The sequence below is a fragment of the Meles meles genome, chromosome X (assembly GCF_922984935.1).
Source record: "Meles meles chromosome X, mMelMel3.1 paternal haplotype, whole genome shotgun sequence".
Taxonomy (NCBI): domain Eukaryota; kingdom Metazoa; phylum Chordata; class Mammalia; order Carnivora; family Mustelidae; genus Meles; species Meles meles.
The window spans coordinates 3,127,559-3,199,647 of record NC_060087.1 but is presented as its reverse complement, the minus strand read 5'-3'; positions in this window follow the sequence as shown (position 1 = coordinate 3,199,647).

Genomic DNA, 72,089 nt, shown 5'->3' with positions numbered 1-72,089 from the left:
TTTATTTTTATTTTTTTTTAGAAGTTTTACTTATTTATTTTGGAGAGCTAGGAAATGAAGGGTAGGGTCAGACAGGCAGGGGGAAGGACAACAGATTCTGCACTGAGCACAGAGACCCACATGGAGCTCGAACTCATGACCCTGTGATCATGACCTGAGCCAAAACCAAAAATTGGATGCTTAGCTGACTGGGCCACCCAGGCGTGGTTGTCTACAATTCTTCCAAAAGGCCTTGGGTTGGAAATACCGGGAGTCTAGGTCTTCTCTTTGCTTTTGTAATATTACCTCCAAGTATCTAACGTACACCAGCTGTCCTCATAGGCTTTGAAATGCCCCATCCACAATGAAGGATGGAGAGAACATAAATGACTCAAACCTAGCCTTATAAGGATGAACACATCGAAACTGGTTAATAATTGAAACAGGGTTAATAATGCGATTCCTATGCCCCTTAAAGAGTAGAAACATGTTCAATCACATGCCCCCAAAGCAAGTGAACACTATGCCAGGGTTCTCTTGAAGGAATCACCTTTGTAACCACAAAATTTCTGGTGAAACAAGTCTAGATGCAATGTCATAATTTTCCCTTCTTATTTATATCATTAATGTCCATTTTCACCTGCGTTAGCAAGCGCTCAATGGCTTTAATGTTTTCTGGAACCCACACGTTCCATTTTTAGTAATTTTCCTTCAGACATACAGATAGGAGACTATTATGTAAACATCTGTATTTTATATGTTTCCCTAAAAGACATGTTTTGAGTCGATGTGAATGTATATAAAATGACTGGTTAAAATAATCATTAGTAGGAAACACACAGTCTGAAATAACTGTCTTAAAAATAAGTTAACATTGATGGTTAGGTAACCATTGAAATGGTAAATAGACAAAGCAGAAATCGTCTCAGTGGCATAGGATTCAGATGCAATTTGGAGAATTAAGAAGAATGTGATGGCAAAGAATTCTCTTTTTTTTAAGCTTATTTATTTTTTTAATGATCTCTGCACCCAATGTGGGGCTCGAACTCACAACCCTGAGATCAAGGGTCACATGCTCCTCTGACTGAGCCAGTCAGGCACCCCCAAAAAACCTCTGTAGAGTCTGGAGAATATTGGGGAAACTCAGCCAAAAACAATGGATGGAAAAAAGAAAACCTAAGTGTGTACATATTCATACACACCTAGACAGGTGATATTAATGGAAAGTACACCTGGATACTAAGGGTTCTGAACATTTCAGTTGATTCATCTGAAGGAACAGGAAACACCCGCCAAAAACATCGATATGGCTATAGAACTGTGTTGTGGAAATTGGACAAAGACCACAGAAAGGCAGATTTTGTGAAGGTGGGCATATGTGTATTGGAGGACATACAACTTCTTTTTTGGTGTCTTGATGTCAAGAGGAAGCATTGGTGGGGTTACCAGCAAATTATGTTAAAGAGAATGACAGACCGGAAGGAGAAACAATATGGTCTTGAAGGCTAATTCACTCTGAGTGTTGGTGCTCCCCCAGCTTTCAGGGCCACCAGTAAAATTTGGAAACACGTGTCATAACATACGAACCTGTCTTTATACATCATTTCCCTGCATTCCTGTATAACTCTTGAATATTACACATATTAGAATGTACATAAAGAGTATTCAAACATATGTGACTGGACTATAGAAGATGTGATGGATTGGTCGATGAAGGCTTTTAAGTAAGAATACAATGATCAGAATCAGATTTTGGAAAGGGCATCATGTTGGCCTTGCAGAATATGGACATTCGAGGGGTGTATGGAACCACACAGGGACTTGGTTTTCTCATGAATGTTCTCATACTGATGTCATCAGAGTAGGTATAGACAAGAAAACTGGTAAGACAGAAGTCTGGAAGTCTCCAGATCATCCCTCCAGCATTTCTTGACCAAGAGACACTGACAAGCTTTGGTGGAAATCCAAGAATGTGCAAGGAACATGGTAGCAAGACAACCATCATTTCCTTGGGGGAAATTCCCAATTCTAGAACTGGAACAGGAAACATCTAAGAAGAGCCCAAACTTCTTGTAGGACCAAAAGATAAGGACTGATTCCCAAAAGATAAGGACTTATTCCCAATGACACATGTTGAAATGGTCTGTGCAATCACACACTATTACATTAGAATCCAAAGGATAATTAAATATCCATTAGTCCATACTGCTAGAAATATAGGATTGAAAAGAATAAGTGAGTGAGAAAGGATAGACGCATTTCCTTTACAGAAGAATTCCAAATAATTTATGTAGATTCCACACCACGAAGGAAGCGGATCATTCTTTACCACTTGTGTGTGAGCTGTGTGGGGACTTCCTTCCAAAGAACACTGCATAGAAAGTGGGGGAAAGCAGTCACATTGTAGTGGGGAATTCTTGACAAACACAACCTCAGCCAGCCAGTGAAAGGCAACATGACCAGTTAGTCCATTCAGGGGACGTGCCCTTGACGAGATGCAATGGAAATGGAATTTTACCTCTGTGGTCTCTGATGAAACCTATAACCCTAGTCTAATCATGAGAAATACACCGGACAAATCCCTACAGAAGAACATGCTGCAAAACACCAGACTGGGACTCTTCAAACCTGTCAAGGTCATCACAAACACGTGAAATCTGAGAAATTGTCTAGAGCAATAGAAGAACACAGGACAACAGAATGGTAACGTTTGGTCCTAGAGCTCTCACAAAAAGGGACATTATGTAGAAACTGTAAAAACTAAGGACTCTCTAGTATATAGACTTCAGTTAAGAATAATGTACCAAAGTTATTTTGTTTATTGGAATAAATGTTCTAAATTAATGTACTAGCAGAAATTGGGTTTAAGGTAGATAAGCCTATCTGTACAATGTTCCTCTTTCTTTGGTAAATCTAAAATTATTCTCAAATGATAATAAAATTTATTTAAGAGCAAAGGTAGGAAGGTAATGGGGCAAATACCATAGAAGCCACAGGAAGAGGAAATTCGAGGAGAAAAGTCACCTCTGAATATCACTGCAGATAAATCAAGCCAAAGTGGGACAGATTTTAGGTTTTAGTAAAAGAAAAAAATCATTAAGGACCACTGTGATCCCAATTAAAAGTGATTCTGAGATTTTTTTTAAAAAGAAATATATTACTCTAAGATAGACCTGAAAAGCCATTTTTCCTCTCCTAACTGTTATCAATAACATTTCAACTGTGTTAGGTACTTAAATTCTCCTTGAGAGATCTATAAGGATGTTTCTGAGTTTTGAAATGTTTTACAAAAACTTTTCCCCCCACTTATTTGTGGAGCATAAGAAATAACACGGAGGACATGGGGAGATGGAGAGGAGAAGGGAGTTGAGGGAAATTGGAGGGGGAGACGAGCCATGACAGACTGTGGACTCTGAGAAACAACCTGAGGGTTTTGGAGGGGAGCATGATGGGCAGTTGGGTGAGCCTTGTGGTGGGTATTGTGGAGGGCACGTATTGCATGGAACATTGAGTGTAGGGCATAAACAATGAATTCTGGAACACTGAAAAGAAATTAAAAAAAATCAAAATTAAAAAAAATACACTGGTCCTGAAATTGCTGATGATTGGCATTATTGTTTTTTGTTGTGTTTTTAGTAAACACACACACCCACGTGTGTCTACACCTGGGTTCCAACCTGCTGCTCCCAGAATCCTGGGTGGTGCGGGAATAGAAGATGCAAGAGAGTCAGTTCACAGTTTCTTGTTGCCAGAGTCCTTAGGGATGGATTTAGCATTGCTGTTGGAAATGAGCCTGTGGAAAAAATGAAGTTTATCTGGACACCTCACTGGGTCAGCACCCCATGTGGAAGGAGGTTGGGCTTCCATGATCTACTTGGTTGGAGAGTTGGTCAAGTGTGAATGGCACGTGGCTTTGAGTCCCAACCTACTGTAGCGGACCAAAGGACTTCCCTTTCCAGCAAGGACATATGCTACTGGATATGCACGGTGTGGGGAGCTCCTGGAGGAGGAGGATAACATGGCTGAGCTCTCTTCTCCTTTCCCACGCGGTCCTCAGCCTTGCTCAACACAAATATCCTAAGACACAAGGATACACATGAGAGGGGAAAACCAAGTACTTGGACGTTCACGTGGGTCCAGATCTGGGCTCAGATGTATTTCAAGGCAACTTCTAAGAATGAAGGTGCTCGGTGCCTAGAAACCACTAGAATCCCGCTCCTGGCTGGTCAGTCCCACAAGTACACAGCCTTGTCCCTAGCAGTCATCTTGAGGATTCACAGAGTTTTACTGAGGAGAGATTCTTGATGGACGTGAACATGATTTTTATAGCCCAAAGTGGGTTTTTTGGGCTATAAATAGGGGAAATACTCTTTGGGAAGATACTCTGTATCTAACCCCCTCTTTCTGCTCCCACCTCTGTGAATAACCTTGTATACAGTGAGCCAGGAGAGGTCACCATCTGTGATGTTCTCTTTCCTAAAATAAAGGGAGTGTCTGGGGACCATGACCTCCAGGGTCCCTTCCAGCACCAAATTTCACAAACGTAAATGCCTTGTATGGCTCTGAAATACATTCTTTTAGTTTGGGAATGCTACCACACTTATTTTGATTTTTACTAATTTCCACTAACCACTTGGTGTCAAAACAGAGTAACGATTAGATCCTGCTGATAGGTGTTGCTGTAAACCTTTCCTTTTACCATCACTCACAAACCAAGCTGTATTCACTCCAGACATCTACATTTATGCTCTTAAAACATCCAACAATAAATTCATCAATAACAAAGTGAGTACAGAAGTTAAAAAAAAAAGTATCCTTTGCTTAAAATATTAAGAATGATCTCAAACCCTCCACATTTCCATAACTAGTCCTTGGGATCCCTGTGCAGGCTTTATGCTTCATAGCCTATAGAAATAGGACATTATGTTCTTTTATGATGGCAGTGTTCCTGTAAGTCGTTGGGGAGTGTTTCGAGGGTGTTTGGAATGATTTCCACACTTTACAGGACAAGAGAAAGTCAAATAAATTCTGTTGACTGTGGATGTATCAGATAACAGAGATCTGGTACCTGCTCAGGTATGGGAGTGCGCCTTCAAACTCCAACATGGTGTGGTGGGCACCCCCTTGATATCTTTCCACCTCCTTGTCCACATCTGTGGAAAGAAGATACTAGCACATTTTCAAGATTATTATACTAATGAAATAGGAAAAACTCTTGTGATCACATTTAAGAAATTGATATTTAAATCCTTCTTCCCCCTCTATCCCTCAACCTTAATGAAAAAATGAGGGGACCGGTTGAAGGAAAGGGGAAATGTCTTCAATATTTTCATATCACCAAAGCAGGCATAAGATTGGAAATAAACAGGAGATAAGTTTAATGTTGGCTAATTCCTACTTTATAAATCTGTGCCTCTTTCTTTTAAATATTTTATTTATTTATTTGACAGACAGAGATCACAAGCAGGCAGAGAGGCAGACAGAGAGGAGGGAGTAGGCTCCCTGCTGAGCAGAGAGCCCGATGCAGGGCTCGATCCCAGGACCCTGGGATCCTGACCTGAGCCGAAGGCAGAGGCTTAACCCACTGAACCACCCAGGCACCCCTGTGCCTATTATTTTGGAGAGAAATGCATTTTCATTGTAGGAAACTTGGAAGTTGAGCGACAATCACAAGGTGATCAACCAGCCCTCCAAAGCCCTAGCTTAAATTGATCATAAAAGCAGACGACAGTAATTGTTATCTTATTCTTGGTGCATTCTCTTATATTCCTTTTTTTCTGCATGTGGGGAAATAAAGAAAAATGGACTATAGTATCATTCATAACAATTTGAGGGGGATTTTTTAAAAAAATTATTTTTCATTTTAATTCCAGTGTAGCAAACATATGGTGGTATATTGGTTTCAGGTGTACAACGTAGTGATTCAACACGTCCATACAACCCCTGGTCCTCATCACTACAGGTGCCCTCCTGCTTCCCCATCATCCCTTTTACCCATCCCCCCATCCACCTCCCCTCTGGTGACCCTCCCTGCGTTCTCTAGAGGCAAGAATCTGACTTTCTGTTTGCCCCTTTTTTCATTGCTGTGTTGGTTTTGTTTCTTAAATTTGATGTATGGGGGCACCTGGGTGGCTCAGTGGGTTGAGCCTCTGCCTTCAGCTCAGGTCATGATCCCAGGGTCCTGGGATCGAGGCCCGCATCGGGCTCTCTGCTCAGCGGGGAGCCTGCTTCCCCCTCTCTCTCTGCCTGCCTCTCTGCCTACTTGTGATCTCCATCTGTCAAATAAATAAATAAAATCTTTAAAAAAAAATTGATGTATGGTGGAAATCTTTTTTTTTTTTTTTAATATTTTATTTATTTATTTGACAGAGAGAGAGAGAAGTCACAAGCAGTCAGAGAGGCAGGCAGAGAGAGAGGGAGAAACAGGCTCCTCACCGAGCCGAGAGCCCGATGCGGGGCTCGATCCCAGGACCCTGAGATCATGACCTGAGCCGAAGGCAGAGGCTTAAACCACTGAGCCACCCAGGCGCCCCGTATGGTGGAAATCTTATGGCATTTGTCTTTCTCTGACTGGCTTATTTCCCTTAGTGTAACACTTTCTTCACCTACCCATTCATGGTGTTGTAAATTACAAGGTTCTTTTCTTTTTATGGCTGAATAATATTCCTGTGTGTGTGTGTGTGTGTGTGTGTGTGTGTGTGTGTGCACGTGCACGCAAGCACGCCCGTGTGTACACACCGCATCTTCTTTATCCATTCATCCATCAGCGCATTCTTGGGCTGCTTCCATAATGTGGCTATTGTCGATAATGCTACAATAAACACAGGGGTGCTGATACCTTTTGGGGGACTTTTTCAGTGCACAGTTTCTTTTGAAGTCAATATAGATTCAGGCACACTTGTAAGAAAGGATAGAGATCCCACATGCCCTTTATCCAGTCTTCCAATAGTAACATCTTGCAAAATTTGACTGCGGCATCCCACCCAGAAAATTAATACCAGTACCGTCCAGCACACCAGGATCTCTCCTGTTCCCCAGTGACAGCAACACCCACTCCCCTTCTGCCCAACCATCTTCTGAATCCCTGAAAACCACAAATGTGTTCTGTAGTCTCATAGTTCTGGCATTTCAAAAATACTGCATAAAAACAATACGTTTGGGTGGCAGTGCGTTTTCACTGCCTGGTGGGGCTGCTTCTTCATGGGCTTTGCCGGCATAGATTGGGGGTGAAGCCACCATTTTTCATGCCGTGCTTGATTGGAATAGAGAGATAATTTTCTGGAAAGTATTGTCATTCTCTACTCCTCTTCCCTGGTCCTTTAACTAGAGAGAAGGCCATGGGGCACTTTTTTTTTCTTAATCAAGTATTACTTCCTTTTCTGGATTGCTACCTTCCTTTTAAAAAAAAAAAATTTTTTTTTATTATGTTAGTCACCATACAGTACATCATTCGTGTAAGGTTTTACAGACGAGATACACACAACACCAGGCGAGAAAGGCCAAGGCGCCCTTGGGCAAGGTTCTGGGTCTCCAGAGAGGGAAGTCGCCAGCGGGAGGGGTCGAGTGGGTCTTTTATCTGCGTTAAGACAGGGCATAGGTTCACAGCCATATAAGGTAAGGTAATTGGTGATTGTAGGATAGGGGGAGTCCTGGTGTTCCTGTTTCCTGCATAGGTATTGGTTTACTTATGGTGATGTGTCCTCAACATACGTTCTTATGGTGGGAGAGTCATGGGGAAAGGAAGAGGGCGGCCTAGAAGATGATGGCCTGGCGGCCGTTTTTATTGTTCCTCCCGCATTCCCAAGGCCACCAGCCTAACAATTAGTTTTTGATACCATGTTCCAAGATTCATTGTTTGTGTACGACACCCAGTGCTCCGTGTAATACATGCCCTCCTTAATACCCAGCACCGGGCCAACCATCTTATAAGATGCAGATGACTCAATGCCTACCCTAGAGTAGTATGCTTTCCTGACATTGTAAGAGCGTGTGCTTTAAAGTATAAGGTTCATGTCATCCCACAGTTCCATCACACGATCTGGCAACCCGAGTTTTATTAGTTGATAGGAGAGCTCTGGGGCATCTTCCCCAAAAATGGCGCTAGAGACAGACTATAATTATAATCTGTGCAAGATCACAACCTGATTAATGAGATGATAGGGTACATAGTAGAAATACTGGGGGGAAAAAATCAAAGCTTACAAGGGAAGCAGGGACGTTGAAATCTATGATGAAATGATGGATTATTGTTACTAAAAACAGGAACATGAAGCACAACAAAACCAACTAAACCCAGGAAACAGAATATTGTAGGATGCATTGGGAACGGTACACTAGAAACTGTGGAGAGCCACCCACGTAAGAGACCAGTAGGAGACACAACCCTGTGACCTCTTGGGTAGCCGACAAAGCTCCCCAGAAGTAGGAACACGTAGCCCTAATGTCTACATGGTGCTTCCAGACCTAGATTATCAATGTCTGGCATATTCTTTTTTTTTTTTAAGATTTTATTTTTTTATTTGACACAGATCACAAGTAGGGAGAGAGGAGGATGCAGGCTTCCTGCTGAGCAAAGAGCCCGATGCGGGGCTCGATCCCAGGACCCTGGGATCATGACCTGAGGCTTAACTCACTGAACCACCCAGGCGTCCCCAATGTCTGACATATTCTGCATATGCTTTACAATTTTCCTTGGTACTCCACTGTGGCATACAAGGGAAGGTGTAGTTGTAAGAAATGCGAAAATTAGGCTTCAGTGAGCCAAGGTTGAACAGACCAAGTGAGCCAAGAATTCATTCTACCCTTGCTAACCATAACACGCACAATAAACCAACGCTTCATTGCTCCATCAAAAAATCCAGGCAATCCCTCTCCCCAAAGAGAACAGGAATAGAAAGAATACAAAAATCAGATAAAGAAAACACCTCGGTGAGGGAGAAAAAGGATTATAGAAACACCATATTTAAATACTGGATCAAAATAATTACACTATGTCCTCTGGGGGCAGGAAGACAAACAAAGGAGTAAAATGTGAGCTGCCTGGAGAAATATCTAAAAAGATAAATAGAGTTGATCCTTGAACCACATGTATTTGAATTGTGTGGGTCCATTTACATGCAGATTCATAGGAGACAGTCCTATAAATGTATTTTCTCTTCCTTATGGCATTCTTTTATTTCTTTTTAAAGATTTATTTATATATTAGAGAGTCAAAGCAGGAGTGAGGCAGAGAGAGAGAGAGAATCTCAAGCAGTCTCCACACTGAGCATAGAGCCCAATGTGGGGCTCAGTCTCCCAACCCTGAAATTATGACCTGAGTGGAAACCAAGAATCACATGCTTAACTGAATGAGCCACCCATGTACCCCCTTCCTTATGGTTCTCTTAACCATCCTTTCTTTTCTCCAGTTTACTTTTTTCTAAGAATACAGTATGGACTGCATAGGACATACAACGTGTGTGTTAACCAACTTTACCAAGTTATAAGGCTTCGGGTAAACAGTAGGCTATTGTAAGTAAAGTTTTGGGGGAAATCAAAAGCCTTGTGCAGATTCCTAACTATGGGGGTGTGGAAATCAATGCCCTAACCCCCACACTATTGTAGGACCAACTGTATAGTAAAGCCATAAAAAAATGCTTAGCAGTAGGAATGGTATTCTAGAAAATACAGGCATATGAAAAAATTGATCAGTAAACATAGCAAAAGCACATTTGTATAAAGTTAAAATATTTTAAAAGTAACACATTTTATTCACCTGTAATTTTTAACCATTTCATGGAACAAAGAGAAACTTGAATCTCTATATTGATTTACACCATATTTTCAAGGAATCTCATTTTTTAAAAGATTTTATTTATTTATTTGACAGACAGATCACAAGTAGGCAGAACAGGGGGATGGGGGGGAAGCAGGCTCTCTGCTGATCAGAGAGCCTGATGTGGGACTCAATCCCAGGACCCTGAGATTATGACCTGATCTGAAGGCAGAGTCTTAACCCACTGAGCCACCCAAGTGCCCCAAGGGAAATCTCATTATTATATAGATTTTTCCAATAGTCTTTTGGGTTTTATAAATCATTGTCAATTAATTTTTTAAAAATATTTATTTATTTATTAGAGAAATGAGCATACAGCCTGATGTGGGGCCCAATCCCAGGACTGGAGATCATGACCTGAGCTGAAATCAAGAGTTTGCCGCTTAACTGACTGAGCCATCCAGATGCCCTGTTGTCTATTAAAATTTTTAAAAGGGGACACTTGGCTCAGTTGGTTAAGCATCTGCCTTCGGCTCAGGTCATAATCCCAGGGTCCTACGATTGAGCCCCACATCAGTCTCTCTGCTCATCAGGGAATCTTCTAATCCCTGTCCCTCTGCCTCTCCCCCTGCTTATGCTCTCCTTCTCTCTCAAGTGAATAAAAAATCTTAATTTTTTTTTTTAAATTTTTGGTCTACTTTTTATGTCATGGATTAAAGAGAACTCCCAAATGGGCACATTTTATCCACATGCCATTTTTAAAACTTTTCATGGGGCAAAGACAAACTTGAAAATCTGCTGTTGATGGACATCTAGATTCTTTCCATAGTCTGGCTATTGTAGACATTGCTGCTATAAACATTCGGGTACACGTGCCCCTTCGGATCACTATGTTTGTATCTTTAGGGTAAATACCCAGTAGTGCGATTGCTGGGTCATAGGGTAGCTCTATTTTCAACATTTTGAGGAACCTCCATGCTGTTTTCCAGGGTGGTTGCACCAGCTCGCATTCCCACCAACAGTGTAGGAGCGTTCCCCTTTCTCCACATCCTCGCCAGCATCTGTCATTTCCTGACTTGTTAACAGATGAATGGATAAAGAAGATGTGGTATATATACACAATGGAATACTATGCAGCCATCAAAAGAAATGAAATCTTGCCATTTGCGACGACGTGGATGGAACTAGAGGGTACCATGCTTAGTGAAATAAGTCAATCGGAGAAAGACAACTATCATATGATCTCCCTGATATGAGGACATGGAGATGCAACATGGGGGGTTAGGGGGATAGGAGAAGAATAAATGAAACGAGATGGGATTGGGAGGGAGAAAAACCATAAATGACTCTTAATCTCACAAAACAAACTGTTGGTTGCTGGGGGGAGGGGGGTTTGGGAGAGGGGGAGCGGGCTATGGACATTGGGGAGGGTATGTGCTATGGTGAGTGCTGTGAAGTGTGTAAACCTGGCGATTCACAGACCTGTACCCCTGGGGATAAAAATACATTATATGTTTATTAAAAAAAAAATTTGGGGGGCGCCTGGGTGGCTCAGTGGGTTAAGCCGCTGCCTTCGGCTCAGGTCATGATCTCAGGGTCCTGGGATCGAGTCCCGCATCGGGCTCTCTGCTCAGCAGCGAGCCTGCTTCCCTCTCTCTCTGCCTGCCTCTCTGTCTACTTGTGATCTCTCTCTGTCAAATAAAAAAAAAAAAAAAAAATTTGGAAGGGGAGGCGAACCATAAGAGACTATGGACTCTGAAAAACAACCTGAGGGTTTTGAGGAGGTGGGAGTGGGAGGTTGGGGGAACAGGTGGTGGGTAATAAGAAGGGCACGTTTTGCATGGAGCACTGGGTGTTGTGCAAACAATGAATACTGTTACGCTGAAAAAATAAATAAATTAAACAAATTAAATAAAAAAAATTAAAAAAAAATAAAATAAAAAAAATCTGCTGATGATTTATATATTTCAAGGAATCTTCAATTATCACAGAGATCTGTGATACCAGTTGATCATAAGGATGAATTATCAGAGAATATTTCCCTCTTTCATAGTAGTTGTTTTATACTTGCTAATGCTGTGGGATTTGGTGCCTAGATACTCACAATTAAAACCTTATTGTGGAATCATTTTTGGTGATTTGAAAGTACCATTCTTTGTCTTTTTTTGTTGGTGCTTGTTTCATTTCTTTCACTGTAATTAACCTTTTCTCAAGGTTCACAAAAGAAACTCCTCCCTCTTTCCTCCCTTCCTCTTTCTTTCTTTCTTTCCTTCCTCTCTCTTTTTCTTTCTATCTTTCATTCCTTCCTTCCTTCCTTCTTTTTTTCTCTTTCTTTCATTCTTTCTTTCTTTCTTCTTTCTTTTTCTTTCTCCACTGTTCTTGTAGTATTTGGCCCATCCTTTTGTATTCATTATTTGAGTCCCTTTGGGTTTTTTGTTTTTTCTTTTAAATAACTTTTTTTGTGACAATAGATAAAACTGAACACCTCACATGTGTTGACATAATAAATATATTCTGCATAAAGTCTTCTATTTCCCTAACACATACAACTGTACGTTTATATTTTACCTAATCCTCTATTTTCTCCATGGTATTGAATCACTGCCATGGAAAATGATAAAGAAAATTCTTCTTCCCTTGCCTTTTCACATGCCTCACCAATCTGATTTTCCTTGATTGTCTTATTTTCGTTATTGAACGTGAGTCACATATTTGAACCCTAACACAGTCAAGCCTATCTAATATATGCTGATCATATATAAATAATTGTAAACCCCAGCTGTTAAAGAAAAGAGGAAATCATATTATTTGTATATTTATTTACATTTTGTAGAGTTAGATGACGATGTTTTCAAGCAAAAGGTGGAAGGTTCTACCTGTTTTTTTTTTCTGCTACTAATAGTAAAAATGTACAGAAAGAGACAAATTAAGAACTATGAAACAAAATGGAACCACATCACTATGATGTGGGCAATTCACCACCTGTCTGGAAGGCAGGAGGTCACAAAAACCTAAGTTCTTTCACAAAAGGCCCTTTGAGGAGATTGAAGGTGGAATCTAAGATCCCCAAATCATACCAAAGAGTACCTAGCAAATCTAAAAGCATTATGTCATCATGCTCTCAGTTGACACCAAAAATAGACAAGGAATCATCTTGGAAAGACGTGGTATGAGCCTCATGGAGTCCGTCCTTATGATATACACTGGAGACCCACAAAGTTCTCCAGAACTTGCCATCAGTGGAAAGGCTAGTTTGGACTAGTAGGGACAGAGGCTACCCATGGAAGGGTGGTGGCCCAGAAGGTAGAGCTGAGAATCAGAATGTTATGTTCAGGTGTTGGAACCCTGGAACCTAATGGAGTTTGCTTGGTTACATTTTTAAACTGTACTGGACCAGTGACCCCTGGATACTTTCCATCCCCCCAACCCCCACTGACTGAACCAGAATGTCTATAATTGTTATTCTATAGACACCCAATCATTGTATATTAGGAGCAAATAAATTGTGTTTTTTCGTTTGTTTGTTCATTTTGTTTTATTTTTTCATTTCATGGCACCATGGACTTGGGAATATGGACCAGGGTGTTTTATATGTTGGAATTTCCTCTATACCTGAATTAGATGATAAGATTTGGGAATTCTGAGCTGATGGGCTATAAAAGAGATTTTGGACTTTGGAGTTGGTGAAATGGGATAGAACTTCTAAAGATCTTCAGATGGAGTGAATATAGTTTGCTTTTGAGAGGGTCAGGAATCTTTGAGGCCAGAAGATAAACCATGATAAAATTCTAAATATGTACTCACAGGATTGGTACCCTCTTGTTATTCAACCAAACGCAAATCTAGGAACCACTGTGAGGATACCTTGATGTAATTATGGATATTAATCACTGGTCCTATGATAAGGAAATTATCTATATTGCCTGTGGGGAACCAATGTAAAATCACAATGTAAAATCACAATTGGGGAACCAATTGTAAAATCACAATGTAAAATCACTTGAATGGGAAACAAAAACCAAAACAGTTACTCAGAGAGAGGGAAGAAATTCATAGTGGGAGAGAGCGTGATGCCTTGCTGGTAGCTTCGTGAGTTGAGGAAAGAGGGCATAAGTTCAGAAACACAGTCTCTGGAAGTTGAGACTCATCCCGGCTAATTGCCACTGAATGAGCAGAATTCAGTCTTCGATTTCTGCCAATAACCTGAAGACGTCTTGAAATGAAATCTTCCATAGAACCTCTGGAAGGGAATGAATCCCGACCACCCTACCCAAAACTTGATTTTGTTCTTATGAGATTAAGAAGAAAACCAACTAAAACATACTACATTTGTACATCTGACCCACAGGAACTGCAAGATAGTAGATGAGTAAGCTTATAGCTAATAAAATTTTAGGTATTTGTAATGGCAGCCATAGAAAATAATATAATGTCTGCATTTCCTCCTGTGTAGACCTATATTGGAATGACCATCTATAAACTGATCAAACTACCTGGGTTCCTTCAGTTCTCTCCATACATTATTACACTGTGTTCCAACACTGAGCATTTCTTTCTTTTTTTTTTTTTAAGATTTTATTTATTTATTTGTCAGAGAGAGAGAGTGAGAGCGAGCACAGGCAGACAGAGTGGCAGGCAGAGACAGAGAGAGAAGCAGGCTCCCCGCCGAGCATGGAGCCCGAAGTGGGACTCGATCCCAGGACGCTGGGATCATGACCTGAGCCGGAGGCAGCTGCTTAACCAACTGAGCCACCCAGGCGCCCCAACATTGAGCATTTCTGACTTGAAAACTGAAGTCTGCTTGTTGTACCCTAACGTCACATACGTGAGTCGATGTATGACAAGTTATTCTAAAGATTCTTTCTACCTTTGGAATCTATGGAACTTTCAGGAAATATTTCACGTTTATGTTTTTCTGGGAATTTATCAGTACAAAGAGGTGAGTCTTCTTTCTGGGAGGTTCTCTCAACATAATCTTTAAAATTTTATGTATGCCATTGTTTCATTTATTTTTTTGGGGACACACCAAGAGGGGATGGTGGATAAGAACCAATGGTTTTAGTAAGGACAATCATCGTAGGATGTAATTACATATACAAAGGTGATCAACTCTCCTCTTAATTAAATGATAATTGAAACAATAAATACAAATTTTTATCATTTACTTTGGTGTAGTTTTACAAGCTTAGTCATAATGCTCACGTCTACAAGGATTCAGAAAAGAGTGGCATTCAGATAACTTCATACAGATTTGGAAAGGACCATAGCTGATAAACCTTTCTGAAGAAAATGTAGAAAATGATGATAAGTTAGTTTCACATACCCTCCACCTAGCAGTTGTAATTGTGGGATTGAGTATACAGATGATTACATGGGCAAAAAGATGTTATGCTATTGTTTCAAATAAAAAATAATCATTTGCCAGGAAAACTGGAGACTATTGTCCATCCGTATAAACTCAATTACATGAGAGTATATTAGAACAGGGAGGTATCACTGAAATGCAAAAGAATGAGATAGATTTATATCAGTTGACATGGAAGATCTGAAAGTTATCTTTTTCCATAAAAACATAGGGTATGGAACATGAAAAAGTGCTCCACGTCACTCGGCATCAGGGAAATACAAATCAAAACCACAATGAGATATCACCTCACACCAGTCAGAATGGCTAAAATTAACAAGTCAGGAAATGACAGATGCTGGCGAGGATGCGGAGAAAGGGGAACCCTCCTACGCTGTTGGTGGGAATGCAAGCTGGTGCAACCACTCTGGAAAACAGCATGGAGGTTCCTCAAAATGTTGAAAATAGAACTACCCTATGACCCAGCAATTGCACTACTGGGTATTTACCCTAAAGATACAAACATAGTGATCCGAAGGGGCACGTGTACCTGAATGTTTATAGCAGCAATGTCTACAATAGCCAAACTATGGAAAGAACCTAGATGTCCATCAACAGATGAATGGATCAAGAAGATGTGGTATATATACACAATGGACTACTATGCAGCCATCAAAAGAAATGAAATCTTGCCATTTGCGATGACGTGGATGGAACTAGAGGGTATCATGCTTAGTGAAATAAGTCTATCGGAGAAAGACAACTATCATATGATCTCCCTGATATGAGGACATGGAGAAGCAACATGGGGGGTTAGGGGGATAGGAGAAGAATAAATGAAACAAGATGGGATTGGGAGGGAGAAAAACCATAAATGACTCTTAATCTCACAAAACAAACTGGGGGTTGCTGGGGGAGGTGGGATTGGGAGAGGGGGAGGGGGTTATGGACATTGGGGAGGGTATGTGCTATCGTGAGTGCTGTGAAGTGTGTAAACCTGGCGATTCACAGACCTGTACCCCTGGGGATAAAAATACATTATATGTTTATTAAAAAAAAAATTTGGAAGGGGAGGCGAACCATAAGAGACTATGGACTCTGAAAAACAACCTGAGAGTTTTGAAGGGTCAGGGGTGGGAGGTTGGGGGAACAGGTGGTGGGTAATAGGGAGGGCACGTTTTGCATGGAGCACTGGGTGTTGTGCAAAAACAATGAATACTGTTACGCTGAAAAAATAAATAAAATGGTAAAAACAAAAAAAAACCAAAAAAACATAGGGTATGGAATAATATGTATTTTTTAAAATTACTTATTTTAAAAAACAGGATAATATATATGATCAAATTCTATCCATATAGAATTAAAAATAGATATCACAAAAGACTGTATTTCTGTATTTCAAAATTATTCTCAACACTCACATATTATCAACAAATCGTTTTTTGAAAGACTTCTTTCTTGATAGACACTGTTCTATGTATGTCATTACTGTTGTGCTAAAGAGTCCAGTTCCATCTGGTGTGTCTATCTGTTTATATACACCTTGCACATATCTGCAGAGTATCCAGGTTCTCTGGAAGCACCATCTACAGAGGCATTACTTACGTTGTAGACATTGGTAAAATTATTCACAGGAGAAAATGCATGTCCGTGCAGGTGAGAATACATGGACAGTTTTAAAACATCAGTATTTATGAAGAGATCCATTTTTGGAGAGTCTTGATAAACCCTGTCTGTGTGTAGACAGCTTTAAAACTGTATTTTTTGGCAACCCTATTTAGCGAGTGCTATTTCTTCTCATTTTGTTTAAACACATTATCCCTTATTTCGTTTTGCCTTTAAACCATTGATTATACTTATGGTGTGACCTAAACTTGTGACATGAAAGAAGCATCTAAATGACCGAACATATAAGATATTGCAATAACGAGGACTTGGGATTAAACACAGCTCCGCATTTAATAATCCTGTGTTAGCTTTTCTCAAGTGTAGTTCTTGAAAATCCTTTTATGTTTCACAAGTTCATTTCTGATTTGCAAAATAGATCAATGTCTCTGTCATGGGCTCATTGTGGTTCCTCAAAATTTGTAAAATGAAGCCTCAGAATGTGGTCATATATGGAGTTTGGGTCTATAAAGAGGTGGTTAAGGTGAAATGAGGTCACTCATATGGACGCTGATCCCATACAACTGAAGTTCTTATGAGAAGAGGGGAGGAGGGATGCTTGGGGGGCTCAGTCAGTTAAGTGTGAGACTCTTGATTTTGGCTTAAATCATGATTTGAGGGCTGTGAGATCGAGCCCCATGTCGGGCTCCATGGTCAGCACAGAGTCTGCTTAAGATTCTCTCTCTCTTCTCTCTCCTTTTGTCTCTCCTCTGCTCTCTAAAATAAATAAATAAGTAAAATCTTTTAAAAAAATTAAAGGAGAAGGGATGAGGACACAGACATGCCCAGAGGGACAACCATGTGAGGATACAGGGAAGAATGATAAGTCTGACACTTGGAAAATACACCATGTGTTAGTTTCCTTTCCTTTAATTTTTTTTTTATGGAAGTTGACCCACACCGATACAACCATTTCAGATGAACAACATAGTAATTCTACCAGACTATGTACATTATGGTATGCTTACAAGTGTAGCTACTATCATGATGCAACAGTATTACAATATGATTGACTATATTCCCTGTGCTGTATCTTTCATCCCCTTGACTTACTCATTCCATAACTGAAGGCCTGGATCTCCCACTCCCCTTCATGCATTTTGCCCATTCCCCAGTCTTCCTCCCCTCTGGAAACTATTTTTTAATCTCTGTGTTTATGGGTCTACTTCTGCTTTCTTGTTTGTTTGTTTGTTGTTCAGATTCTACATAGAAGTGAAATCATACGGTATTTGTCTTTCTCTGACTTATTTCCCTTAGCATAATACCCTACAGGTCATCTGTTTTGTTACAGATGGCAAGATTGCATTCTTCTTTATGGCTGAGTAATATTCCATATTTTTAATTTTTTGAGAGACCTCCATACTATGTCCCACAGTGGTCACAACCCATTTGCATTTCCACCAACAGTGCATGAAGATGCCTTTTTCTCCACATCCTTACCAACACTTGCTGTTTCTTACATTACTGATTTTAGCCATTCTGATAGATGTGAGCTGATATCTTATTCTGGTTTTGATTTGCATTTTTCCGATGATGAATGATGTTGAGCTTCTTTTCACGTGTCTGTTGCCCATCAGGATGTCTTCTTTGGAAAAATATCTATTCAGATCCTCTGCCCATTTTTAATCAGACTATTTAGGTTTTAGGTATGGAACTGTATAAATTTTCTATCTATTTTGGATATCAACCTTTTATAGGTTATATCATTTGCAAACATCTTATATTCACTACGTTGCCTTCTCATTATGTTGATGGTTTCCTCTCAAAATAACTATCTGCATAGAACTGATAGGGATGTTGTTGGAAACTGAATATTTTTTTTGCTTTTGATCTTTTGTAAGTTACTCAACCACCCTGGGAAGGATCCCTTTCTCTCCAGAGGCAACATTTTAAATCGGAATGCCTCTCACATGTAAATTCCATAAACTATACTTCATGTTCATTTGGTGGTGTCTCCCAAGGGAGCTGCAAGTGATACCAAAACAAACTAAATGAAGAAAAAAACCCCCACACACAAAAAATAAAAATCAGAACACAGATGAATGCCATTTCATGTCCTCTATCTTATCTAGTCAATGTAAACATCTTAATTATCAGTACTCAGCTTTCTCTGACATGTTTGGAGAAAACCTAATCTTCTCGAGTCAAGGAAAATCATGAAGGAACTTAGAAATCTTGCAACATCCAAATATTTAGTATGATTTCTGCTTTTATGAGATGGGAGTGTAAGTTGCAAGAAATATTCTGTTGTCTCTTTGAGATGTTTATGTCCACATCTAACCCGTGTCCCGTACTTTTCTGCCATAGTGGACATGTTCATACCCACCTTCTCTGTTCAAATACCATTCCTACCTCCTATTCTCATTTATCTGTAGATTACCACAAAGAGATTCTGTTTCTTGTGGCTGAACCCATTCTCCCCTCTTGTTAGAGAATCTTAAACCTATAGAACAAGAGCAGGACTCAGGTTTGAAAAGCAGCGTGCTCTGCGTATGTAAACTAAAAATTGGGGTAAATGGAAAGAAGAGTATTCCTCATGCAAACTGTATCTCTTATTTAATGAAATCTGTACTGAAATGATACACATGAAACATATCAGGATTTCACCATTAGAATTTGATGATTTTTAGTTATTATCACCATAAAACCTAATTCAACTTATTATAATTGCCTAAGATACACTAAATGTTCTTTCTCTGGTGCATAGGTTGGTTAAAATGTCCTTCATGGCTCCCAAGGGAAAAAGCCTTCCATTTCCATTATCATCCAGTGTTATAGATCCTTATACTTTATGTTCTACAAAAATGATGAAGTCAGCCCATGGGGTGGTCTTACCTAAATTAACCTCACATTGCCTCTTGCTTCTGAAATTATCATGATCTACCAAAATGCAGCCTAGGCTGCTCACTTCTACCATAGCTTTTTCCTACCACTTCCTTCCTCAAGAACCCCCTCGTGTGAGATATCCTTTATTCCGGGACTGACTTTATAATGCTAACATATATGTTCATGTCCTTCCTACTGCTCTTATTGTAATCCTACATGTGTACGATTGTCAAAAGGTTTTGTCTGTTGAGTTCTACAGTATGACTGCCTGTTGTACATTTGACACTTACATAGTGAGACATCTGTTTAATAGATGGATTTTTTTTTTCCTAAATCAGTGATCATTTTTAAAATGTTCATCAGTATTCATGAATGGGCTGAGAAAAAGCGATGGGCAGTTAGGTTGTTTGTCTAAGAATTCAAGGGAAAAAAAAAAGTGTTCCATATATTCCAGAATTAAAATAAAGCTCACCACATTAGAAAAGCTAACTTTTTAAGGTTTGGTAAGTGGTTCCTAAGAGAAGTAACCAAGTGCATTGCAAGAATGTTTTTGGGAAAGGTCAAGAAACAGGAAAGGAGCCTTCCTCAAGTGTAGAAAGAATGCAAAGAATTTCACTCTTGAATAAATGCTTTGCTCAAGAGCCAGTGGGAGAGTGTGGTTTGTTTATTTGAAACAAGCATACCTGCACTGTTTTGTCAAGCTTCTGGGTTTCATAAGAAACCAGAGATCTTGCAATGTGTGCTGTAGAAGCCCAAAGTTTTTCATTGGGTACTATGGGAATTATTTTGTCTCTAGTGTTTAAAGACGATCCCTAACATCCTTACCTCAACAAGGAGAATGTATAAGTGTTCAATCTAGCTTGATTTTTAAGTCACATCATCTTAACTCTGGAACACTGCATTTGTGAAAAATAGAATTCTGAATTCATTTATGGAAAGAGAAAGCACAGCTTAATTTTATTTTGCTAATAATAGGATGTTAGTAGTATGATGGTTCTGCCAACCCCTTTCCAAATCTGTGCCTATGTAAATATCATCTTGATAAAGTTGGTGAATCAGAAAGGAAAAAAAATGACAGAATAAATCACATTTATTTTTAATTAATACACTTTTTGATTATCTAAAATTTAATATCTAGTGTGCATCTGATGACCAGAAAACATAATATATTGTTGCAGAACCTGGAATGGATCCTGGCAGAAGTACCAAGTGGCACTTGGAGACTTTGGAGGGTTGGAGGTTTACTTAATACCAGCGGGCTCAGACGAGGTTGTTCTCCAAAGGTCTGAGCCCCGAGCACAAGCAGGGAGGGGGATTTATACCCTTCTGTACTTCTGCATACTTGGAACTTTTGGTGCTCGTGGGAAACGGGGTAGGAAAGAAGAACCCGGAAGGGCTTTGAAACAGGGACTGGAATTCCCTTGCTGGTTTGGTCATTCATCTTAGAGTACAGTTTTTCCCTATCAACACTATAGGTAAAGAGTCCATATAATTAGTAGAAGCCAAAAGCACTAATATGCAATTTGATTTTTTTTTTTTTTGGCACACACAAAACGTGAAAATTCTAAACTGTCAAAATTTATGCCTTGATAAAATGCATTGGATCCTTTCATTGCTACCTTTCTTATAGAGTAAGGCTGGGCAAGAGGTGTTTAATAGTATTCATATCGACTATTGCATATGCAAAACACACATCCCAAATATGCTTCAGGTTAAGTACCCTAAGCAACTTGAACTGGTGTGATCATTATTAATTTAATGCTATAAACAGATGTAGATATTTCCCTGCATTTTGTGGCAATCATGAGGGCACAGAATAAATATTCACGTTGTGCTTCTTAGATTGAATTTAAATAAGTAAATTAAGACAAACCAAATTATGTGTGGATGAGAGCAGAGAGAAGAAACATAACCATAGGGAACTGATTATTTCTGACAATGGCATAAATTAGAATCACATGCCTATGACCAACTATTATAATTCAAGTCTCTCTCAATTTTCCATTAGACGTGACACGTTAGTGTATGTGGAAAGGAAACACAGAAATGTCATCTTTTAAAAAGCATATTAACTCTAGGAATAATGTCATGTCAATACTTATGGATACTTCCAAATATGGTTCCCACAAGCAATCAAGACTTGGCTTGCATAATAGCTAAGAATCAGACGATATTGTTGATAATACTTATCACTCATTTCCCATCGTGGCTAAAGCCCTCCTCAAGGGATCTCTGACCGCTTCCCTCAAGAACAAGCCATCAATGACAGTGATGGAAAGAAGGAGAAGAAAAATATTTGTTGGAGCTGCAACCATGAGCTTAGAAGGTTTGTAGGGTCCCATGAAACATAGGATACATGCACTTGCCCCCCATATCACACCTAATTCTACCATGACTCACCTTCCACGATACTCATCTCACATTTCATCCCCTGTCCACTTCTCATTGTCAACTCTCCCTCCCACATGTGCCTTTGCAAAGATTTGCTTTGACCTAAAAGGGGACCAAGGCAGATCAGAATCCACATCTGAACAGGAAATCCCTCTGCAAAAGGATCTTGAATTTCTCAAGACACGCATGGAAAGTTGAAGCCTAGTTTTTTTGGTTTTTATTTTGTTTTCGCTTGTTTTTATTTTTAGTTATTTTTTGGAAAATCTTACTTATCCCATAACCTGGGATTAGTGGAAGAACTCCTTGTTTCTGTCTTAGGAAGTTTAACAGCAAAGTTCGACCTCATTACCTTCATCGTTTGAGAAATTTTCTCAAATGAAATGTCCCGAATGATCCCAGCATAGTCACTGATGACACAAGCAAAGAGACCATCAAGCAGACCCAGAATTTGCTTGTAACACCCAGCAGACAGACCAGTGGCACGAGGAAGCTCACTACTCACCAATACTTAGAGTCTCCATGAAAGTTATTTTGAGACTGAATAGCCATGCCATTCGATAAAATCATTCCCCCTGTCCAGGTGATTTTTTTGGATATATATGGACATATATCCAAATATATATCTAAAAATATATTTTTCTAGATGATTTTGAGGGGTTACAAATACCCATAGAGACCAAATAAACATTCTAAAAACTTCTCCAGATGACAACATTTTAATGAATATATACCGATAAATTTCCTTCTAGTTAAGTATCTAAGATGAGAGTTTCACAGCCTAAAACTTGTACTCACCACCAGAACCCCTATAGCCCAGTCTACATGGCTTACCTAATAAGACTGCAAGTGATAGTTTGCTCTTGTGTTTTGTAATTCCAAATGTCCCATCGTTTATTCAAACAAGAATGTGCAATCAGCTGTAATGTTTGCAAACCATGAAACAGCTTGCTTATGGCCTGAAAGTATTAAAGTGTTAAAATGGTATATTAGATCATTTTCTCAAACACAGCCTAGAACCTAGAATTTTATGTGCATCTGGTGTTCTGGGGAAATAAATTAGAAATAGGTGCTCACGGTTACCTCATGCACAGTTAATGAGTGTTATTTTAGATGGCAATGACCCCAACGACGTGGTTCTACGTTAAGAAAATAGAATCTGAAATTATTCACTTTCTCTCATCTGTATGACTGTCATGAGGTCATTTCTTTTCCCTTCTGGAAACAGGCAAACTAAGCTCGTCACATTTCCTCCTAATACATGGTATTTCTATCATGATCTATCATGATCACATGTAAATATATTTGATTAGATCCTTAGTAACTCTAAAGTCACCTAACACTAACAAAAAGAGAGAGAGAGAGAGAGAGAGAGAGAGACTAGGAGAAGAAACAATTTCTTTTTTTAAAAAAAATTAATTTTTGTTTTGTTTTGATTTGTTTTGACTTGTACTAGTCAGCTAGGGTTACTGTTAATGGTGCAGAGTGGGGGAAAGGGGGTAGGGGGCTTACACCATAGACATTCTTCTCTCACAGTCCTGGAGGATGGAAGTCTGAGATCCAGGCATGGGCAGGGCTGCTGTCCTCTGAGTCCTCTCTCCTGGGCCTGTAGATATCGTCTTCTCCCTGTGTCTCCACATGGTTGTTCCTCTGCGTGCCTGTGTCCTCATCTTTTCTTATAAGGAGGTTATAAGGAGATCAGTCCTATGGGCTCAGGGCCCAGCCTCATGAACCCATTGTACGTTGGTCACGTCTTCAAAGAGCCCATCTCCAGAAGGGAGTGTCCCGGGGTGAGGGCTTCATCATGTACCTTTTAGTGGGGACCTACTTCTGTCCCTAACACCACTCCAGTGGAAAGCCTGTGCTCTTAATGTTATGCCCAAGTTTTCGCGTCTGAGAGACCACCAAGGAGCCAAGCACCAATGCAATCACATGAGGGTTTATTTGACAAGCTTAAGCTTGGGCCCAAGTATACCCGATGCAGTGGAGTAGGGACTTGGACCCTGAACCAGACTACAGTCAGAGTTTTTAAGGGCAGAGTAGGGACTCGGCAGTGGGTGAGGACAAAGGGGATTATGCATGGCGTAAGTCTCCAAGGATTTTTGGAAGCAAGGTCTCCAGGACCTTGAGGGGCTAGCTATTGTTGGGAGAAAGGTTATTTATTACCAATAATAAAAATCTTCTCGTGAGACCCTTTAGACATGTATCAGTGGGCCATATACTTGGGAATGATTCTCGACGCTATCTTGGGGGTTTAGAGATAAAGTTTCCTAAAGGAATTGTTAAAGGATCCTAATCGGACCTGTCGGGGTGGGGGGTCGGTCAGGCTAGGATTTTCTTTAGCAAAACCTCAAGGTGAGGGCAGTTAAGTCCCCAGGGAGAATCATTCTGTCTGTTTCAAGGGCTTGTCAGTAGGTAAGGAATTTTAATGATTTTCTTCTGCCTCTGTTTCCCACGTCAGCTAAACTTGAGGTGGGATGGCCTTAATTTTCTCAGCCTCCACATTAAATTCCTCTTCCTCAGCACTCACCAATGTTTCCTTGTTCCTATCCAAAACCCTGGAGCACCTCCCAGCCAATTCCAGCAGTTCCCCAAAATTTATGCTGGGATAACAGCGAGGGACAATATTTCTGGCAATTCAATTTCGGTACTCCAGGGAAACACCACTCTTTTATTGGAAAGGACAGGGAGTCAGCTAATGATGTGATGGTCTTTAAGAACAGTAACACAGAATAGTGTTTCTGGAGAGTTTGGATGGGCACAGAACTCCCTGGGAACCTGTTAGAATGCAGGTTTGGATTCCATAGGTCTCGGCCAATTCTGCATTTCAAACAAAGTGGTCCAAAATCGGCAATTTCTCTCACACAAGAATATAGCTCTTTATACCAAACGCTGGAGATCTGATGATGCTTTGGGGAGGTCCAACCAGCAAGCCACTCTCCCCCAAAGATTGTAATTTAATTGGCTTGATGGCAGGATGCAGAGCGGCAAATTTCAAGCATCAATCTGGACTATTACTACCTATGGATTTGAGTGAGTTATTCTCCTTCTCTTTGCCTCACTTTTTCCATCTGCAACATGGAGCAATCATTAACAACACCCACATCAAATCTGTGATGAGAATTAGTCCACATAATATTTATAAAGCTATTAAAAAAATCCAGTGATATCAAGATATCTAGAGACACTCTGAGCTGTTAGCTCTTATTCCTTAAGATGTTTTATTCCTTGCTATGTTATCACTACTTCATTTTAATGATATAAACTCCCTACTGCTATAACAAAACTAAGTTATAAATTGACTCCTCAAATATACTTAAGGAGAAATAATTTAAGCAAGGCTTTATAACAGAATATATAGTATCTACATGACAACTTATATTACTACTGAACATAAGAAATAATTTTAAATATCCAATGTATTATCCTTTGTATAAAGTACTTTATAGACTTATTATCCCATGAAAAATGCAAGGAATCCCATTCTTTATCTTTTCATATAAAAGAGGTAACTTTTGCAAATTACTATATTATACACAGAAATTACTATATTGTATAGACACTCATGCACCTAATATACTTAATATAAATAAATAAAATGCTATAGTATTTAAGATGCTATGCTATATTAAAAATAAAAAATTAAAATTCTGTGCTATATTAGAACTCTTTAAGCATATTTTAGGAGTTACTTAGTGGCAGAGCAAACTGTATTACATCCATTTTATGGGATGTCTAAGGGATCAGGCTGAGTAAAACAAAAAACAAAAACGTCTCCTAGAGTTACATTTTGTGTGATTCCGTTGAACTGATAGAATTAGAGACAACTATAAAGAACAAATTAGTGGCTGACTGGGGTTAAGAAACAGGAATGATAGTTGTCTTTCTCTGATGGACTTATTTCGCTCAATGTAACACCCTCTAGTTCTATCCACGTTGTCGCAAATGGCAAGATTTCATTTCTTTTGATGGCTGCATAGTATTCCATTGTGTATATATACCACATCTTCTTTATCCATTCATCTGTTGATGGACATCTAGATTCTTTCTTGATATGAGGACATGGAGATGCAACATGGGGGGTTAGGGTGATAGGAGAAGAATAGATGAAACAAGATGGGATTGGGAGGGAGACAAACCATAAATGACTCTTAATCTCACAAAACAAACTGGGGGTTGCTGCGGGGAGGTGGGGTTGTGAGAAGGGGAGGAGGGTTATGGACATTGGGGAGGGTATTTGCTATGGTGAGTGCTGTGAAGTGTGTAAACCTGGCGATTCACAGACCTGTACCCCTGAGGATAAAAATACATTATATGTTTATAAAAAAAAAAAAACAAACAGGAATGCAAAGTGGGAGGGAAGTGGGTTGTTTATGAAAGAACCACATGAGCAATCCATGTGGTGGTGGAAATGTTCTGTATCTTGAGTGCAAATGTCTATATCTTGATTGGGAAATTGCAAGATGTTACCAGGAAGTGAGTGGTCGAGGACTTGGGCAAACAGGCCAACTGGGGTCTCTCTGCATTCTCTTTACAACTACATTTAAATCTATAATTATTTCAAAATAAAAAGTGTAATTAAAAAAAAGAATGGAAAGACCATGGGAAAAATTCAGAGTGAATGGAAATCTAAGAAAAAATATTTATTTTCTCTTAGTGTTGGTCAGAGAAGTTTCCTTTAAGTCCTTCCTTGTCTTTGCATGTTTTCCAGCAACAGCTTGACCTGGTTCCTGCTCTTACTAAAATGAGATATTACTATTCACAGATGGAGAAAATATATTGTTTTCTGGACATTAAATATCACCCATTCTTCCATCCATATCTTCCCTTACTGTGTAGCAGGACAAGAGTTCCTTTTAAGTGAAAATGTGATGACCAGTTGGAGGAGTCTATTTAAAAGGAAATGGACATACATTTGCAGAAAGGAGCCAATGCCAAATATATATTTGCACTCTGTTTTTTAAATCCCTTTAAGAGTTGGCAAATTGAAATTTATTCTATAAAAGTGCACTTCTCAACATTTTTCTTCCCTCAAATTTTCCAAATTTCATCAGCCCTTTATGAGTTTCCTTGTACCATGTGGCTGTAGTTTTATTTCCAAATCCAACAAGGACATCTGCTTTTCTGTGGTTAGTTTGTTTCTTGGTCTTTCAGAAATACAGCACTCATAAGAGTACATTTAATTTCCTTTTAGATCTCTGGAGAAGATTTTATATCAGTCAACTGAAATCTTTCTCTTAAGTCCATGGGAAGAAATTGAAGCATCTTGCATTTTTTTCCCTCTATATGCAGGTACAAAATTATTCCTTTTGCTTTGGTTAGTCAACCTCTTAAACTTGTTTCTTGGGAAAACTATGGGATTTTTAAAAATATTTTAAAAAGTTTAAGAATATCAAGCAGACAGAGTCAATTATCATATGGTTTCACTTATCTGTGGAGCATAAGAAATAACATGGAGGACATGGGGACATGGGGAGGAGAAGGGAGTTGGGGGAAATTGGAGGGGGAGACGAACCATGAGAGACTGTGGACTCTGAGAAACAAACAGGGTTTTGAAGGGACGGGGGGGTGGGAGGTTGGGTGAGCTTGGTGGTGGGTATTATGAAGGGCACGTATTGCATGGAGCACTGGGTATGGTGCATATACAATGAGTCTTGGAACACTGAAAAGAAATTTTAAAAATAAATAAAAATTAAAAAGTTTTGCTATTAAAGCAAAAAAATTAGGAAAAAATTATGAGTCATGTACTTTTCTAGAACTAAAGTATAATTCAGTAGGAATGAAGGTATTTGATTATTTTAGGTTGATGGTATTAAAACCATAGATGAGAATAGAAATGTTACAAATCTGTCTTTCCAGAGGGGTTGGCTTCTCTCTGCCATAGTTTCTCATTTTTGTTGTAAAGTTTGGGAATATCACTGGCAGCTGTGCTCCTCTTAGAAATATCATGGTTACTCCAAAACCAGTGTTTTCCTTAATGCATAAAGTAATGATGGTTAATTGATGGAATTGTTGCCTTATGTGTGATGGAAAAATGCAGCCAGGCATGCCGCCCCGTTTGGATACAGGGTCACTGCAGGTATCATTAGTGAAGATGAATGAGGTCATACTGGACAAGAGTGAAGGCTAATCCAATACGCCTGGTGTCCTGATACACGTGGAATATTTGGACACAGAGTCACTTACATATACCATGGGAAGATTGGATTTCTGTGTCTACAAGCCACAGCACTCTCAGAAGCTAGGAGAGAAACCTAGGGCAGACCCTTCCCTTGCACCTTCATGGAGGGTGGGGGGGGGGGTCACGTGGCCCTGTGTGGATCTTCATCTTGGATTTCCAGCCTTTACAATGGGGAGAGAATCCATTTCTTTGGGCCTAGCTTGTGGTGCGTTGTTAAAACCGAGAAATAGTGTGGTGCTCTTTGTGGCAGCCCTAGGAAACGAATACAGTAATTTTGAGAGATGGTCAGCCTCACAATAAAAATTAGACATTGATACTATGTTTTTAAAAGAGTGCAGATGTCTGTTGATGAATGAATGCTTAAAGAAGATATGGTACATATAGACCATGGAATATTACTTGGCCATCAAAAAGAATGGAATCTGGCCATTTGCCACATGAATTGACCCAGAGGGTGTGATGTTAAGTGAAATAAATCAGTCAAAGAAAGATAAATAGCATGATTTCACTCACATGGAATTTAAGAAACAAAACTGATGGTTATAAGGGATGGAAAGGAAAAATAAAATAAGATGAAATCAGAGAAGGAGACAAACCACTGAGACTCTTAACTCTAGGGATCAAACTGAGGGTTGCTGGAGGGGAAGTGGGTGGGGGGAGGGGGTCACTGGGTGACGAGCATTAAGGAGGGTATGTGAAGTAATGAGCATTGGGCGTTAGACTCAACGGATGAATTAACTGAACTCTATCTCTGAAGCTAATAATACACTATATGTTAATGCATCAAATTTAAATTAAAAATAAATAAAAATAAGAGTACAATTTCCTTTGCACTCTGGATGGACTGTCCCATCTCTGTTTGATGGTTTCTTAACCACCAGCGGAGAACCATTGGACTAGACCGGTGCACTGACAGGCCGAGTCTTTCATGCTAAAGCAAGTTTTCCCATCTTGGCTCTGCTGATGTCAGGGTTGGATCATTGCTTGGTGCTGGGTAGGCTTTTCACTGGCATCCCTGGCCTTGACCCACTCACCGCCAATGAGAAACCCACCTCTCCAGAGGTAACATCTGAAAATGTCCCCAGACTTTGCCACATATCCTCAGTAGGCAGTGGACTTACCCTGAAGTGAAAACTCTGCTATTTATTTCATAAAGTCACTTTTTTTTTTCATTAATACATCCAACCTTGTTGGGCATCCTTCAGAGCAAGGCAACTTCTAATTTCTTGAGTTGTCTGCAGAGCTACCCTTTGATCTTTATGAGCCAAATTTGGAGTTATCTAAGGACTAGATATTTGTTTTATTGAATGCCTTACTCTACTGTAACAAATATAGCATTTAAAAAGTACCTTAAGGGAGCCTGGTTGACTCAGTGGGTTGAGTGTTTGCCTCAGCTTAGGGTCATGATCTCAAGGTCCTGGGATGGAGCCCCGCAATGGGCTCTCTGCTTAGCGAGGAGCCTGCTTCCCGCCCCTCCTCTGCCTACTTGTGATCTCTCTTTCTCTATCAAATAAATATATAAAATCTTTTTAAAAAATCACCTTAAAAATAAGAGTCATCAAAAAGCCAATTTGGTGTACCAACGAATAAGAAAGTAATCATTTCTAAAAACATGTATTAACTCATTGATACATGCCTCACCTGTTGTCTTAAAGGTTTAAATTCCTTACGTGATTTGAATTAAGTGTGATTTTTAATGAAATATTCCCCAAAGTGACTACATAATGAGAGTTTACTCTCCTTGAAAAAAATACCACTAACATCAAGTGTAGCAGTCAGGACAACCCCGTGACTAACAGATTTGTGTGAACAATTTGGAATTTCATGAAAGAAGGTTTTCTGTTCACATGTCAAAGGCCATGATGAATGCAGGTGTATAATACCAACAGGATAATGACTGAAATTTAGAAGGCATCTCTTCCCACATCTGTTTTTAATTTAGATTTTCATTAATTGAATAGTAAGCTGTAATTTTCAGTTTCAATTCATGGTAAAAGTATTTGCTGCCCACATTATTACTGATACCTTTTTTGTTCCATCAACTTCATGAGCAGAAACGCACCTGAGAGTGTCCAATTTTCATGTCATTGTATGGAACCCTTTGGTCAGGGATAGACTATGGACAGATACCAGTATCAAAAGTGGGAAAGGGAAAGAAAACCTGTTTCCAGACATGATTTCCCTTGCCTGACTATAAAAACTAGGTGTGGACGAAGTAGAAAATGACAAAGTTAAAAACTGGTCTTGCAATCTGCTTCTGATATGCCAACAATCTGTGAGATTTCTGCTAGGGGCAGGAAGGTTTCTATCACACATACCCACGTATCCCAAATTAGAGACCATCATCTCAGATCATTACATTCAGTTTCATGCAAACTGTATTCCTCTTTATTTATTGCTAGACGTATCAGGTGTGCATTGGATCTATACCTCTCCAATGAGTGGATTTTGTATAAAAATCTTTAGTTAGAGGGGCACCTGGCTGGCTCAGTTGGTGGACCGTGCAACTCTTGACCTAGGGATTGTGAGTTTAAGCCCCATATTGGGTGTAGACATGACTTAAAAATAAAATCTTTAAAAAAAAAATCAGTAATCCTAACAGTCATGGAAGCAAAAGAAAAAGAAGACATTTGCTTTTATCATGTTTACATTACTTCATGTAAGCCAGTGCTCTGATTTATTTTTAGACCTGGGTCTGCACGCTTAAATTTTTTTTTTTCACACTGAAGGCACTAACTCTCTGGATTTCCAAATTGTGCACGCAGAAGAGATCTCTCAAAATGTAGAACTTCAACTTGCACCATTTTGAAACTTACTCATGTAAAACTTGTAAAAGAAGTTGCCTTTTGTATGGTCTAATGATTAATTTGCAACGTGAGGGAACATTTTGGACTTTTAAGTGTATTTTCTACTTTATCTGTTAGACCTTCTAGATAATGCTAAGTGAGCCCCCGAAATGCCAAATCTGCTTTACTAGAACTTTGAGAGTAACTTTGCCCCAAACTACACATCCTCCATTTTCTTGCTAAGACCAATTGCCCAACACAGCTTTTGCTAAGCCGCAGGTCCAGCCTTGCAGACCCTAGTTCTGTAAGGTGGTCCCACAGAGATCAAGCTTCCCCTGCCTTCTTAGGGGAAGCTCCATGACACAAAAGGGTCTAATCTTCTATGAAATGTATGGTTATCCACAACTAGATGTCATAATCTCCATTTTGCCTAGAAATAAAAATGAGCCAGAATGCATTGTTTAGTCTACGTTCTGGCTGGCTTTTGGTCATGACTCTCCACCAGGTTCAGCTGCAAACCCCACTGTCCTATAAGCTTGGTCACCCAGCACATGTATTGTTGCTTGGAGTATATATAACAGGTCATTATAGAATGCCCCCTGTTGATAATGATAGCAAAATCGTAGGGTTATGTAGGGAAACATCATGCCAACTTTGCAAAATCTTTTCATTTTGAGTTAGAGCTGCTTGATTTGTTTGATGTGTGTTTGTTTTACAAAGTCCTGGAAGCCTCAAGGGTTCCCCTCCCCATCCCAGTCCTGCAATCATGCGTCTAGAACTACGTGTCAGACATGAGATGTTCTCCAACCCACTGAGCAAAGGAGCCCAGAATAATGCACCACAAGATTCAGATCAAGCAAGCCCTGGAGGAAATAGTTCACATGCCCAGGTTGTGGCCTCATGGACAAAAACCCAAGACCAGTCGCCCAAGCAAAGGCATGGTTTGGGTTTGCACTGAAATCACCTGCATGTCCTGCTCCTCCTTATGGTGGCTTGGGTCCCATTGGAACCCCAAAGTGATGGGATGTGAGGGGAGAATGGTACTTCATGCAGAGTAGCAGCAGAATGGAAATTCTGAAGCAGAAGCAAGAGTTGTTCGTTGAGCTGTCAAGAGAGAGCTCTGTCATCCCTGACACCTGTGTTTCTAAAGCATAGACTGAATATGTGTCCCTTTATACTGATCTTCGTCAGCAGGGGACTATGTATATGCAGAGTAAAGATATAGGGTATGGAACAAGGAAAATACATCTGTAAACTGAATACAGGGCACATCTTCTAAGTTTGATGTTCTGCATGAAACCATGTTGACTTCTGTCTTCTGAAACCGTGTCATGGAGACCATTGGTTTTCACCCTGTTTTTGCCCTCATTCATTCATTCAACCATCATTCTTGTATAGATGCCATAGGCTGCATCTTCTGCCCTCAAGATGCCTTTCTTACAGAACGTTCAGTTGGTTGAGCGTCCAGCTCTTGGTTTCAGCTCAGGTCAGGTCATGATCTCAGTCAGGGCCATGATTCCGGAGTCATGATCTCAGGGTCATGGGACTGAGTCCCGTGTTGGGCTCTACACTCAGTAGGGAGTCTGCCTGAGATTCTATCTCCCTGCCCCTCTGCCCTGCCCTGCTCTTGTGCATTCTCCCTCCCTCTCTCTCTTTAAAATAAATGTCTAAAATCTTTAAAAAAAAAAATCAAATGCCTTTACTTTGTCTGGGACCCACTGAAAAATGTCTTAGCCTTTCTGACTTCATCTCTCATGCAGGCTACAATCCTTCCTCTGTGGGACGTAAAACAGAATGTTTGGGTGTGTGTGTATGCTGACACATATATTTTGTTTCTCCCTCCAAAACCCTTCCTCATCACCCATGTGCGGAATAAATACATAGCGGCATTATGAAAAAGAAGCCCTTCATTATTTAACGGTGCTGGTATGAGCTGTATATTTTGCACAGAAGCTAGCGATTATCCCTCCAAATGAATGGATCTCGATTGTGTTTGCTCTCCTCAAAGTATCTCCAAGTGCCATACATTTTTCAGTACAAGAAAGTCATCATTTTGTTTCCTTCACAAACCAAGACAGCGCATTTCAAGCATTTTAAAGACAGGAGAGTGTTATTATTTTTACCTTTTTTTGTTGCAGGGACATTGAGTCAAAAGAAGAGGCCATATGTGGAATTATTTGTCTGAAGGAATGTTTCATAAAAGAAGCCGCATTCACAACAGCAAGAGTTTGGAAACTTTTGTGAGCAATTCTTGACAATTTAATACCAAATCTAGTTCTCCTTATTTTGCTATGGAGCTTTTGAAAGTCAGACACGATTCTGGGTGCTGGAAGCGATCATACCAATTAGTGGAGTTCTGTGACATGTCCTGTTCTTCTCATGAAAGAAATGGGACGTCAGAAATGGACAAGGACAAGCAGGCATTTCTGCTCTGGTGTCTGTGCGCTCTCTGCTGTGCCATCCTTACAGGTTTTATATAAATGGCCTCCTTCTGACCTGAAGTGTGAGCTGTCCAGCAAAAATGTTACCCATCCCTAAACCTTCAAATGGTGCTCACTGTATGGACCCTAATTCCTGGGCTTTGAATGGCAACCTGGTAGCTCCCAACAACGTTGTTAGTTTCAAGAGGGTTTGTACTGACTGGGATGGATTGATTGATTTTCCAGATGTATTTATTTATTGTAGAGAGAGAGCCCATGAGCAGTGGGGAGGGACTGAAGGAGGGGTGAGGAGAGGATCTCAAGTGGACTCCCACTGAGCGCAGAGCCCAACACAGGGCTCCATTCCACAACCCTGATATCATGACCTGAGCCAAAACCAAGAGTCAGATGCTTAACTGACTGAACACCCAGGCGCCACCCAACTGGCTTGAACTTATAAGGCATCAATGCTTACCTGACTACATGAAGATGTACACCTTGTCCCTGGGACGTCCTCCCATGTCTCAGGTTACATGTTCTTAAGAGAGCAAGCTGTTATTTTTACATGTGTTTAATGAAAATGATATGAAAAACTTGGATTATTTTCCCCTAAATCATATCGACTTATTATTAGACCTTGCTCTGTTTTTCCTCTAAGCAGCTCTGTGCTATGTAAAGGAAAGTGAGGACTTATAAGGAATTCAGTGCTCATTTTAATGGTTTGGGACGTTCTGTGAAGCCATTCTAATGTGGTGGGCAGTTAGACTCTGAGTGCGGAGTTAGAGAAAGAGTGGCTTCCAAAGAAAGTAGAACAAGCAGCCTCAAGAAGACTCAAACTGTCATTATCCTTCGCATTTTTTCTTTGGCAGCAAAACCATTTCAGGGGGGAAAAACATTTCGGGAGCAAAGACTTGGTACATAGAATGAGGTACAGTGACTGAGGTATGATTGAAGCGTGCATCTTTCTGGTAAAAGGGTATGTGTACAAGCCCAGTGTGGTTGGTGAGGGCCTCAAATAGTAAGGGAAAGTGGAGGAATGAGGGAGGAGGCAGATACATACTTGAGATGTGGGGTGCTGTCCGTCTAGCAAGTCTTTGCGAGATGGCACAAAATAGGTGTGCAAAATAAACACCCAACAACCATACTGGGCACAAAACTTGAAGCAAAAGAACACAGAATAACTGAGAATACCAAGACCTGACCCCCAAGTCCAAAACAATAGTGTAATTGGGATGATTTCACAGTGAGAATGACCCCTCTTGTCCCCATAGTGTAATTGGAATGATTTCACAGTGAGAATGACCCCACTTGTTCATGTGGGTGGATGATTTGGGGCATACATTTTTTTTTTCCAAAGTTGAACAAGTATCCAGCAAATTGATTGACAAATGATGGACAGAGAGTAGACAGATAGATACCAAGGTAATAGACATGGGCAAATGACAGATACATCGATAAAATGAACATCTCCAATAATAGAATTGTTTTTTTTAATAGCTCTTACAGTAAGAAAGCCAGTGATTGTGATACAGATGGAGAAATGGATACTTGGCTACCAAGAACCTGACTTTTAATCTACATACCACTCAAGGGAATTCTGCTGTGAGGGAGCCATACAGCCATAAAAATCTCTAATCTCTGAATCCTGGGTTGCAGAACATCCGTGATCCAAAGGTCGAGTAAAGAGAAAGAGGTCTTTTATATTTAAATGCATAATATGGATTTTTATCAAGCAATAAAATATGCATAACCATTACCATTTGGCTTTGAATACATGTACAAAATTCTGTTTCTCTCTCTCTCTCTCTTTCTTTTTGGAAGAGTACATCCTAAACCTGACTGCCTCTTGGGTATAAGAAGCCAGCACAGATGTTTTAAGAGAACATTTATAGAGGTTCTACCAAGTTCCACACATTGCCCAATTCCTAGGGAAAAAGCAAAATGCTATAGTGTGATTGATGAGTTCTCTTGACTCTGATAATCTAGTGACTGACAGTGCCCAAAAAATAAAAAAGAAGGGGTAAGGTGCCCAGGCACCCTATAAAGAAATCACTCATATTTTGGATCAGCTTCAAATCCTTGTCCCACGTCTTGGGAAAATGAAATTTGTACAAGGACTCATTCACAAATATTCCCGGTAGATCATTTCATGAACCTGCAGGTCAACTATTTTTATCAAATGAGGTGAATAAATGTTATTAGTTGTACTTTAATTTTATATTAGTTACATTTGCTTATAAATATAACTGAATTAACTCTAAGTAATTACATAAAACATGAGCTTGTGTTATTACAGAATTAAAAGGAAGCACTTGGGAACTTTTCAAACATGTTACAAATATATGGAAATGAAAGTATCCTCTAGTTTCTACTGTTTTTTTCAAGTATCAGTGATTGAGTTTGAGGTGAGATGCCAAAACTTCTCAATTTTACTTCTAATTATTCATTTTTTTCTTATTTATCTGAGAAGTGCCAAACATAAGATTTGCATTATTTTCTAAAATTGGTTTGAAAGGTTAGCACAAAGCAACCACTCGAAAGACTAACTCATGAGCTGACTTGGAAAAAATATCATTCATATTTCAAATCCAACTGAATTTTAAAATCTGTACAGACATATTTTAATCTTACAATTATATTTGGGTAAACTTGGTAGAACAGACCAAATACAAATAAAACCTGTACATATTTTGTGTATGCATGCAACGGTCGTATGTACATTAACCAAATAGAATGTTACTTTTTCCTACTTTACTGGATTTTTTTTTCTTTATGTATACTGTATATTTTTACCAATACACTTTTTTAGGTACATACAAGAAGGCTTAGAGAATTAAGTAATTAAGGCAAAATATCAGAAATTACCAAGAGTTTTTTTGTTTAACACACACCTGTTTTACATTTTAGTATCTTTTTAAACATTTTATTTATTTATTTGACACAAGGAGAAGTAGGCTCCCTGCTGAGCAGAGAGCCTGACGCAGGACTCCATCCTAGCACACTGAGATCATGACCCGAGCTGAAGGCAGATGCTTCATTGACTGAGTCACCCAGGCATCTCATTTTTTCTTTTCTTTTCTTTTCTTTTTTTTTTTTTAACGTATTTCTGAAACGACTTTATTGAGCTATGAGCAACATACAAGATGGTCTACATGGTATCTACCAATGGATGGGTGTGTAGTTAAGTGTATCCCCATGAAACCATCCGCACAATGTATGCCTTGAATATTCCCAACACTCACAAACGTTTTCTCCTGCCCAATTTATCATTATGTGATATTATTTTGTGATAAGAGCACCTGTGTGATAAGATCATCTAACGTGGGATCTGCCTTCTGGTGGGATTCTGTGATCACAACAACGAACGTGGGCTCAGGTGGTCCCACAAGCCTATTGGGTAGGAGAGAGACTATGCTGAACAGTGTTGCACCCTGGGGTCAAACATGCCATACCAGCAGGGATTCCTTCCTTGCAACAATGTTTCTCCCTTCTGCCCACTGAAACAAACGGATGTCAGCTAATTGATTCAGGAAGGGAACACGGTTTATCGAATGTCATAGAAAAATGATGTCAGGATTAACGGGTCACGGAAGAGCCCTTTTGCCTTGAATTAGGAGCAAAGGGTGAGATGTGGGTTTTCAGTGATGGTTGAATGAGTTAAAATATATTCTGTGGGATGACAGCAACTCTGAGGTGTTCTGCAAAGTATGATAATGAATTCAACAAAGTTAAAGGGGAAAACTTACCTTTCATTGCTCTACGTGGTGGAAATAGGAGCTCCAACTATGATTTGCTATGCTATAAAATACACTCTTACAGTTAATCCTCATCTTTTCACATACATTTTTGGTGTTTTATACTTCCTTTTGGCAGAAATAAAACTCTTCCTGCCAAACTCGTTTTTTGTTGCTTTGCAGTAAGCACTCAAAACATTATTTTATCCTTAAGATATACATTTCCCAAAATTTATTAGTTTAATAATACTTTAAAACATAAATATGCATTGTGTTGTATCCATCATTTTGATGCCATTATTTAATAATTAAATCAGCTTTAATTATTAAAGAATTATACATAGTAGCTATATTTATGTTGTTTCCATCAAAGAGGTATTGTTACTTATTGTAATAAAACAATGCAGAAGAACATTTTTTCCCCCAAGTTTTTATTTAAATTCCAGCTAGTTAACGTACAGTCCAATATGAGTTTCAGGTGAAGAATTTAGTGATTGCAAAACAACATTTTTCAAGAAAGCGCCTATTGTCATAGGAAATAAAAGACATGTAAACACAGTAATACGTACACACAGTGTTTTTGTTAGCAATGTGGTAGGTTTCATTTCCTGCGGTGTCACTTACTGAATTCTTGTGTGTATGTTTATTTAATCATCACAGCTTTAGGAGGTTGGGTGTTTCGGTTATTCTATAACCGAGTTAAGAAATCGGGAGCTCAGGGAGATTTTGCATCCCTGCCTGAGTTCACCCAACTTTGGAGCAGCCAAGTGGAGAAGAGAATTACATTAAAAGAAACAATATTTCTACCTCACACCGTAACATCCCAGCTACCCCTGACTCTCCAACCACCTGCCAGAATAATCCGCCTGTGTTTCACAAGGTCACCATTTTTCTTTAAGAATATGCAATATGTGTTTGTTATTAAAGAAATACATAAAAGTAATGATGAACATGTGGTAAATAGGCATTTAATTTTTAAGGGGTTCTTATTTATAGAACATGACCGTGGGACTTTTCCCCACAGTGGTCTGTCATTCTGATGGAGTCCAAATGAGATCCTAGGTGAAGGAGATTAGCAGGATGTCCACGTTCAAATTGAAACGAGGAGGGGAGAAGGTCACAGGGCGTCCTTTGAAAGTCATGCTACAGCACTAAAGAATTCACCTGAGTCCTGGGTTCCCATCTGGCTATAATCGGGTTTGTGTTACCGTCCCCTGTGAATCCAGGAGCAAGCCCCAAAGCATCCTACATTATCACAGAGAACACTGATAGGCTCTATTACGTAATTTTCATCTGCCACAGATGCCTATTAACTCTGGAAAGTACAAAAGATGAAACTAATGTTACAAAAGATGAAACTAATGTTATAAAAGATGAAACTTAAGTTACAAAAGATGAAACTAATGTTACCTTTGTAACAGCCTCATGCTACCCTCCCCAATTTTGTAGCAAACTTAGCAAACTTACTGTAGCATTACTTTCCTGAAGGTCTACTACAGACACCTTGTCCCGAAATGCTCTCTGAAGTAAATTTCCCATTCTGCTGGTTTCCTCATGAATGCATTCAATCGCTCAGGCATGTTTTTATTTTATATATGTGTACACATCTTTCAACACTTTTGAACACTGTATTTTAGCGTTGATGTTATCTTTCCCTTACACGTGTTTGCAAACAAATGCAACACGCTGTTCCCTATAATTTTACCACATGATTAGTATTTAATATATTTAGTTAATATGTTGAATGTTAATGATGATATTTATTTGGTTATGAATACTAAAGCTTTATTGATATTTTAATAAAATATTTGGTGCTTATTCCTGGGCAGTAATGAATAACGTGCACAAATGCAATACTGCTTGATTTCTATAAGGTAAAACAAAACAAAACAAAACAAAAAAACAAACAAAAACACTTTTTTCTTTAGCATAGTTGACACAGAAGACTTTTATTTTTTCATTAAAAACAAACATTAGAGGAAAATCTTAATGCGATGTGTCACTCATATTTTAAGTTGTTTTCCCCTTTTTTCCTTCTATTGCTAGGAAATCAGGATACCCTTGAGTCAGGCAACATTAAACACATTTTAAGAATAAAAATGAAGGAAAAAAAATAATACCACAAAAATTCTGTGTAAAATTTGGATGCAGACTTCTCTTCAAATTTTACCATCGGCGTCATTAAGAGTTTGGAATTTAACTGAGTACAAATTGGTAAGTACAATTATTAATACAACAATTAATACAATAATATCACAGTGTATCCATAAGTGCACATTTTAGGGGTTTTTGTTTTTTACAGTCAGTATATTTGGCATCTAAACTAGTAAGTGTACTCGTGTTCAATTTCAGAGTTGTTTAGACAATGAAATTTGAGAGGATATTGAAATAAAAACATCGTTGTTGTTTTGTGTATACACATGCAAACAGCTGTATCTTTTAATGGGGTTGTGTGTATTTTCAAATGTAAATGTATATATTAACAAGAATGTATTCCAGCGAGACTATTAAGTGTACTAATGTTTCCAAGGAGATATTTCAATTTTTGATTTTAAACAAAAAAAAAATACATGAGCGTTATTTCCGTTTGAGCTAAATGCACGCGAGTTTGCCTTAGGAGCAAGTTTCTGTTTGAGTTGAATTTGCAACTAAGTTCATTTGTGGGTTTTTTTCAGGGCAGAGAGGAATTAATCAAAGAAGCACCTGGTGGTACTTGGAAATATGAAAGTGTATTTTCATTTGCATGGGTAAGTACACTGCTGTAATTTGCAATTTGAACAATTTGTGTTATCAGGATTTGTTTTAGGAGGTATTTCATTTTTGAATTTTGAACAAATAAAAATAGTGATTGTATAGAGAATGTTAAGTCATAAGCGTACCAGGATCTGTAATCATAGTTATTTGGATTTTAGAAGTTGAATTACGGTTTGAATTCACGAGTAAAGCAGTGTTGTTTGGGATTAGAATTTGTAGGTAAGGGATTGTTATTGGAAAATTTGAAAAAACACATCAGAGTTATTTGGAATTTGAATAAGTGCATTTCTGCTTATTACCAGAGATATTTGAATGTTGGAATTTTATCTGAAAGATGAGTTAATAACTAAACCAGTGTTATTTGGAATTGGAATTGATTATACCTAACAATCCTGCTTATGGTCTTAAATTTTTGAATTTTAATTTGGAATTCAGCTAATGAGTCTACTAGTGTGATTTAGAAAGGAGTATTTGCTTTTTATACAAATTGAATTTAGATCGGTAAGTAAAGTATACCAACGTTATTTCAATTTGAGCCAGCAAGGACACAAGTATGTGTTCTCGGATTCATTTGGATTATCCAATCTGAAATGAAATTGGAGCTAATAATTAATCACTGTTGTTTGCTCTTAGAGCTAAGAAGTGTCTCAGTACTTATTAGGGGTGTTATTTGCATTTTGAAACTAACACTGGAAATTTCCATTGGAAAATTCCAGTGTGTTATCTGGCATTTGAAATTTACATTATAATTGAGCTGCTAAATACCTCAGTGTCCCTTGTAATTAACGTGAACAACAACACATTTCAGGGTTTTTGACTTTAGAATACGAGTTTAAATTCCAAGTAGATGCATACTATTGGTAATTGGAATTTAAAGGACTACTTGGATCGGGCCTTGCTGGTCGTTAAATTTATCTGCATTTTAAAATTGTTATGGGACTTAGAACTGGTAAGAAAAGGAGGTCATTTGGAATTTCTGCTTATATGCGCACTGGTGTTTTTGTGTTTGTTGTTTCATTTGGGAAAGTCGAGTTAGAATTTGAATAAATCGAGCACAGTCACTTTTCATTTTAGCTAATCAATGCACTACGACGCTTTTATCAAAATTAGTAAGCCACTGTTATTTTGAATTTGATCTAACACATTAACTAATGTTATCTGACATTTGAATATATACATTTTATATAAAGGTATGTGTATACATATGTGGGTGTGGGCATGTGCTGCCTGGAATTTGAATAAGTAGAATTACTATTGTTCCTAGAGAAATTCATATACCGAAATTTTAATTGGAACATAATAATACTCCTGTTATGTGAAATTAGAACAGAGGCATTTACCAGTGCTCATTATTACCATGATTTGGATTTTGGAGAGGAAACTGAAACTTGAATTCATAAGGAAACCAATGTTATTCACAACTTGAACCAATAATTATGCCATTGCTTGGAATTTGAGAAATTTGGATAATCCAACTAAAATATGAACTATTCACCCAGCAGGGTTAATGGAAATTTGAACCTCGCACAAGCTTGTTTTCGAAGTTACCTGCATGTCTATGTATGATCTAATATGTACATCAGTGGTATTTGAACTTTGAAGTCCCAAGTGCATTCAAGCTTGATATCTGTTTTATTCGCATTTCGGAATCGGGTTGAGATAGGGATTAATACGGAAATCAGCCTGACTGGGAACTGGACCCAATAAGTCAGCTCATCCATTGGAATGGAAATTGGAATGTGTATGCATGTATGATTTGAAATTGAGATGAGTCACTCTGCCAGTCCTTGTAATGCAGATGCTTTGGTGTAGGAATTGGAATTTAAAAGTGAACTATTTGAGAGAGAATGAACCGGCAGTGGGGAGGGGCAGAGCGAGAGGGAAAAGCAGAAAAGCTCTCAGGGAGCCTGATGAGAGGCTGGATCCCAGGACCTGGCATCATGACCTCAGCTGAAGGCAGATGCTTAACTCAACAAGCCTCCCAGGTGCCCTAGAATTGAAATTTCAATGTGAACTCTAAAATGCATGGGTGCTTCTGGGAATTTTAACACAAGGTCACTGACGGCTATCACGGTTCTTTGATCAGTATATGAGTAACAATGTTGACTCATCATCCCAATGACATATTTGAAATTCCATGTATAGGGGCACCTGGGTGGCTCTGTGGGTTAGAGCCTCTGCCTTCAGCTCAGGTCATGGTCTCAGGGTCCTGGGATCGAGCCCCGCATCGGGCTCTCTGTTCAGTGGGGAGCCTGCTTCCTCCTCTCTCTCTCTCTGCCTCTCTGCATACTTGTGTTCTCTCTCTCTGTCAAATAAATAAATAAAAAAAAAAAAGAAATTCCAAGTAGTAAATGTGCCAACACTGATTTTAAGTTCTGTTTAGATTTTAAAATTTGATTTTAGATAACTAAAAACTCATATGCACACTAATGATTCTTATAGGAGATCTTGAAAGAATGGGATACGGAACTAGAATTTGAACACAACTATACATCAGTACTATTTTGAATTTAAGCCAACAAGTACGACGGTGCATGTTATCACAGCTATTAGATTTTAGAACTTTATTTGAAATATCAACTAATAATTACACCAGCATTATTTGAAATTAGAACTAATAATCATCCCAGCGCTTGGTACAAATGTAATTTATATTTCAGAATTTGAATTGCAACTTAAGTGGATAAGACCACAGGTGCCATCTGCAATTTAAGCTAATAAACACATTAACTTTTTTTAATAGATATATTAATACAGAAAGGAAATTAGAATCAGAATATAAATTAATAAGTACAGCAGTATTATTTGGAACTCCAATAATATGAGTACCGGTTTCTATTCTCAATATTATTCAGATTCTGAAACTTGAAGTTTACAAATAGTGTTATTTGAAATATTTAGTTAGCATTGCAATTTGATCCAGTAACCACCCTGGTCTTATTTACATTTTGAGTGAATAAATGTAGTTGCGTTTGCTCATTGGATTACTCAGATTTTGAAATTTGAATAGAAAAATGCAATAAATATTGTGAATTTACTTAAAATATGAACAATAAGTCTAGTAATCCCAGCTTTTTAGATAGATTTCTCCTATGGACTTTGATTTGGAATTGTGATTGTCTGTACGTGATGTTATTGGGAGTCTGAGTGGAAAAATACACTTTTGCAAATTATGGAGGAGTTCTGTTGCGTGTGAAAATTCCCCTGTGTACTGGCTACTTATAGATAGAATTTTTACTTCCTCTAATTAATTTTATATCTTTGTAACATCAACTCTCCAGACCATCCATTCAACTATTTGTATCAATTGGCTTCTGTAGCACGGACAGATGTCTAAATATTGACATCATTTTATAAATCAATTTCAAACCTTGCCCCCAAAACCAGGATTTTATTAAGACTTTCAAAGTGATCCTAGATAATTGTTTGAATCCCACACAAAACCATCAACAAGAAACCTGGGAGTTTGGGGTGCCTGGCTGGCTCAGTTAAGGGTTAAGAGGGTTAAACCTCTGCCTTCAGCTTGAGTGATGGTCTCATGGTCCTGGGATCGAGTCCCACATTGGGCTCTCTGTTTGGTGGGGACCCTGCTTCCCCCTCTCTCTGCCTACCTCTCTGCCTACTTGTGACCTCTCTCTGTCAAATAAATAAATAAAATCTTAAAAAAAAAAACTTGGAAACTCAATAACCAATTAATGATAGGGCGTAAGGATGGGACCTAATGGAACTTTGAAATAGAAATATTTGAATCTCAAAGGATTAAGAGAGGCGCTTGGCAGGGAATGAACAGCCATTTTCCACTGTTTTAACCAAACAGAATCTTTCTTCTGTTGCCGTGCCAGTTCAAACACATATTGACGTGAGTTCCATCCTTCTAGCTAACATCGGACCCAGCTGAGAGTATGATTGACACAGTCCTCACATGGCCATATACAGGCCACTCCCACGACGGAAACAAGGTCAAGTGTAGGGAAAAACACATTTGTTCTCACACCTTATTTTTTCTGAACTACTCCTTGGTTTTTAAACATGTTACTTGGGGACAGTAGGTCAACATTGTCAAAGGGTCCATGTTGAGTGATCTTTTATGGTCACACATGGTCCTACGGGAACGGGATCCCGTATCCTAGGTTCTTTTGATATTTTCCAGGTGACCCTGAGTGTCAAAGGATAATCACTGGTAAAAATAACACGAGGTACAGTGTACACTAATGATCACCAGACAGTAGCTCTCCAATCCTGCACCTTACCCGGGAACCATAACAACAAGGGACATCCAAACAATATCTCATGTTCCTTCTTTCACAGGACATGTGTGCGTGTCAATAGCAATGAACAATTTGACATGAATGTTAACACAAACGTGTGATACGTGAAATGATGCACGCCAAATGCCATCTACCAAAAACTATATTCAAGGTACTCACCGGGGAGGAAGAATTCACAATATATGTTTTTGCAAACCCTTGCCTACACAGTTAACAATACATGTCCCCAAACGCTAGGTCATTCTGGTATATGATATCACTAAAAACACAAAACTTGGCTCACTCTTTAAGTAGACTTTTTACATGTACGTAGACTGGATTTCAGAAGCTGGAAATGCATTCAGAGAACTATCTGGGGAATTTTGTGTAATAGTCAGGCCCCAAATTTATTTTCCACAAATATGGTATTTCTGGCTTTCTCAAATCTATATATAGCACCTTTAAACATAGATTCTGGAAGGATAGGCATAGTTCTGTTTTAATGTTCTCTCTCCCTGAGAAGTCACTCGTATATAGATTAATTTATTTAACACATTTCAAGAAAAACAACAAGGAAGACACAATTGCTCATGTCACGAGAGGCAAATCATGCATTTGGCAATCGTGCTAACAACGGTCGTCCCCTAATTTCTTAACAATTGAACTTTCCGTATCAGCTTGAGACTCCATAGCACATCACAGGAGGAAACTAGAAGAATGCAATGGAACATATTGAATAATTTCCTGTAGCAATCCTAATGATGTTCAAATATAAAAAGCAAATTATCTTCTATCTCCTTTTCTGTGTTTTTTTTTTTTCCCTCTCCTGTGGTTTAATTGATCAAACAGGTTATTTTACTTACTAAACATCTATCGGGTATGTACCAGGTGTCAGATACTGAGCTAACCCCATGGAAAATTGAGACAGATCCAAGACGCTACCTGCCCCAGAGGAGACCATCATCGTCTCCTAGGACATGAGATCATGGTGATTTGCAACCCCCAGGTTTTGATTTCTCTACCTTGGTGAGTATGTGAAAACATCGTCGAGGAGCTCCAAGGCCGGCCTAAACATCCCCAGCAAAAGAAAGCACGGGGAAGCGGAAAGAGAGCCAAGAAAGGACAAGATTATGACAGCGGAAAGGAAGCCAATTTTCTCCTTCAGATGGCGGCAATTGTTCGCAAAATTGCATTTAGTCTCTGTCCGTGAAACTCAGCCCTCCGAGACGGGGTCATACCCTTCCTTTACTGGAAGCAGGGTGTGAAACCACGATTCAGATACACAGTATCCTCACGCAGCCGCAGACATGGGCGGGATACGTTGACCAACTTTGTTTCTTCAAAGGAGTATCACAGAAATAAAAACACCCTCAGGTTCTAGTAAGAAAACACTTGGGAAAGTCCAGAAATGATTAAAACGACGCTGCCCGTGTTAATCCTTCACTCTCTCTTTGGGCCGACTTGGAAAAGGGTGTGGAGGAACGACACGTATTTTGTTGGATTAAAAATTGAGTAAATTGTGGGGGGAAAAAAAGGATCACAGTTTGCTGATCTTACTGATTTTCAGAGAGTGGGAATGCACGGATGTAATTGAAATAATAATACCCGATAACATTTAGTGTCTGTTCTGGACTTGAAATGACACCAAGTTGTGATCAGTCTGTGTGTGAGAATTCTAGTAAGGACCGCACGCACATTTTCAAACCATATGATAGACCTTTAACTCCCCGAAGACCTTTAACAGCCATGAAGTTACTCATCCTGAGCAAAGTTGACCTTGGTGGGACCCCAAGATCTACATCCCTTGACAGCTTTGGAAATGAGACCGTAGAAAGTTCCAAGACAGCAAGTTGGGGCAATGACTTTAAGATCTATGAGTATTGGGGCGCCTGGGTGGCTCAGTGGGTTAAGCCTCTGCCTTCGGCTCAGGTCATGATCTCAGGGTCCTGGGATCAAGCCCCGCATTGGGCTCTCTGCTCAGCGGGGAGCCTGCTTCCCCCTCTCTCTCTGCCTGCCTCTCTGCCTACTTGTAATCTCTCTCTCTCTCTGTCAAATAAATAAAATCTTAAAAAAAAAAAAAAAAGATCTATGAGTATTGAAGATCCCAACAGTTTGCTTGGCTGGAAATCAGGGTGTGGAGAATGTTTTCTTTGGGGCACCACACGTCGACGAGAGGGCAGTCTGTTGGATATAGGATCCACATCGCCGAAAATGGTGCATTTTGTGTTGGTTTACACGGATGATCTCCTGGGCTCCATATGGACTAGCTCTCAGGGGATTTACGCGTTGGCCACCTGGGATAGCCACCTGTCTTCCCACCTCCACACTCGGGCTATGTCCTGGAGTGTCAACAATTTGGATGGAGAACTTACAGCTGTGTCTCCCTGTGGGTTATCCGATTCCACATCAGCCTCCGCTGCAGCCCCGTGAGGCAACCAAGATGCACATGGCGAGCTTGGTGTCCTTGACGACTTGGTCTTGGAGAATACTCTTGGACTTAGAACCTGAAAGCCAATGCCCAGTGCTCTGAGAGTCCGTCACAGCAAGAATCGCATTCAGGACAAAAACGGGCATTCAGCTCCAAAGCATTGGCAAACCACATAAATTCAAATTTAAGCCTTTTAGGGGGAAAGTGCATATGGTTTCCCTGGCTGGTCACTCCACCATTTTCTTATGCATTTATTTATTTACTTGAGAGAGACAGAGCGTACAAGCAGGGGGAGTGGCAGGCAGAAGAAGAATCAGGCTCCCTCCTGAGCAAGGGACCTGTGCGGGACTCCATCCCAGGACCGCCATATCATGACGGGAGCTGAAGGCACATGCTTCACCAATGGAGCTCCCCAGGCATCCCTCCACAGAACTTTCTAAGCTTCCTTACCAAATGCATCACTTCCCAAAGTTTTGCACCACCCACCAGGCAACCACAATCCCTTCTTTTCTGCCCCCACAACCATTTCCCCCAAATCTCCTAAGACTTTCTAAAGTGCCCATTCCATGTCTCTCCTTATTCCTATTTAAGTATAATTTGCTTTAGCGTACACAACCGTAGAGCACTACGTGAACATCTCGAATTAAATTTGCTTCCTACTCTGGAGACTGCCATGAATGGAACCAAACCTCCGTTCTTGGCACAAACCACGGCCTGCCTCAGGCTTCAAGTTATGTTCTTGCCCTGGAGAGAGACCTGTTCTTTTTGTCCCCGTGACTTCATCTCGTTCTTGATGCTGGGAAATAACCTACCATGGAAGCCATGGAAGATGGAAACCCCATTCATGGACCCGTTTCTGGTGAGTGCTACATGTTCACATCAGAACTTTTAGGATCCCCCATATACCTCCCATGTGAAGAGGAGACTGACATGCTCCATCTTGCCACTGTGATGGGAGGAAGCATCACGGAACACATCATGTATGTGCAGAACAAGAAGTCCATAAATGTTGAGGAAACGGCGGATAAATTTATCGGGTCTGATTGTTTTTCAGCCAAAATCCATGTGACATTATAGGGAAGACTGGAGACGACGTGCAAATATCCAAAGGACCCCTTGGATACTGGATATCATAATAGAAATGAGGTTTCTCATAGGCTGTCAATTACTGGACAGATTTCTCATGTATTTAATAATATATTATTATAATGTATTATTATATAATATAACTATTAAATATAATTATTATTTTATTATATTATATTATGATATATTTATTCTTATATATTATACATAATAATCATAATTATATAACCATGGTTAATTAATATATTTATAATATATTAATTGATTATATAATTTATAATACATAATTATATAATCATTATATATAATACATATAACATAAATATAAAATTATATAAAATTAATACATATTATATATAATATATAATTTATATAATTTTATATTTATATATAAAGTTTATATTTATATATAATATATATTTTTATAATATATAATTTTATATGTATGTATTATATAATATATATAATTTTATATAATTTTATGAAATATACAATATATATTTTATTATAATCAATCACATATAATATATATGATATATATTATATGATTATATAATTATTATGTGATAATAAATATATAATAGAATATAATAATATAATAATGTTATAACATAATTATATTATATATAATACACATTATAATATATATCATTGTATTATGTATTATACTTATATAATATAAATGTAATTAAATAATATAAATATAATATATAAAATCTATATATAATATAATACATAATACAATAATATACCATTATGAAATACTAACTGAATTTATGTCTTGTAATTGGGTTAATTATAGGGAATCATCCTGCAGGTCCTTAGAACTACCCTTCTGGTTTTTTCACATGGATAAGTAATTCTATTTATTGTTTCCACCCTTGGAAGACAAAGTCCAGATCTTGAAAGCATCCAGATGGAGAGAAGCTTTGGGGATTGCCTTGCAGCTGTTTAATCTGGCAATGTGCGCCTGGAGACCCTTGGCAACTCTAAAGTTTCACCTGTTCCTTTTCTGAGTTGGGCATGTTCATTTGTATCAGTTTTCTGATACAATTCTGATACAGTTTTCTGATACAATTTCTGATACAATTCTGATACTGTTTTCTGATACAATTTCTGATACAATTCTGATACAGTTTCCTGATACAATTCTCATGAGTGAAGAGCTACTCTGCGGATTTCCTTTTCTCTTTGAAACAGTCACCTGGATATTGGTTTTTGCTTCCTAACCAAAACTGCATTGGGCGTTTCCTGTTTCAGACCAAGAAAAAGGTCCTTCTCACAAGAGGCTGAGCTTGCAGGAACCGTAAATTACAGACACAACGAATTTCAATGGTACCTCCCCAGGATCCACACATAAAAAGAATTGTGTTAATCGTTTTATAATTAATCCATCTTCCCGTAGTGATGGGAGATGGTAGGACGTTGTCATGTTTTACAATTTTCTGTGTAACTCTGGGAGCCCATCAGCCTATGGGAAAGTTACCGCATTTAAAATAAAACAGAAGGAACTGAATTGGAGAGTTTTTGCTGATGGTTTTTGTGGCTAGTACCTGAGCATTTAACTTGATAAAGGAGCCTCCCTCATCTATTAAAATATGTTCACTATAAAAGTGGATGAATACAGACCTGTACGAAGGACGTACATGCCTCTCCTGGTTTTACCTGAAGCAAAGGAAATGTACATCGAGGAGTAGCAGAAATTGTTGCCACCACGCTTCTCTAACAGTCACACTGCTTTCATAATGAGTGTCTCTGCCGTGTTTTCCGGAGGTGACGTGCATGAGCCCCTGTGGGAAAGAGGGCCAAGGTTGCATGCACTTTGCAGCCGGAGCTCAGAAACCATGGACCCCAACCATGGTGGTGAGGACAGAGACCACGCATAGAAGGCAGAGCTAGCTTGGCCAAGAGGAAGGCCAGTGCGCCCCGGGTGGTATGCATATGAAGGACAGCTGCTGTTGCAAGGCCTCCAAAGTCTGGGCACACAGTATTGGAAGCCCATGTGCATATTGGAGCTCAGGGAGCTCCCCACATGCCCGCCCCTCTGCAAAGACATGTAACACCTTCACATCGGTGGAAAGGTGAGCCCCAGAACCCAGAGATACAGCAGGTGGGGATGTGTCCTTCTGGGAGAACAGAACTAGCATGGGACAGGTGCAGGGCTTCAGAGCAGGACCACTAATCTCTGCGTTGGGGGGGGGGCACAGCTGACATCCCCCAAAACTGCATCCTGCTACCCTCAACGCACCTCTGATCCCCTGGAAAAATCCTTCAAGTGGGACATAGAATCTGAGGTTTGTGGACCAAGATTTAACGTTGAATGCCTGACATTTATCAAATTTCTCCCAGGCATGAGGAAGGACTATACTTAGCCATGATGTTTCTTCCCTTTCTTTGTTTGATGAACAGACTTTATTATTTTGGAGTAGTTTTGGATTCATAGCAAAATTGAGAAGGTTCTAAGATTTTCCATATTCCCTGTCTCTCCACACAGCATCCCCCTCCAGATGGTACGTTTCTTTCATTTCATGAACACACATCAACATATAATCCCCCAAAGTCCCCAGGTTACATCAGAGCTCACTTGACGGTGTGTGTGCAATGGATTCGGACAGATAGATGATGGCGTGTATCTACCATTACAGCATCATGCAGAATAGCTCCTCTTTTTTTTTTTTAAGATTTTTTGATTTATTTGAGAGGAAGAGAGAGAGAGAACATGAGCAGGGAGAGGGGCAGAGAGAGGAAGAGGCTGAAGCAGTCTCCCTGCTGAGCAGAGAGCCCGATGCAGGACTCGATCCCATGACCCTGATATCATGACCTGAGCTGAAGGCAGTTGCTTAACCCACTGAGCCACCCAGGTGTCCCCATGCAGAATAGTTCTGTGTGAAAAATCATCTACACTCCACCTGTCCATCTCTGCCCTACCCTCCCCCACCCTGGGCGACCTCTGATCTCTTTACTGTCTCCCCAGGTTGGCCCTTTCCAGAATGTCATGGACTTGCCATCCTCTTTCCAGCTGGGCTTCTTTCACTCAGTCTATGTCTTTATGGTTCCTCCATGTGTTTTCATGGCCTGACAGTCTGTTTCTTTTTGGTGCTAATACTGTACCACAGTTTAGGTACCTAGTCAGCTGAAGAACATCATGGTTGCCTCCCACTTTGGCCAATTATGAACCAAGCTGCTAGGCATGTCTGTGCATGGGTTTTTGTGTGGACCTACGTTTCCAACTCTGTTGGGTAGGTATCATGGAGTGACACCTGCTGGATTTCCTCCTGTAAAAGTAGGTTTAGTTTTGTAAGAAACTGGCACCCTGTCTTCTCACGTGGCGGCACCATTTTGCATTCCCACCAGCGACGAGGGACAGTTCCCCTCACTGCCCTCCTCACCAGCGTGTGGTGCTGGTCCCCATCCTCTCTTAGCAGAGAGCGATCTCAATCCCGGTGGACAAAATGTCCAAAGAATGCTCACAGGTGGTTTAACCCACAAGTTCATGTTGCAAACCTATATGCTTCCTAGAGCCCATTTATTGAAATGATCTCTCAAATGCATGGTCCGCGTCATCACGTTTTGGACTCATCTTCACTGACCATTGGAGAGTCATCTCAGAGCCAACAAAACGGTTTAAATGCCTGCTTTTCTCTTGTTGCTGATTTCTGATTAGAGTGAGAGTAACGGATGCAGAAAAGAGATGTAGCAAAGAGACATTGATATAATTGCCGCTTGCTAAGGTGAACATTCTACACAAAACTCAATATCCCCTAAACCTAATAGCAAAATGTTGCTAAGTAGAAAGACATCATTTTCTTGTACCTTGAGCACAATTAGCGGCAACTTGATTACTGAGCAGTTCCCCTCTTTTGGGGGTGGGGTGGGACAGATGGCCAAATGCATAATCTAGAAGTGACCATTAGAACCTGATAGACCATTAGAACCTTATTATCTTTGCAAATATAACCTGGCCATAAGTTGGTGTATTTACATACTTCTCCAACTGTTTAATGAATGTCTAATGCTGTCCATTTCCAGGGAGACGTACATCCTTAATCTTCTCATGATTAAATGTAAGTTCTGAAAGATGATATTCCTCTTTCATCTCATGTAGGTGTCCTTTATGAAACCGAGGCAACATACTTCCAGTGACAACACGTAAGGTCAAGATACCTTTATTAAACGTGGCAATTGATGAAACGGATGTGCTGATCTCCACTTGTGTTAAATTACAATTACGCTTTCTTTGTAGCTGCTCATAGATTTCTGTGTTTTCCTTCTAATCACCGCTTGATCTAAATTGGTGTATATTGTGCACTCAAAGTTACATCGTAGCTGTTTTGTATTTCCCACTCATTTCTGCTCAGAGACAATGTGTTTGAATTTGTTGGTTTTTACCATTATTGTGCTCTTGGTCGATGGTACGGTAGTTAGATGATCTTTCTGCAAGGCATTATTTCCTGGGACTTTGCAAAATTTTTAGTGTCTCATCTGGAGGTAATTTTTACTGAAATATGTCTTTTTTAAGGATTTTGTTTATTGATTTGACAGACAGAGATCACAAGTAGGCAGAGAGGCAGGCAGAGAGAGAGGAGGAAGCAGGCTCCCTGCCGAGCAGAGAGCCCGATGCGGGGCTCGATCCCAGGACCCTGAGATCATGACCCGAGTGGAAGGCAGAGTCTTAACCCACTGAGCCATGCAGGTGCCCCAGAAATATGTTTCTTTATAAAAAATACACATTGCCAGGGCACGTAAGTGGCTCAGTTGGTTAAGCATCTGGCTCTTGGTTTCAGCTCAGGTCATGATCTCAGGATCATGCATCTGGACCTCAGGGTCAGGAGTCTGCTTGAGATTCTCTCCCTCTGCCTCTGCCCCTCCCCCTGCTCATGCTCTCTCCCTAAAATGAATAAATAAATCTTTATATTTTCAATCTTCTCAATACGTTTCTGTGTATATGTGTGTTTGGGTACATAGTTAAATGTAAAATGTAAATTAAAATTGTGATATTTCACGGCATGTATCCCTGTGTGTGTCAACATCTATAATTCTGTTGACGTGCGAGCAGATGGTCAGGATTCAAGGATATGTTCATTTTTCAACCTTTTGGCATTGTTTTCTAAAATGGTTATTCCAACAGGACGGGAGGGGTTTACTGATTCTGCTTTTTACCATGGCCTGTCCTTGAGATTGTCAGTCTTTTTCATTTCGGGCCCCCTGGTAGATTGGGTCAGAGCATGGCGGTCATGTCCAACACACAGACGACTCCAGCTGGCAAGCCGAGACCCTCCGTCGTGAACCACCTACTTATTTTTATTTATTTATTTTTATCAAATAGTCCTTGTGCAATTCATACAACATAATACATTCTCCTAAATACTGGCTATGAACCCTTTGCTGAAAATATCTAACATTTGATGTTCTTCGAAATATAATCTAGATTTAAGGACCTTGTGTTTTCATTATTTTACAGAAGGATTGAAAATCAAACATTACAAATGTTACAAAGAATAATTCAATTTGACACTCTTCCTTTTCTGTAAAGCTTTTTTTTTTTTTTAATTTGTGGACAAAAAAGTGTATATATATATATATATATATATATATATATATAACATGAGATCTATCTGATTCACAAAATTTTAGATATAGAAAGCAGTATTTTTAACTGTGAGTAGTGTTGTATAGTGGACCTCTAGAATGTGTTCATCTGGACTGACTGGAACCCCACACAAATTTTATTTAATTAGCATATAATGTATTATTAGCCCCAGGGGCACAAGTGTGTGAATCACCAGGTTATACACTTCACAGCACTCACCATAGCACATACCCTCCCCAATGTCCATAACCCCCCTCCCCCTCTCCCTACACCCTCCCCCGGGAACCCTCAGTTTGTTTTGTGAGATTAAGAGTCTCTGATGGTTTGTCTCCCTCCCAATCCCATCTTGTTTCTTTTTTTTCCCTACCCCTCAAACTCCCCACTCTGCCTTTCAACTTCCTCATATCAGGGAGATCATATGATAGTTGTGTTTCTCTGATTGACTTATTTTGCTCAGCCTAATACCCTCTAGTTCCATCCACGTCGTCGCAAATGGCAAGATTTCATTTCTTTTGATGGCTGCATAGTATTCCATTGTGTATATATACCACATCTTCTTTATCCATTCATCTGTTGATGGACATCTAGGTTCTTTCCATAGTTTGGCTATTGTAGACATTGCTGCTATAAACATTCGGGTACACGTGCCCCTTCGGATCACTACATTTGTATCTTTAGGGTAAATACCCAGTAGTGCAATTGCTGGGTCGTAGGGTAGCTCTATTTTCAACTTTTTGAGGAACCTCCATGCTGTTTTCCAGAGTGGCTGCACCAGCTTGCATTCCCACCAACAGTGCAGGAGGTTCCCCTTTCTCTGCATCCTCTCCAACATCTGTCATTTCCTGACTTGCTAATTTTAGCCATTCTGACTGGTGTGAGGTGGGATCTCACTGTCATTTTGACTTCCATTTCCCTGATGGAATCCCACACTTGCAAGAACAGCAAAACCCTGAAGCCTTTTTGTGTGTGTTCCTTTGATAAATCTTCATCGAACCCTTGTTGAAGAAAGCAAAATTCTGCAAAATTTTCCACAATAATACAGTGTTAGCTTTCATGTGTACATCTAATTCTTACATAGACTCTCTTCTCCCCATGGTTTGAGGTAGCTGTTTTATTTATTTATTATTTCTTTGTGTTTTTCTTTGGGGCTGCCCAATATTCCTCTGATGTACCAAATCAGCTTGCTTTCCTTGTAATCCGTGCTCCAATCTTTATCCTATACTCATGATCCACATCTATTTCTCCATTTTTTCCCTGTCTTTGAGTCAAAAAATTCACTATCTGACTGAAAAATTCATGTCGTATTATTTCCTTTTAAAGATAACATCGTTTCCTGCCCATGGTACCTTTACATCTTGTCTGTCTTGTTCACCCATTTTTTATTATGTGTTTTTGTATATATTGAACTGCCCTGCCTCCCGGGATCATAGGGTTTCTTGAATGTGTGTTTAATTTCAGCTCAGTGTGGACAGATTCTCAGAGATAATCTTTTCCAGCTGGATTCTCCCCTTGCCTCCTTTCCTTCCATCATGAATATATAATCATCCCTTTTCCCCCTTCTGTGTTCCTTTGATGTGTCTCTGGAGGCTTCTTCCCGGTAATAATTCTGTCTTCTACGATCGCTAATCACCTACCTATTCCTTAGTTTTGTTTTCGATCCTAGAATTTCTCCCTAACCTATTAGGCTCTCCATTGCTGTGTGGATACTTCTTACCATCCACGTTTTTGAATCTATTGATCACAGACATTTACAACTCCTATTCTGATACGCACGATAGCAGGATTTTGTTACCATTTGGTTTCTTGGGTCTCTCTCTGTGCATCTTGGCTTCAAGCCGTGTGTGATTGTTTCCCCTTACCTCCGGTTCTTTTGGATAAAACGCTGGCAATGTGAAAATAATGTTGAAACACAAGATGCTCTTTTGAGACATGAAATGGAAAAATGAAATAACAGAGGATGGTCGCTTCCTTCGAAGAGGGCTTATTATTTTCTTGACCTAATTGCATCCTATAGACAGATATGAAGCTGGTTTTCACATGGTGCCAAGACTCATTTGTTCACCTTTTTGCGTCGTTCACCCTTATTCCTAGGATACAGCCCATCAGGACTCCAAAAGGAAGCTTGATTTTTTTTTTTTTTTTTTTAACCAGACAGCTGCTCCAAGACATGCTCTCATGTTGCTTTTGTCCTTCATCCACACGGAAAACACCCATGGCTGTGCTCAGATCCTCAGGCCGTCAAACAGTGCTTGTTCCAGAGGCCACTGGTGAACCATTTAGACTTTGAGTTTGTGCCAGAAGAGGAGAGAACACCTGCTGTTCTCTGTAACCCTCACCACCATGTTATTTCTCAGATACTTTCAAATGGAAGTCTTTTACCATTTCTTCCTCCTTCTATGGCTGTTCAACAGGAAAGCTCCTTGTAACTCAAGACAATGCAAAATAATAACAATGATAATAAAGAATAGCTTTTCAACCTCTCCATGCTCTCGGACATGAGGCTTGAACTCCCTCCCTATGTGATGGGGGTCTCAGTGTCCACCTGTTAACAGTGCCCATTGCTTATGTGTGTCTGTGGGCCTCAGCTCACTCTTACTGCTTTGACTTGGAGCTCTCTGAATGTCTAACAACTACAGATTTTCCCCTCCTTGATACGGAGCCAATCACCTGCCCATTTAATTTTTTTCAGTCTCTGTTTCTGTTTGAAAGGAGACCAAATCAACTCCCTGATCATCTCAGTCCACCATAATAATCAGCACTTATCAATTGATTATATCCAATTTGTTGGACTCGAGTGTATCTTGAATGCATTTTCATTTGGACGTAAATAAATACAAGTATGTTAAACTTACTTTTCTATTGGAAAACCCAGCAATTACATGGCACATTTTGAATCCCAGAGCTAATTGGATTCAATCAAGAGAAGGAGATTTTGCACCCCTCTTCTGAGCCATAAACATCCTCATGGATTTCTAACAACTTTTTGTTTCTTTATTCAACACACACACACACACACACACACACACACACACACACACAAATGCATTTACAGTTTTGCAGAAAGGACAGAAAAGTCAACATTTACCACTGGGTGAATCTGTTTAGGAAAAAGCTGGTCACAGAGAAGCAAAGACTGTCACTATGAGCAACGTAGGAATCATAAAATATTTGAGGAATGACTGATGATGAAAGTAACAAGAAAATGTACAAAAACATAAGAAAGTCTATGGACTTCCCCCCTTCTACATTGATAGAAAATCAAACTCCTTCATGCCCACGTTATAGAATATAGTCCTGGTAGGTGGCCAGGAGGGATGTATACATCTCTGCCTCTTCACATCTTAATGACTTGGGATTTTTTCAGTATATTCTCTCAGTATACTTGTTCAATATACTACTTAGAATAGTTTTGTGAATGGTTTTCCTTTCTTTTTAAACACATCTAAAAGACAAAAAAAAATAGCTTAATGGTTGGCCTTAGGCTGTGGAATATGTGTGTAATGATCACGTTTATGACCGTTTAACCAACCTTCCATGTTTGATTTTTGATTTCATGCCCTGAAATTTCTACAACTTGAAATGTTGGAACGTTTGAATGCTCCTGCTAGGAAAGAATTTGAAGCCTCTGTTTAGATGATCGTACATTTGCCGACAAGCTCTTACATACACTTTTCCCCACTTGCGTGTTCTTATTTTTAACCAGCGAGTAAGACTCTCATCAAAAGGACCCAAAACCACTTTTCTTCTTCTATCTCCATGGGATGATGGATGCTAACTTAGTGTGATAATCATCTCCCAACAAATTAAGTCAAGTCGTCATGCTTTATACCCTGAACTTAGGTAGCACTCTAGGTCAATTATATCAAGAAAATGGAAACAGAAACTTTCCCAACGGTGATGTTGGAGCTTATCTTGGTGTGTTGTGTAGTTTTGTTATCATCATACAGATAACATAACTAAACATTTCCAGGTTCTTTCCTGCACTGAGAGGAGTGATGCCGTATTTAAGATTTCCTTCCTGTTTGTTCTTAAATTTTCAGGGTAGAACACCCAGAATTAGAACTCCTGGGTCAAATGGTAGTTCTTTTCTTAATTTTTTTTTTTGAGGAAGACCCATCTGTTTTCCAACAAGAAATTATACGTTGCATGATGGAGGTGTGGACAATACAAAAGGTCAAATTCCAAAAGAACTAATACATCCTCGGAAGGTGACAAGAGCGTTCAGTGTGGACCAAACATTTGAATCTCCGAGAAAGAAAGTGAAGGAAGGGCATTGTTTGAAGTCAAGCCAACTCCCATCATTGACCTAAAGGATGAGTTCAGGAAATAAAATAGAGTTATGAGCTTTCGAGTGTCTTTAATTGACACAAGTTAACAAAAGCCTTTTATACAGACCCTCCTTTGGTAAACTTTAAAGTCACCGAGCACAAAGCAGTGGCAACTGGCTGGAATTCTTTCAAGTTTAAATAGTTTGATTCTCAGAGAGGAGAGCCCCTCGAGGCCATAAAACGAGTCTCGGCAAACACGTCCTCGGGGATTCCTGAAAACGGGAAAAGAAACGTACAACCTTTGGTGGAAGTCACACTTCCAGCTTTCACTGTGTTCCAAAGGTGAGTTAGACCTCTCTCTCTTTGGTGATCCAAATGGCTTAATTGTGCATGTATATTTGTCCTTGTGTCTGTTTTTCTGCCATTTGCATAAAACACTCCTTCCTTATGACACCCTCGTGTCCAACACAACAGGGCTTGTCGCTGCAAAACATTCTATTTTTTTGTTTGTTTGTTTGTTTGTTTTTTAACTATCTCAAAAATTGTTTTGTCTGCTGAAATCGAGTCCCTGCAACTAATTAAAAAACCAACCTCCAAAAGGTCCTGGAGCAATCAATATTGGCTATCGACTATTGAGGAATCCGGTGAGGATTCAGTATGTCTGAGCACATTTCCACAAAACCAGAATACGGTAGTTTCAGAGCCTAACAAACGAAAACCCTTGCTCGTCTCTATATTGATTTTCCTATATTTTTCACTACTACCTTTCGTAATGTAAACGTGCTGACGTATCTGTGATTCATAGGTAGATATCACTTCTCTGTATGTTATTTAATACATAACATATACATTATACTCCATATGGGTGATCTACGTCATATAGAAATTATGCACACACATAGCTTCAATGATGATTTTCTCAGTGTATATACCAAATTATTTTATATAAGCACTTCTAATTTCTACTTTTTGTTTCTTTTTCTTTTTTTGCCCCCTTAACCTTTCATTACCTTCTCAGCTACTATGAACTGGCATCTTCCTGGCCCCCACCGAAATTAATAGAAAATAGAATCTTCAAAAGTAGGGTCTTTTCTTATTGTGGCACACTGCGTCTATAAATTAGTAGGTGCTCAAAAAATGATTGTGCGATATTGTCACATTTGCCTGCCAACTGTCTCGTTTGACTGCACATTCTCCCAACAGATGTTAATTGAACACCTTCTAAGAGTGTTAAATTAATGTGGGACACTGCAGTGTATAATAAGAATACAAAAATCCTTTCCCTTCCAAACTCAACTTCTTAGACGGGAGAGGGTAGGCAACGTTATTTCTCTTTGAGAATGTGTGTTCACTCCAAATAGTGGGTATTTTTCTTTTCATATTGAAAATTTACCTTTGGGTTTTTTTACTTCCACTCAGAATGTTAGTGTTCCCTGGTCCTGATTGCTACTCATTCGTCAGGTACACAGCCAACAGTCTCAAACCTTTCTATTTCTCTTGGCATTGACCTTCAAGACCATGGCATCCCATACCATGTTGCACTGATGTGTCCTTGTACAGAGGAGCTCATCTTTATTCTAATGTCACATTACTCTTCTGGACCTATTGGCTCATCTCATGGACTGGCATGTCATAATCAACATCCACAAATTTTCAGCAATCTCCTTTCCCCAAAACTAGCTTCTGTGTTTTAACTCATCCCCTCTCCACCCAGCGCAAAGCTCCTGGAGTCATTGTTAAGTCTCGTTTCGGCTCATATCCTTTACTCAGTGAATGTGACAAGTCTACCAACCCTCACTCATTGGTGTCTCTCTAATCCCACGTATCCTTTCCCTATCTTCAAACATAGCCTTCGTTCAAACTTTGTCATCCCTTGCCTCGACAAAAACTTATGGTTAGCCAATGCATGTCTCTACCTTTGTGGACCAACTGGTCCCAATCTGGTAGAGCTTGCCACACACATGCTCCAAGCCTTGTTGAAAACGGGCCACATTTCTCTGTTGATCAAGGAACACATTTGTAATTATTAGCACATAAGTGCTTCCTCATCAGCAACTGAAAAAAAAATAATGCCTCCTGATATATGGCTCTTACCACCTAGCACAGCTGCGAATTTGTAACAGATGTCGTCAGTGACTGGAAAGTTCCTTGTGCAATTTCCCATTGATGGAGTCGTCCCGTCGTTGAGAATCAGGCCGTTCTTCATCACCTCTTCTGGTAAACATTCCCACATGAGCCCAAGCGAATGCTACCTTCCTTCATTTCCGTCCCTATGACACCATGTCTACTTCTCTTTTTTATACTAATTAACACCTTCTAACTGCTTATCTGTTCATTCTCCTTCTTAATAGATTGTAAACATGAGCTCCACGTGATCGTGGGGCTGCTCGTTTACATCTTGAGAGGCTCAGCCCTACAAGTCCAAGATACAGAATGCCAACGAATCAGGTAGATGACATCCATGAGCACCATATACCGTTTAGTATTTCCAGCAATGTTGTTCTGCAGCTTCATTATTGTTGGTACAAAATGCAGAAGATGGAAGTTGGCCACGATGTGGAGAAAGGGGAACCCTCCTACACTGTTGGTGGGAATGCAAGCTGGTGCAACCATTGTGGAAATCAGTATGGAGATTCCTAAAAAAACGTTAAAAATAGAGCCACCCTATGACCCAGCAATCACACTACTGTATTTACCATAACGATACAGATGTAGTGATCCAAAGGGGCACATGCACCTGAAGGTTTAGAGCAGCAATGTCTGCAACGTCCATCATAGCCAAATTATGGGAAGATCCTAGATATCCATCAACAGAGGAATGGATAAAGAAGATGCAGTTCATCTATACAATGGAATATTACTCAACCGTCAAAAAGGAAGAAACTCGCCATTTGCAATGAGGTAGCTGGAACGAGAGGGTCTGGTATTAAGGGAAAGAAGGCAGAGGAAGACAAATATATGGTGTCACTCATACGTGGAATTTAAGAAACAAAATAGATGAACATGGGGGAAGGGAAGGACAAATCAAGATGAAATTAGAGATGGAGGCAAGCCATACGAGACTCTCAAATCTGAGAAACGGAAGGTTGCTGGAGAGGAGGTGGGTGGAGGGATGGGGGTAATTGGGTGCTGGACATTATGGAGGGCACAGCCTGGAATGAGCCCTGGGTGTCATAGTCAAGTAATCCATCAGGTAATGATGTATGCTGGCGAACTGAATTTAAATAATAATAATAATAATAATAATAATAAATCTACCTCTGCAACTCATAGTATACTCTGTGTTAACAAAATCACATTTAAGTAAAAGATTGGAAGGAAAAAAAATGCAGGAAAGTGAATTTAAATTAAAAAAAAAATTCTACCTCTGAAACTCATACTACACTCTGTGTTAACGAAATTACATTTAAGTAAAATCTTGGAAGGAAAAAACAATACAGAAAATGCCTGGGAAGGGAAAAAAAAAAAAAATCATGCAGCTGGCCCTTTAAGGAAGGTGATGGACAGGTTGAACCATGCAAGGAGCATCATCCCCAGGGCTCCGACAGGTGAAAACTGGAGCTGGACCACGTTCTTGGAGGAGCTGGGTCTCGCGTGATCTCGCTGGGTCTCGCGTGAAACCTCGCAGGCTCTCGCGAGACCTCCGGCGATGCCGGAAGCCGCAGGGATGCCTGGGAAGGAACGAGGCATAAGAACACCTGGCGTCCAGGTGCGCCGCTCCGCCGCGCTCGCAGCGCTGTGTTGGAGGCTGGAGCTTGGTCGGGCAGTCCCTGCGAAGCCAGTCCGCTTCCTGACGGACTCCGGCGGCCCTGGGGACACACACAGCCCTGCACAGCAGCCCAGCCGGGGACAGGCCCTGCGCAGAGGCGAGGCCGGCCACACCTGCAGGGCAGGTGCAGGTGCCGAGCGCTCAGGGGCCGCCGCGCTGGAGCCTTCCCGGAGCCCAGGCTGCAGGACCAGCTCGTAGCCAGGTCCAGGGCCCCCGGGCGAGGACTCCCGGCTGCAGCCGCCAGGACCTGCAGCGGCCAAGAGTGCCCTCACACCTTCACCCCTGCTTCTGGAACCTTCCCCGCGGGAACAGCCCCCATGCACGCGGCTGATCAGCTCTGCTAGCCTGGGGGCCCCCCAGAAGCCGGTGCCCCAGCTCGCCTCTGCTGCTGCGATGCACCACCTGCCCCTGCGGGCAGCTCCGTGAACGACAGCCTCCCCTCACCCCTGCCCTGGGAGTCCAGTTCTGCAGTGCACCCTTGGCTTCATGACTGCTGGTCCCCAAAGGGCACGTTTGCTGCAGGGACGAGCCCCGGGGTCACCTGCTGAATAGTACTCTATGTGCTGCTGCTTCAGGACAGCGGGGTACCCGAGGGCTGCAAGGCTGCCTCTCCGCTCCCCCGTGCTAGAAGGTAAAAGGCAGCGTGTGCTTTTTCGATATATATATTTTTTGAGATTTTATTTATTTATTTGACAGATCACAAGTAGACGGTTGGGGGGGGGGGGAGCAGGCTCCCAGCTGAGCAGGGAGCCTGATGCGGGGCTCGATCCCAGGACCCTGAGATCATGACCTGAGCTGAAGGCAGAGTCTTAACCCACTGAGCCACCCAGGCGCCCAATATTTTATCTTTTATTTTTTTAAATTTTTGCAAAAAAAAAAAAATGATTTTGGGTGCAGGCGTGCAGTTTCAGGGTTGGTGAAGCTGAACTCGGCCGAGTCAGGTGGGAAGCTTTATACTGTGATCATCCTTAAGGTCATCTTAATCACCGAGCACTAAAGTTTCATTTGCTCATGTTTCCCGGTAGAAATGTTACAGATGGGAGAAGGTTCCCTACGAAAGGCCGGGAGCAAAACTTGATTTCTGCTTGGAGCTGGGATGGCCGGGCCGGAGAGGCGGTAAATGCGATCCTAAAATAGTTGATGTCGAGAATAATTCATAAAGCCTGGCTATTTCCAAATTAAAAAAAAAGGAAGGGAACATTTTAATTTCGTGCTATTATGTGTGGTAACAGATGAGTTTTAGGATTTAACTTGAAATGTGCTTCTTTATTCTTATCTGCAGAGTTAAGGAAACATGAATGGAAAATAATTCACACTCCAAAAAGGCTATACATTTCTCTTTAAGGCTGGGACAGTTCAGTGTTTAAAAGACGGAGAGGGAGTTGGAGGAGGAGAGGCCCATTTACCTTCCTTAGCGTCGTTTCCGAGACCCCTAAGCATAAAAATCAGGACAGAAGGAAATTCCCACCATAGGGGCACTCTGGAACGGACCTAAGCCCCAAAGCCAAACGAGAAAGGACACAACTCTCCCATTTTCTTTTTTTAACATTTATTTTTTTGACAGATAGCACACAAGTTTTGGGGAGGGCTAGAAGGAGAAGCAGACTTCCCGATGACTGGGGAGTGGGACGTGGGACTCGATCTGAGGACCCTGGAATCAGGACATGAGCCAAAGTCACATGCTTAGCTGACCGAGCCACCCACTGCCCCTCAACTCTCCCATTTTCTAAGGGACTAAGAAATGACAATGTCCTGTGGTAGTCGAAAAAATCCTTACCATAATGCTACTTTTCCTAGAACGCCCAAGAGTCTACCCTAGAGAAGGAATGGGATATGGGAGAAGCAGCACGATCCCTAAGACGGAATTCAGTCATTCCCTATCTCTCTCTTCTCGCTTTATCCTCCATCCCCGAATTCCTTTCTTTTTTACTTATTTAAGTAGTCATTTTTTTTCCATGTCAGGCTTTAAATGATCCAATGGAAGTTGGCCCTTGAACAGGCCTCCGGAATAAAATCTATCCTGCCCCAACCTGGTCCTTTCTAGGCTTTTGCATCCCACAGGGTGGCCCTGTTACCCTCCACGTCCCCCGAATCAAAACAGGACTTGACGTTCTGTGAGGCATCTGGGTGGCTCTGTTGGGTAAGTGTTTGCCTCCAGCGCGGGTCGTGATCTCAGGGTCCTGGGATGAGCCCTGTGTTGGGATGAGTCTCCTCCTCCCTCTGGCTTTGCCTGTTGCTCCCCCTGCTTGTGCTCTCTGCCAAATTAAAAAAACAAGCAAACGAACAAAAACAACAAAAAAAGAAAGACTTTCTGCACTTGTCCACTCATCGCTGTTGGGTCGACCATCTAAATACCGTCCGATTCTCCGTCCTTCTCCCAAGGTGCACTACTCCCGTCTTGGCCAAGCTGCATTCCTTTCTTTGAGACCATGGCAAACAACCCCAAAGTAACCTATTTATTCCAACCAATGCTGTCCTCACCACCAGATCTCCCCCTCCTCCATCCATAGGACATCCTGAATGCCTCACCGGTCCCAGCAGCTCGTGATTTTCACCAGGCACGTCATCTTTCCTTCACTCAGCGTTTTCTCGTCCCATACAGGTGGGACAGTGGCCCGTTTGACCCCGGAGCCCTGGCACGCGGTCCAGGCTGAGGTCACCGGTGGCGGAGTCACAGGAATATTACGACGTCCGGCGACGACGCGCAGCAGCGACACGCCGCCCGGGGTAAGTGTACGAAACGCCACCGTAACACGCCCCGTATGTGGAGGGAACCTTGATCCTGTGCGGGCTGGGAGCCTAGGCAGACTATCAAATGGTTTTTGATACGAAAGCATGTTTGTGGGCTCGTGGGGACCATGTGGGAGAAGGGGTAACTGGAAAACGCAGGGGGATAGCCGGGCAGAGGAAATGAGAAGGATTGGCCTTGGCAATGGGTATGGATTGGCCATGACAGCTTTGCACGCCAATGACACAGGGAAGCGTTGACTTTCCTTGACTGTGTGGCCACCTTCGTCCAGCTCGTCGTCGGTCTTCATGCTCGAACGGCGGAGTGTGTTGGCTCTGGGCTGCGAGCCCGATTCTCGACCTCATGTGTTTCTGGGTATGATTCCAACCGACGTCTCTACCGTGGTCGGCACGGTGGTCATAGAGGCATGGCTTTGGTTTCTTGGTGGTGTTTCACCGGTAGGATTCAGCGGCTACTCAGGGTAGCGAATAATGTGGACTTTATATGCATTGGCTGTGTTTTCATTGGCCTTGAGGATGTTGGCAGTTCTTGCCATTTGGGAATATGGAAAGTAGTGACTGAGTTTCGTGTCGGTAGCCACACCGGCCGGTGTTTGTGCGTGCGGGCGTGCGTGCTGAGGTTCCTCCAATCCCGGGAGTCAGAGCCCGTTCCTTCCTGAAGCCTCACGTCTTGTGGTTCCTCGTTGTGGCCTCTGTAAGTTGGGATTCGTGCACCAAGAATGGTCTCCGTCTTTCATGCTCTCTGTCCTCATGAAGCCATGACCCTATGGGAAGCTTCCCCAGAAAGAAAACCAGCCCTCTAGCGTTCACAGAATAGTGTTTGATAAACAGAATGAGTGATGTGAACAGTTAAATCCTTGTCAGTGAAGGTTGTGCCAGAGATCTTGAAGTAACGCCGTAGAAAGGAAAGAGGAGAAACCATTATCTTTAGAAATGAGGTGAATGCTTCTGAAAGTGGGGGACACTGACCACGGGTTCAGCTAGCGTTTACACACTCCCCACAGGCAAGTCCGTAAAGCCCTTTATATAAACTCCCGAAAACCCGTGCTTTCGTTAACAATGCCTGAGGACAGAAGAGAGTGGCCTGGCAGCTTCAGAAAGTAACCCTAAAGGGACCTCAGGTGGGATGAAATGGCGTGTCCTAGTTTCTTTAATTGATCAGCATTAATCACAGATACCAATGCATCTGTTTTCCTTAATGAGACTTATTTAATTATTTTACAGAGTGCGTGAGCCGGGCTTGGGGTAGTGGGTGGGACAGAGGGAGAGGGACAGAAAATCCGGAGCAAGCTCCCCTTTGAGTCCAGGATGCAACATGGGGCTCAGTCTCATGACCCTGATCATGACAGGAGCTGAAATCAAGGGCCATTTGTGTAACTGAGCCCCCCCAGAGGCCCCCCCAGTGCATCTGTTTTTAACGCAGACCTGCTGCTTTATCCCAGTGAGTCCCCCTAGGTTTTGTTGGAATTTGGCAAAAGGGAATTCTACTTATTACCCTGAAATATTTGGGGGGAAATGCTGTATTTGGAATAATTTTGAAAATTGTTAATGAATTAGGTTTTCTTAAAACTTTGGTTAGGTTTATTTATTGAATTTAGGTTTATTATTGAATAAGAAAAATTCTGGTGAATAGGAAAGACCTTTAAAACTTTAAGAACTCTTTTGCTTCTTTCCATACATGACGTATGTGTGTGTATGGTGTCTGTTTCTTTGAGTGAACCCACAAGTCACAAAGAAAAACAGTTTAAATAAAAGTTTATTTCATATATTTCATATATTTCATATATAACCATATATTGGTTAATAGTTAATAAGAATCAACTAAAATTGGACATCAACATTTTCTTTACATTTTAAAATATTTGATAGACATTTGAAAATACATTTGGTGTAATATCTTTAACCCAGATGCTGCTTGTAAAAATCATGTATTTAATAATTCTGTTTTATAAATGGTTCTTGCCATTCATCTGTTCTAAATGTCAAATATTCATGTAACATTCTCATTTATGCAAATTGTCCCTTTGGTTTTTTTCCTGAGAACCCAAATAATTTGAACTGCTGATTTCCCTTTAAATTAATTATTAATTAATATTATTAATGTAAGTATTAATTATTAATAACTTTACATAATACATTCACCTTAAGTTCACTGTATTTTTTATTCCAATAATACACTAATATCACAGTCAGTAAATATCAAGATTATAAAATGATAAAAGTCCACAAAAAAAACAAATCTTGATTACACATGTCTTTATAGTAAGGGATTTATTTATCTCCAAAGAGAAGTACCATTATGCAAACAATGATGTGAAAAACATTAAAAATGAGAGTTTCACGTGATGAAAATCTAATTTCTTCCCACTTTACAAGGAGGGGGGTGTTTCCTTTTCCACCTCAGTGACCTGAGAGGTGCAAAGTGCGTAGACTTCTGAGTGAGCCCAAAGACACTGTTGTGTTAGCAAAGCTAATGAAATTAAAGGAAGAAAAAAGAAAAATTAAGTGATGAATCAGGAATAAGGTTATCAACATAAAGATGATCGAAAGGAGGAGGGTCCAGAAGAGGAAAAACGGGTTAGGAGACACAACTCAGAAGAAAAACATATTTAAATAAACCCAAGAAATGCTTTCAAAGAACAAAAAGGGGGCAAAACCAATGCAACCGGTCACGTGTAAAAATAAACATAACGCGGCAGAAACTCTTACTAAGAAGAGAGAAATTGTGAGACCCGACCTCCAGCGGTCTCTACAAGATGCAGATCCATCAGAATGCAAGACCTAGGTTCAAGGAGCGCATGAATTGCTGTGGGGCTTGTGCAGTTCCTAGAAAGAAAAGGCCCCAGTGTCTAGATGACACTTGAAATGACGGAACGCACCTTCCCGGTGAGGCCAGGTTTGGGTGCGACCAGACTGGGAACCCCTTAGCCTCTGTGAAGAACAGGGAGCTTTGAGAGGGGGGCAGAGAAAGACCATCATATGTGGGAGTCCAAGAAGAAATGTCTAGAAATCTCAGAGAAGACCAAAAACCATTACCTAGCAAACGTCAGTGTCTCAGAACGTGGGAGCAGACCCCTATCTTAGGGTAAGTCATCGGAAAAAGTAAATTTCTTTGGAGGCAATGCAGGCGAATGAAATCCCAGAGATACGCTTCTCTCTCTGTCTGTTAAATTCTGGTAAATCATCTGCACGACAGTCGTGCCTGATACAAACCCCATAACTCTTGAGATCTTATGATATCATTTCCTTACCTCCCTGAAATTTCTGGGTAGGGGTGAGGGTCAGGAAAGAATTTCAGCAGCACCGGCCAAAAACCCATTAAACTTGCTTATTTCCAAAGCAGTGAATTTCTTCTGAATCCACTTTCTGGGTTTTTCCGCAGAGTGCATGATTTTCCAGATTTCTTCCTTTTTTTGCATGCTCTGTGCAGGATGGGTTCCTGTTTGCAAATCAGGAGGGAGCAAAGTTCGATGCAGAGTTCTTTCTCTCTGTAAAGATGACTAAAGTCTCATGTGCCTGCCGACATATACCCAAATCAATATATTGCAAAGGACCGGTCGTTATTTGCATGGACGATGCAAGGCGTGTGACAGAGACATGCAAGTTAAAAATCACCATATACCTTTACGTTCTGTCTTGTTTTCCACGACACTGTTCCATTCCACTCTGGAGCTCTGAACCGAAAACTACGTAGTTGCCTTTTAGAATCTCGATCTCCTGCAGTAATGCTCAAAATATGTGTGTCGGGAGAACGTTCCCTTAATTCACCTGTAAAAATTAGCGGGACCTCGTTTTGGTGGCGTAGGGTATTCCTCGTGTTGAGTTACTAGAAGAAATGTATGCGCAAATCCGGCATTAATTCTCACAATATAAATTCGGCATTGCCGACGTCTATAAAGAAGAAGGAAATAATATGATAAGGGGAGGGTTCAGAGCATCCCTTGAATATTTATGAAGGTTGAAAGAGACCTGATGATCCTTTTCACGAACAAACAAGTAGAAACCTTAATGTAGATAAAAGGTGGCATCCGAAAATCCAACTGTGTTTAACATATTGGGATAATTCCTTAAGGAAATTAACTCCTATTTGCTGGGAAATTGGATTATATTATCTAATCAAACTTTAATTTTTAAGACACAATGCGAATTTAATACATTTTTCAAATGACGAATTAACGAGCAACTATATATAAAGTTACCTCATAATTCAGTTTTTGGCAATACAGCGGCCATAGCATTAAAGACTCATTGAAATGAAATTCGTGATCTTAAAATGTCAACGCATGTGTGTCAAGAAGTCATTGACACCTAAGTGACCATGAAATTTTACTGCGATAGTTTCAATGACCATAGATTTGTTTGTCCATTTGGGCGCAGTGGAGTGGTAAATCTAGACAGAGAGAATCGTAAACATGCAAGTGTTACAGGTTTTCGATACTAATGTTACTCCTTATTTACACGAAAGTTGATACACGGACTGGTCTTTGGTGTAGAACTAGTTATCCCTGGTGATGGGGGACACTGTCAGGGTGCCCTGGGCCAGACTGATTCCAGGTCACGTAGGAATGTGTGGAATGGACAGTCCACCACATAAAGTATACACGTTAACGTAATTCTGAATATAGAGTCGATCATTTGTGGTCTGCTCCCAACCCCCGCCCCCACCAGCCACTGGTTTAATAGGGGAAGTCCTTATAGGTTAATGGCCGAAATATGACGTCACCTCCCACAAACGTTCCCTCCTCCTGTGTAGAGCTGCCTGGTGGGTCTGGAGTCCAGGTACCAGCCCTCACTGTCAAGCTTTGGACTCAAGCAAGGGACAGAGAGCCCGGTGTCATTGTCTTGAGACCATGGGTCTGGATTTATGGAGAAACCAGTGAGACAGTGATGGTACCTGTGGAATTTATAAAGATACTATGATGAGTCTTATACGTGCATATTGCCGATTTTTTGGTGTAGATATGTAAATACCTCTTTTTAATTTTATTTATCTGAGAGAGAACATGAATGGAGCGAGGAGCAGAGGGAGAGGCAGAGGGAGAAGCAGTTCCCCCGCGGAGCAGAGAGCCCGATGTGGGACGTCATTCCAGGACCCTGAGATCGTGACCTGAGCCGAAGGCAGACGTTTAACAGACTGAGCCACCCAGGCACCTCTTACAGTTTTTTATTTTATTTTTTTTAAAGATTTTATTTATTTATTTGGGACAGAGAGAGATCACAAGTAGGCAGAGAGGCAGGCAGAGAGGGAGGAGGAAGCAGGCTTCCCGCGGAGCAGAGAGCCCGATGCGGGGCTTGATCCCAGGACCCTGGGATCATGACCTGAGCCGAAGGCAGAGGCTTTAACCCACCGAGCCACCCAGGCACCCCTACAGTTTTTTGTTTTTTTTTTTTAATTTTTAACTAATCTCTATGTCCAGTGTGGGGATCAAATTTGCAAACCTGAGTTCAAGACTCCCATGCTGTGCTGACTAAGCCCTCCGGGCAATCCTGGCAGACATATATTTTATAACATTGTATATATATGTATATGTATGTGTGTGTATGTGTATATATATGTATATGTGTGTTTATATATTTATATTATGAATATTTTTACAGTATCGTATATATGACATAATATATATAATATAATTTATAGTGTTGTACAATACAGTATCTCTCTTTAGTTACTTTATCTCTTTATTTTCTACACTAACATAGCCATGCATTCATACATGCACATAACGTGTTTATGCGAGTGCATATGCCCAAATGCATGATATATAAATTCACAAGTCCGTGTCCTGCACAGCTAGCTATCTGTTTGAAGCTAATGGAAATCATAACTTTTGGAAAATTCACACTCACCGTTTCTTTTTGAAATTACGCATTTCCAATCTGTTGTGGGTATAGAAACCTTCACGTTGTAAAGATTCGGCTGTTCTAACAAAATAAAACTGGGTCGCTAGGCTAATACAAATATGCGTCCAACCGTCCAGTCCCGGGAAAGCGTCTGAGAGATCGGGGGCAGAGAGAGTGCTTATGAGATCTTAAAAAATATTTGCCCCTGACATGCATTTATGTTCTGAACTAATCCGTACCGAGTTCCAGGTTCTTCAGTACAAAAACAGTTCTTCAGTTCAGCACAGAAAGAACGAGGGTAAGTTTTTTTTAAAGATTTTATTTATTTATTCGAGTGAGAGAACGCACGAGTAATGGGGAGAGGTAGCAGGAGAGGGAGAAGCAGGCTCCCCGCTGAGCCTGAAGCCCGCTGGACGGGGCACTGTGGACTCGATCTCGGGACCCTGAGATCGTGACCTGAGCCAAAGGCACACGCTTCACCCAGTGAGCCCCCAGGAACCCCTAGATGAGCAGGTTTTATTCCAAATTGACTCATTATGAATACCCTAAACATCGCCTCATTAACCTCCTCCTCCCCACGAGTACAAAATGGACACAAAGAAGGTAAGAATTTGCAGATAAGACCATGGCGGAAAACTGAATCTTTGCTTACGGACAAAGGTAATAATGGAAGCACCTCGATTTCTTGGGTTTTGGCTCCGTGATTGCAAATGCTTGTATGGAGCATTTGGAAGTGGTATTTTGAGTACCCAATCGTGAAAACAACTTATTTATATTTGCATTTTGTGCTTAAAAAAAAAAATGCAGGGGCACCTGGGTGACTCCGTGGGTTAAAGCCTCTGCCTTCCGCTCAGGTCATGATCCCAAGGTCCTGGGATCGAGTCCTGCATTGGGCTCCCTGCTCAGCGGGAAGCCTGCTTTTCCCTCTCCCTCTGCCTTCTGCTCCCCCTGTTCCTGCTCTCTCTGCCGAATAAATTAAAAAGAACAAAAAAATCCTTAAAAAATCACAACAGTGGATCATTCTGTTTTGTTTGTGGAGCCTTTGGCTGAGAATTTGCATTCCCGAGGACAAAGCTTTTGTTTTATTATTAACCTTTTCTAAATCATGGGTGCAATCTCTGTCTTGAATTCACGAGGTCGGTGATTCATTCTTGGAAATGTTTTTCTTAAAAGATTGTATTTGTTTAAGAGAGAGGGAGGAGAGCGCAGGAGCAGGGGGATGGGGCAGAGAGAAAGGGGGACGCAGGATCCCTGCTGAGCCGGGAGCCCCATGCAGGGTTGCAGATGCTTATTTTTTTAAATGCAAAGTTATGTGCACATTTTAAAACACGTCCGTATTATTATAGTAACATCTTGCTGCTGACCCGTCTGCTTTCTCCTTTCTTCCGATGACCTTGACAGGTTGCAGTCGAAGGATTTTCCATCATTTGCATCAGAACTTTGTCTCAACTTGAAAATGATCTTTCCTTCCATCTTTCTCAAATGATGTGTTAAAAAAAATAAGTAGAAAATATTTTTGGATACATCATTGACATCTTGAATTATTCCTGTCAACGGACATTAAGAAGATTGGAGCTTGAAGGTCTCCTGGAAGGCTTTTCTGCTGGTGTTTTTACCGAATCCTGACGACGTACTGCTTCCTTTCGGGTCATTTATGTGTTTGTTGTGTTTTTAGGTTTGGGGGGTCCATTGTCCTCCGTTTCATCTGACTTCTTTATCAGCACAGTCTGAGAAGCATTTCCCTCCCGGACGGCAGTACGGTCAGAGAATCCCGAGATCTGCAAACGCCTGACTGTTCCAAAGCACGGAAGGACGAAGCCTGTTGTCCGGGTCTCCGGCTGCCCCTGGGGGGCATTCGGAAGGGCAGGGATGTGGGACATTGCAGGGATGCTGCTCCTTCCTTCTGCTGCTGGAGATGGGAGCCCTGGGCTGGGATTCTGAGGGACCTTTCCTCAGCCGTGGTCCTCACTCCTGAGCATGTCATGACACACATGAAGTTTAAGGGCTGGACGGTGTGACTGCCGCCATTGCATTCGGACATCCTGGCCTCTCTCCTCCCTGACTGTAAGACACCCGTTTCCCATGAGAGCCGGCCGAATCGATTCTGGGTTGCTCCTCTGGATTCGCATTTGCCGATTCTCTTGGAGCCAGTTAAGGGGTTTACATGTAGTTTTCATTTTTTTTTTCCCCATAAAGAAAAAGAGACAAGGCAATGGCCGTCTTGAAAGGTGAGTGAGACCTAGAGCCCAATGAATCCATCCTGAACTACGGTCGATCGTTA